The following is a 72,089-nucleotide window of genomic DNA, read 5'->3' as shown; positions in this document are numbered from 1 at the left end:
TATCTTAACAAAAATAGTAGAAATTCTCATTACTAATCATTACCGAGCGTATCCCATGACAATTTAACGCTCACTGCGTGTTTATGCTCATTTCTTCGATTATATTTTATATTTTATTGCAATACCTTTCGTGAACCTTTCATAGCATCGTAATGTTTATTTACTTTGCACGATAGGTATCCGCTTTGACAGTTCAATAGACTTGGCTTCCACTCTTGGCGTGACTCATTATATACACCGACTCTAGTTGTATCCACTGTCGTGTTCGTATTCTCGTCTACCTCTCCTATCTGTTTGGTTTTGAGAAGTTCCGGTGATTGATGCGTTTATCCTTGTTCTTCGTCAACTGTGTTTTTCTTGAGCTTGCTTGAGCTTGAGCTTGATTGACCGCCCACCGGTTGCTACTCTGTTATTGCCAGATCAGCTGTAATTACACAAGAACCAATAGACGATGCTTGGGACTAGCAATCATCCTCAATGTGTAAAAACTGGTGATCTTAAATTAGGCAATACCAGCGCCGGCCGCGCTCCGAACACAGGTCAAGAAAGGAATGGGAAGGTTTGTGTTGACATGACACTCGCTTTGATGGAAGCGAGAACACCTCTGCACTTCCACGAGGAATCACTGGGATGTTGGATAAGAGGGTTGGGTTTGCAGCAGGGTTCTTTTGGTAAACGATAAGCTGAATTGATGTCCTAACGATCATATAACGCGAAGAGCTTGGGACTAAACCCACGGTCTTCTGCTCAGTAAGCAAAAACGTTTGCCACTAGGCAGACGAGCACCTTTTTAATTCACCGAGTTTCTGTTATTACCATGTAGTCATATTAACAAATAAAACGATTGACGAATCTTGAATGTGGATGGGCCTGAGATTAGACTCATGATTGTTCTGCTCAGTAAAGCAGTAAGCGGTTGCTCTAAGGCCACCGAGCCCCTCATATCACATAATACCGTTGCTCAAATTTTTGTATCCATTCAAACCCGGAACCAACGACAACAACGAGTTTCGCAAAATACACGATACACAAGCGATTTTACCATAAATTTCTTTGATATGTATATTTCTTTTATATGATGTAAGGACCTGGGACCGCGTTTTTCTGCTCAGTAAGCAGGCCACTGTAACCGACGATCTTTCAAATCCGAAAACTAAAAACTACGAAAAAGTACTTAGGCCTTCATTAAGTTCCACTTCCACGCGCCGTTCAATGTTTCAATTTGCTCTTTACGTATTGTTCAGGCTAGGCCCTTTTCAAAAGTTACGCGAGAAATACGCACAATCGCCACCTACCTTGCAAAACTGGTTCCAAACGACAACAAAGGCATAAGCACCTACTGAAACCTGGCCGTAGGCCTATGCTAGACCGTATAGCATAACGACCTTCTTCCACTAGCAGGCCTGTTTCTGTTTGCACAGACAGTCCCACTAGTTTCCGATACATTTATAGGGGATAGTAGGAGATTAAAAGAATGGAGAAGAGTTATAGAGGTTTTTTTGTTGTTGTTTTGCTGAAAAGAGAGAAACAGAACTATACGAAATTACACCTGCTGAAAAAAAAGATAAGTCTATTATTTTGGTTAGTGATCGTTTGGATTTGGGTCGCCCCACGTTGTGTTTAGGTTAGTATAAATAAATAATACTATATAGTCATATAAATCACCACAGCTCATTATCTTCAGCGTTATCAGCGTTTCTGGATTTTTAGTTGCCTCTGTGATATACTTACTTGCGGCATACTATTTTGGGAGTGTATATGAGCGTGTACCATTAGACTGATGCAAAATTTGACTTTTTCGCTCCACAGTGCTTAAACGGTTTCAAATCGGGTCCTGACCAGCCTCCAAAAGTTACAACTCATTTGGTTAGAAACAGACTTCGCACAAACCATTTGAAGTTTGCATGTAAATTACTATGGGAAATCTCAATTTTTTGTTCATTGCCTTCCAGTCTTTTTCCATATTGAGCTGCGAAACAGTTCGATAGCCATTCTTACAGAAAATTTTCTCAGCTACAACTTTGCTGAAAATCGTTTCTATCTAAAAAGGGACAGGAAAAGTTATTAATTATTTAAGAGATTGGTAAACTTATGACATGATCAAGCAGCTGCTCTGCAGGCAACACTGTATTTTGCAGTATGACATAGTAGCCTTGATTTTTGTGTCCTATTCAATGCTCCAGAAACACCAATGTTGCCTGCTGAGCAGTTGATAGAGCATGATCATAAGACATCAGCGCATTGAACCATTGATAACTTTCGATCCTTGCATTTAATCAAAAAGTGATCTTAAGCAAAGTTGTAGCTGGGAAAATTTCCTTCAAGTACGGTTGAAAGTTTTTTAAGCAGGCCGATATGGTGAATTACTAGATAGACATGAACAAAAATCTTGGTTTTACCATAGTAATTCCCATACAAACTTCAAATGGTTTGTGCGATCTCAGTTTCTCACCAAATGGGTTCAAATCTTGAGAGGCTAGTCAGGATCCGATTTGGAATCGTCTAAGTATTGTGGAGGGAAAATTTCAAATTTTGCATCACTCTAGTGTACCATGTACGGTAGCTCATCTCTCATCGTGATGGTGGGACATAGTAGACAAATTAGAGAGAAAACAAGGAGGTATTAGTATTAGTTATATGTAAACAAACAAAACAAACGAAGAGAAGAGGAAACTAGAACAGAAAAATAAAAAAGGGATGAAGTAGATAACAAAGAAAAGAAACGTAGGCAGATTATTAGAAAAGGCATTATCCGAGACTCAGCAATCAAATGTCACTCCCGCCGAGATCTCAGCGAAACCCTCCCCGCCGAGACCCGCACAGCCGAGCTCGGTAGAAAAAACTAAGTGTGTAGATAGATTAGTAGGAAAATAAATAAAACTACTTTATGACTCAAAGTGCAATGAATGAGCGTTAGTTTCGGGATCATTTAAGTGTTAGAGTTATGTTAGTTTTGATCCGTAATCAGCCCTGCCGACCCCTCCAACATTAGTTGCAGGCAGTGGTTGTTAGATAATGCGGCACTGTAACTACTACTATTTTAGAGGTATGATTCGTCAAGTTTATACAACTCAATGTTTCAATTGAGGCAAACTATCTATCTTACAATTACAAAAGCAAACCTAAACTTACAATTATATGCAAATGCAAAATGAAGCTTGACAAATCATCGTTAATCCCCTTATTCCAGGGCAGGGCTTGACGATTTGAATCTAATTTTGATCACTGAACGGGCACCATATGGTACATTTTCTGACCATGAACCTATCATTTCCAACCTATCTGAACTATTTAATAAATGGAAGCCATAACATGGGTTACGCTCCCCCTAAGCGGGCCCTCCGCATCCTGTCTCTGTCTTATCTCAAATACAAAATGCCAATGGTATGAATGTATCTATATATAACTTGGAAATGACGTACAATCAAATAAACCCGTAACCCACTCACGTGGTCAGAATCGTCCAGTGGGCAGTGCGCTCCACACTCCAAGTTCCCTTTCTTTCAAATCCACCGCAAATCCGATATTTTACCCATTGAGTGTTGATTAGTCACAATGAAACATTGTGACAGAAGTTGAGGTTACTAGTGTATTAAACAATCTAGGTCCCATCCAGGATTATATCTAAAAAATCCAAATCTGGCCAACGCCCACCCTAAACCTAAACCTGTTCTAATCAACCTGAAATGACTAACGAATGGAAGACTTTCACTACCCAGCCATGCAATAGTCTCATTCCGTGCCTTATGGCAACTTGATGATTCGATTGCGCTCATCTTCTGGCACCACCCAGGGGAGACTTGGTTCTGTACCCAATGCTTAACTTATCTCCATTCCACTCAGCTACTCGCAATTTCTTGTGATATAGTGGGCGGAATATTATTATATGAGACAATTCAATGCAGACGTCTTTCCAAATTTGGCAGATCGACAGGTAATCGGTGAGTTACCACGATAGTTGCTATTCAACAACTCGACAACGTCCCATCGTCAACGCCTGCTATGAGAATTTCCCATTGCAGACGCCAACGAAATGACGTCATTGAGCTATCGATCAACTACCCTGGTTATCGCCTGGTACCTTATAGCACGAAGCTAGGAGGCGAACCGGAAGAATCGATGAGCTACCTCCCCCTGTTCTTCGTCAACTGTGTTTTTCTGTAGAGAAATACTGCGAAAAAACAGAGAGAAGTTATCGTAAGGAGGAAGATTCCTCCATATGTTACCCGTTTGTGTGTGCGATTTAGAGATATTTGGATCTCGCTAATAGCGAATTCGTTTATTATTCAGTTCCAACCTGGATCGGGTATCAAGATTGGGTCTGCTTGTTTTCTAACAAACGCCAGTTTGCTCGTTTGTTTTTAAAACCTAGCTCAGGTTGAGGTTCGCACTGACAAAAAGTTCGGTTTCGCACTGGGTTGGAACTGGTTCCAACCCCGATAATAAACGAATTCGCTATAAGTTGCTCTAGGTTCTGAATCCGCAGCATACAGTTTTCCTCGTCATTGTTTGTGTAGTTTGTTGCTTGTAGAGGTTTGCTGTATATTGGAATCAGATATTCGCTCTGCTGGATTACGTCCGACTTGCCAGAGAACGTGAGGTTGCGAATTCTAATAGTGAAATTTCCCGTTTCTACTATTGTAGTTTCGCGAACCATCCTCGAGTTTCCGCAAGAGTCTTCGATCTCTATATCTTCGGTAGTGTCTACCAAAATAATGCCTTCTGTGATTTCATTGACTTGTAATGTTTGCTTTGTTCTCGCAAACGGACAAGTCGGCATTTGATGGGTTAAAATTTTATAGACGCATTCGTCTTCGACTAACTTGCTATTCTCGCATATATCGCACTTAGTGCATTCCGCATCGAACGTTCGACTGTTTCGGTCTAGTGTTGCTTGCACTCCGTTATCAGTACTAGTTTTTTTTCCCTATTGTGGTTTTTTTTCAATCCGCTTTCACACTGAGTGGTGTTATAGTATACACAAGTGTAGTGAGCATCGCGGAATTGCATTTGCCGCACAACCGTTCGAGAAAGGAAGCAGTCATTTCCGGCCGAGTCCGGCAGATGAGCTGTTCATCTTTAGCCAACAAATTTCATCGCATCACGCCACTGCAACATCAAGGTCATCGAGTTCACCAGCCGGCGAGCCAGCCGGTGCTTTGTTGAAAACACTCGAGGGCAACAATAGAACGATCATCACCATCCTCACATCAGTAGATCATCGTCATCAGCCACACTCCGTGCGCTTGTGTGGAGAGTTAAGTAACAAACGGTTATCTCCCGTTCTCCGCAACCTGATTAATCTCCATACAGCGTTGATTAACTTTTCTGACACCTTTTTGTTTTTTCCTGAAAAAGTTTTCCTTTTTTTTCTTTTTCACTTTGGTTTTTTTTTGCTATTAATTTTTGCTGATTAATCTCCTTATAGTGTTGATTAACTTTTCTGACACCTTTTTGTTTTTCCTGAAAAAGTTTTCATTTTTTTTTCTTTTTTTTTCACTTACTGTTTTTTTTGCAGTCTGATTAATCTCCCTATAGTGTTGATTAACTTTTCTGGCACATTTTTTTTTTGCTTTGTTGGATTAAGTATTATTTTTACCGTATATTTCTGGATAAGTTTTTTTTTTCTTATATATATATATATATATATATATATATATATTTTTTTGTTTATTATTATTTTATTTAATTTTTTTTTTGTTTTCCTTACGCATATTTTTTTTTCTTCTTGTTTATGTCGAAATCTGTTGCGGAGGTACTTAAGACCCCGCAATGGATGAAACAAATGATGGCGGGGGTATTTCGCTAGCAGATATCTCCGATGATGAGTCTGTTGAATCTCCATCATTCGAAAATCTGCTTCTCACTGAAGAGAAAATGGATACTTCAGGGGACTCTACTTCGGACCCCAAAAAGAGCACTGGAGCTTACCCAAAGGTGATGTCTAAACAACAGCCTCCTGCACCCCCTGCCCCCCCTTCTCCACCATCGCCCCCTCGTCCACCTGTTCCCCCTACTCCAACCGTTCCCTTAAAAATTTCTGCGACCCCCCGCCATAAAGCTTACCCAAGTGGCTCAAAAGGTCCGTGGGTTGTTTTTTTCCGGCCCAAACAAAAACCTTTGAATATTTCTCGGATTTAGAAGGATCTGACAAAACATTTTTCGGCCGTAACCGATATATTTAAGGTGACGCCAAACAAACTGCGCGTTACCGTTGATGACCTGAAACAGGCAAACCGGATTGTTGCCTATGAGCTTTTTACGATGGAATATCGAGTCTACATCCCCAGTTGCGACGTAGAAATCGAAGCAGTGGTCACCGAAGCGAGTCTAACTTGCGAAGATTTCCTTCATGCCGAATCCTTCGGTATTTTTAAAAACCGTGCCCTTCCGAAAGTGAAGGTTCTGGATTGCATCCAAATGCAATCAGTGTCTCTCATTGGCACGAAAAAAACGTACTCTCTGTCAGACTCGTTCCGTGTGACCTTTTCAGGATCGGCGCTACCTGACTACGTCGTAATTGGGAAGGTTCGACTGCCTGTACGCTTGTTTGTACCGCGGGTAATGAACTGCTCAAAATGCAAGCAACTTGGTCACACCGCTGACTTCTGCTCCAACAAACCGAGCTGCGATCAATGCGGCGAGCTGCATGCAGATGGTCCTTGCCGGGCTACCCCAAAATGTGTTTACTGCAAGGATACTCTGCATGCTTTGGTTGATTGCCCGAAGTACAAACAGCAGGGAGAAAAACTTAAGCGGTCTTTGCAAGCTCGCTCCAAGAGGTCACTTGCAGAACTCTTAAAAAACACCGCTTCATCTTCCCAAACCACCCCAAAAACCAAAAACACATACTCCATTTTGCCAGATGATGATCAGGGCTCTGACTCAGAGGTTGGTGAAGGTAGTCCCTTTGTCTTTAAAGGCAACACGAGAAAGCGATTAAAAAAAAACGTCACTCAAAATCCGCGTAAGACCTCTCGTATGGACTACCAACCTACCTTGACAAATTTAAGAGGTAGCGGAAATGTACCGAAACCCCCACCACCGGGATTTAAATCTTGTAATTTTAACAAGGACTTTCCGCCACTTCCGGGATCATCTAAAACCCCAGATATCCCAGTTTTTCAGCCAGAAAAACAGCTGAATAATCAGCAAGAACATGATGCCATGTTCACGTTTTCTGGAATTGTGGAGAGCATCTTCAATATATTCAACGTCTCTGACTCAACTAGGAACATTATTAATTTAGTGCTTCCATTCGTGAAAACTCTTTTGAAGCAACTAGCTTCTAGGTGGTCCTTCCTTGCATCGATCATATCCTTTGATGGATAATTTTCCGAATGAGGTCGGGGATATGATCATGTTCTTCAGTGGAACTGTAGAAGTCTTATACCGAAACTTGACACATTCAAATTTTTAGTTCACAACTCACTTTGTGATGCATTTGCTCTTTGTGAAACATGGCTTTCTTCAGACACCGATCTCCCTTTCCACGATTTTAACATTATTCGCCTTGATCGAGCAGATTCGTATGGAGGGGTGCTTCTCGGGATTAATAAGCTCCATTCCTTTCATAGAATCGATCTGCCTTCCGTGACAGGCATTGAAGTTGTCGCATGTCAGGTAAATATTCGAGGTAAAAGCCTCAGTATTGCCTCAGTATATCTTCCTCCAAGAACTGCGATTTCTCGCCAAGGTCTCTCAGATATCTGCTCAGCTTTATCTGAGCCTCGGTTGATATTAGGAGATTTTAACTCCCACGGTACAGGCTGGGGGGAACTGTACGATGACAACCGCTCAACCCTGATATACGACCTTTGCGATAACTTCAATATGACAATTCTAAACACTGGGGAAGTAACACGAGTGGCCAAACCTCCAGCAAGAGAAAGTAGATTAGACCTCTCCCTCAGTTCGAGTTCACTTTCGTTGGATTGCTCGTGGAAAGTAATTCAAGATCCCTACGGTAGTGACCACTTGCCAATCAAAATTTCTATTACCAATGGTTCATCTTCCACTCGCTCGGTTGACATCGCGTACGACCTCACGAAAAACATCGACTGGCAAAAATTTGCGTCCGCGGTTCTCGGTGGTACTGATTCGGTTGAGATACTCCCTCCGCTGGATGAGTACTCCTTTTTATCGCGACTTATCGTTGACTGCGCTCTTCAAGCACAGACGAAACGCGTTCCGGGTGTTTTCGTTCGCAAACGACCTCTCACTCCGTGGTGGGATAAGGATTGCACCGACGCGAACAGCGAGAAGTCCGCCGCGTTTAAACGCTTCCGCAAACACGGTAAGGGCGAGGATTTCGAGCGGTACACCGACCTCGAGAAAACTTTTAAGAGCTTGATTAAAGCCAAAAAACGCGGTTACTGGCGTCGGTTCGTCGATGGTTTGTCGAGAGAGACTTCCATGAGAACACTCTGGAATGTCGGCAGGAGAATGCGCAACGCGTCATCACCGGTCAACGAAGACAAGGAGTACTCAGACAGTTGGATATTCAGCTTCGCGCAGAAAGTTTGCCCGGATTCGGTGTCGGTTCAAACCAACGTTCGTGATAGTCCGTCGGGTAGTAACGAAATAGATTCTCCGTTTTCGATGGTGGAATTCTCACTTGCTCTCCTCTCATGTAACAACTCAGCTCCAGGAATGGATAGAATCAAGTTCAACTTGCTCAAAAATCTCCCAGACGTCGCGAAGAGACGCTTGTTGAACTTATTCAATCAATTTCTGGAGCACAACATTGTTCCGGATGATTGGAGGCAAGTAAGAGTTATCGCCATTCGAAAACCCGGTAAACCCGCGTCGGATTATAACTCGTACCGTCTCATCGCGATGTTGTCCTGTATACGGAAATTGTTGGAGAAAATGATTCTTTTTCGTCTAGACAAATGGGTCGAGTCGAATGGTTTACTTTCAGATACGCAATTTGGATTTCGGAGAGGCAAAGGAACGAGCGACTGTCTTGCGTTGCTTTCAACTGAAATTCAACTGGCCTATGCGCAAAAACAGCAAATGGGTTCAGTTTTCTTGGATATTAAGGGGGCTTTTGATTCTGTTTGTATCGATGTCCTTTCGGATAAACTCCACGATAGTGGGCTTTCACCAATTATGAACAACTATTTGAGCAACTTGTTGTCTGAGAAATATATGAGCTTTTCTCATGGAAACTCGACAACTTCACGAATTAGTTACATGGGTCTCCCCCAGGGCTCATGTTTAAGCCCCCTTCTTTATAATTTTTACGTTAAAGACATTGATGGTTGTCTTGATGAAAATTGCTCGCTAAGGCAGCTTGCAGATGACGGCGTTGTGTCCGTTATAGGGCCAAGTGCACCGGACCTGCAAGGACCATTGCAAGATACCTTAGGCAATTTGTCTACTTGGGCTATGAAGCTGGGTATCGAATTCTCTCTGGAGAAAACTGAGTTGGTTGTTTTTTCTAGGAAGCATCATCCTGCACAGTTACAGCTTCAACTAAATGGTAGAACAATCACTCAAAGTATATCTTTCAAGTATTTAGGTGTCTGGTTCGATTCCAAATGCACATGGGGAAAACATATTGCGTATCTAAAACAAAAATGCCAACAAAGAATCAATTTTCTTCGTACAATTACCGGAACTTGGTGGGGAGCACACCCGGAAGATCTTATCAGGTTGTATCGAACAACCATCTTGTCGGTTCTAGAGTACGGTAGCTTCTGCTTTCAATCCGCGGTGAAAACACATATCTTGAAGCTGCAACGAGTTCAATACCGTTGCCTCAAAATCGCGCTTGGCTGTATGCACTCGACGCATACGATGAGCCTCGAAGTACTCGCGGGTGTTCTCCCACTGACAGATCGTTTCGCTGAGCTGTCTTTCCGGTTCCTCATCCGTTGTGAAGTATTGAATCATTTGGTAATAGAACACTTTGAGAAGCTGCTCGACCAAAATCCTCAAACAAGATTCATGAGTTTGTACTATGAGTACATGACGCTGGAGGTTGGTCCTTCTTCATTAATCTCCAATCGTGATCGCTTCCAAGCCTTCTATAGTTCCTCTGTAAATTTTGATCTGACCATGATGCAAGAAATCCATGGAATACCAGATCACCATCGGTCGATGGTTGTTCCCTCAATTTTTGCAATCAAGTACCACCATGTAAGTAACGATAAAAGATTTTTCACAGATGGGTCAACCATAAATGCTTCCACTGGATTTGGTGTATTTAATCAATTTCATAGTGCCTCCTATAAACTGCAGAAACCATGCTCCGTATACGTTGCGGAACTCGCAGCTATATTTTACGCAGTAGAGCGAATTGCCTCACTACCTTCTGACCATTTTTTCATTTTTACGGATAGTCTTAGCTCATTGGAGGCTATTCGTTCAATGAGGCCGATGAAGCACTCCTCGTATTTCCTGCCTGAAATACGATCTAAACTGAGTGCTTTATCTAACTGCTCCTATACTATCACCTTAGCTTGGGTCCCATCTCATTGCTCAATTCCGGGTAATGAGAAAGCGGACTCATTGGCTAAGGTGGGCGCTATGAAAGGCGATATTTTTAAGCGACAAATCGCCTTCAACGAATTTTTCTCCATTGCTCGCCAGCAAGTCCTCATCAGTTGGCAACAAAAATGGAATGATGGTGAATTGGGAAGATGGTTACATTCTATTCTCCCACAGGTGTCGAACAAACCATGGTTCAAAGGGTTGGACATGAGCCGCGACTTTATACGCGTTATATCAAGGCTTATGTCCAATCACTGCTCGTTAGACTCGCACTTCTATCGAATTGGTCTCTCAGGCAGCAATTTATGTGCGTGCGGCAGTGGTTATCACGATATCGAGCATGTTGTTTGGTCGTGTACCTTACACCGTGTTGCCACATTTATCCACATCCCTCAGGGCCCGAGGAAAACAACCCGCGATACGCGTTAGAGATGTCTTGGCGAGCCGAGACCTTGACTATTTGAATTTAATTTATGTGTTTTTAAAACGGATAGATTTGAGGATTTAGAAGTTAGTGTCATCTTGTGTTCTCCCAAGTTGTTAGCTACCCATCGGTGTACCCCCATGTTTGTCTTTTTCATCAGAGTGTCGCCTAGTTCGAGATCAAGAGCACATTGCTCTCCAAACCTTGTGTTCACAATCCCTACCCTGCCACCCATTTGTTACAATTTGTTACCCCTAACCTCGAGATAGCCGCGAGTAATCGGCCCCCGCTTTACTAACGTTAGTTTTAAGTCATTTTGTTATCTAAACAATGAATATCGGCTCCGCAAAGCTACAGCAAATGAGCCTGGAAAAATAAACGAATTATTAAAAAAAAAAAAATCGCACTTAGTTGTCTGAGAATAAATCAGATTACCATGCTTTGCCACTAGGTTAATGTGAGTATCTATCCGTGTATCGTTGACCTTCAGAGTGTGGAGTTCCAGAAGGTCGTATGCCCTTTCGTCTAGGATTGGAGTTTTGATGAGTATAGCAGCTTGTCCTCCTTTAATGCCGATACTAGCTGTGCTGAATTTAAAAATTTCGTCTAAATAATTCAATTTTAGTCCCTGGCTTGCAAGTTTTTCGAAAATTATGATTTTATCTTCTACTGAAAGAATATTTTTATTTACTAACCCTATTCTTGAAAACTCTATTTGTTCTTCAATATTCTCGAGAATGTGAATAATTTTATCTACATTGAAGATAAGATTGATAAATTCTAAATCTGATCTGAGACTTTGTACTGAATTATATTCTTTAGAAATTTTGGAGCTAATCTTTTTAATTGAATCTGTAATATTATTTATCTTTTCTTTAAAAAGTTCATTTATGTGAATCTGTTGAGCTTGATTGTGAACTAATTTATTTTCCTGTATTTCTAACTCTCCTAAACTCCTGTGTATAATTTCTAGATCGTCATTATCAGGGTTCCCTGCAATGATTTTGATGGCGGATCCTAATGCGTTTATTAAGGCTCTTTTAGTTCTATGTCCATTTAAACTTGTGACTTTTCCTTTAGCTATCCTGATTTTATCTAGCAGGGTTAATTCAAAATGTTCGATAGTTTTGAATGATTGAGTAATTTTTTCTATATAATTTATGCTGTCCTCCAATGAACTGATGTTAATATTGTACAAAGTCCTACTAAATCCAATCTTAATTCTTGCTGGTTTAATTTTGAAAGCTACTAGCCCATTGCTATTAGGTATTTCTTTATATGTTGTAGCGTTAATAAGTCCGATGAAGACGATTCTGCAATTAAAAATGATGATTTCTTGATAGAGCTGGAATTAGGGCGTAACACCTTTTGTAAACAGTGACTTCTTCCGATGATTTCTAGAAAGTCAAGGCAAGCCAACGCAAATCTACATCACCATCGGGTAGAGGAAGACTTCCCCTACCCTGATCGTTATGTTGGTTTGCGTGGGCGTGCTTTGAATTCCTATAAATCAACGAGAGAAGTCATTGTTTACAAAAGCTGTTACGCCCTAATTCCAGCTCTATCTAGATTTATTTGGTTTAGTTTTTAATTATCTAATTTTTAATTCGGTTTTTATGGATTTTAATGTCGTTTTCATCAATGAAAGTGAATTCATTACTTGATTTAACGGTTACCGTTTTATATGGGTCTCGATCTTTAGTTTGTCTTTGATTGATTTTAATGAGTTTTTGATCATTTTCATCTAACGTTTTAGGTGTTTCGTATTTAGCAAATTTACTTTCGTGGGCTACTTTCCGTTTGTTTAATTCAACTTTTATCGCGGATTGTATTTTGTCAAAGTTCATCGCGATTTCCTCGCTGTTTGTCGTATTTCTCATATTGAAAACGACTTCGCGCGGTTTTTGATTGATCGCCGAGTGAAACGTATTATTGTAGATGTCCGTTAGAATATTCATTATTTCGTTAAGAGTCAGATCTTTGTATTTCGCGTGTAATGTTCTATAGAGTTCGATAAGTGTCGAGTGAAATCTCTCGACAATGCCGTTCGATCCCGATGAACTCGCGTGGTGTATGTCGATGCCTAAGTCATTTAAGAACCCGATAAAGTCGATCGATTTAAATGAAGGCTCTTGATCACAAATAATTGTTTTCGGTCTTCCAAATTGGCGTATATGATCCGTTACTCCTTTTTTCATGTCTACTATCGTTCTTGTTTGCAGTGCTATTATATTCGCGAATTTGGAGAACGAATCGACGATTGTGAGCCACTTTTGCCCCTTCATAAAGAAGACGTCGATATGGATTCTGTCGAAAACAGTTTCACCAAAAGTACTTTTTTGTAATAATTTTTGAGGTTTTCTGTCATATTTACAACGTTTGCAAATATCACAGGCATTTATAAAGATCTTGAGCTTCCTGTGGAGCTCGGGAAAAAAGTATGTTTGGAGAATCTGTTTTTTGTTCTCTTTAATGCCTCTGTGGCTAAATTCGTGGGTTTGTTTGATGAGTTCATCTTGTTCTGCCCCCAGGCGGATGTCCTCTAGTAATTTTTCTGAAATGAATACTTTAAATATTTTATTAGTAGAGAAATGTGATTTATATGTTTCCTTCTGACCAAAACAATTTGCCACTGCCTCCCTTCGCCATTGTCATCTCCGATTTGTTCTAACCATACTCTTTCATCGGGAAAATCTGTTGAACATTTGTTAAACAAAGAAAGAATTGAAGCTCTTGCCATTTTTTTTGGGAATATCCATCAATAAAAAAGTATCAAGACTGGATGCTTCAAGTAGTAATTACAGAGTCTCTACAGTTAGAGAGATATACTCAGAAATTTTAAGCTCAATAAAATCATGGTTTCATGATGAAGTAACTGATACGACTGATGATTTTCAAGCACTTCTTTCAAATTTAAAATCAGCTTATTCAATAGCTGATAATACTCAGAAAAAGATTGAAATACTCTAGTTGTTACCAAAAAACTGGTCATTCTTAAAAATTAAATCTATGTTTGAAGGAGTAACAAAGCACATGATTTCTGAATCCAAAGTAAATGTTTTGGGAATCCAAACGCTCTCAAAACCTGGAAGGCCGGTGCATAATTCAGACGTGCATGAGAAAAATTGTTAATTTTTATCTCAGGGATGATATTAGTCGTCCATTTCCAGGATTAAAAGATACAATTTTTATCACATTATCTGACGGGTCTCTTCAAAACTTTCAAAAGCGTCTTTTGCTTGCTCCATTGGGTGAATTACACAAACAATATTTGGAATTATGCGGAAACGATGAAGAATCTATTTCATTTACATCATTTTGGAAAAATAAACCTAAACAATGTGGTTATACCAATGATTCATCGGTTATGAATGTTTGCGTTTGTATGATACACGAAAACATGAAATTTATGATAGATGCACTAAAGAAAAAAGATTGTTTTGAAAATTCAGATACGGAAAAAGATTTGAAAACCTTATTGATAAAGAAAATAACATGTACATAAAGCACTGAAGCTTGTTTACTGCGATCTTGCGATCAATGCAACTCGGAAAATAGGTTGAGTTTGTTGCAGAGCGTTTGGACCTAACAAATATTGATCAAATAAAATACTATTTTTGGACAACATCCCCACGATGTGAAATAATTTGTAAAGAAGACGAAGCTAATGACTTCTCAGAATATTTGGAAGCTCAGATGGAAAAATTTGTCATGCATCAATTCAAAGTTGAACAACAAACAAAGTTTATTAGAATGAAGAAGGAAACGCTGGTATCACAGAAAGAAATTATGTGCCAATTAGATTTTGCTGAAAATTATTCGTGTGTAATCCAAGATGCTATTCAAAGTCATTATTTTGTGCGACCTCAAGTAACAATTAATCATTTTGTTGTTTACTAAAATAATGGATCAGTTCTTAAAATGTTAAACTTTATAGTCATAGCAGATATAAAAAAACACAACACAATTTCTGATTATGCTTTTCAGAGGAAATTGTTAACTATTTTAAAAGAAAAATTTCCAGATCTTGAAAACATTATTTATCTTTCGGATGGCCGTGCAGAACAATATAAAAATAAGTCAAATTTTTAAAACTTGTGCTGTCATGAAAAGGATTTCAATGTAAGAGCAGAGTGGCATTTTTTTTCCAACATCGCATGGAAAAGGTCCTTGTGATGGGATTGGTGGCAACATCAAAAGGATGGCCAGAGATGCTAGTATTAGGAAGACTGCAGAAATAAATAGCGCCAAACAATTTTTTGAATGGGCAACATCTGAACACGTTAAACATTAGTTCAAGAAAGATTGGGAATTCATCTTTGCTACTGATGATGATTATATAGATGCCAAAAATTTACAACAAGAAAGGTTTAGTAATCTTATAACGATTCCAGGAACAAAGAAATATCATGAATTTATCCCGAAAGACGAGCGAAGCATTTATGCTAGTGAATATTCCTCTTTCCAATCAGATCGAGAAAATAAAGCTTGCTTTCCTCTCGATAATACGAAGAAACGGAAGGCTTCAAGCAATGGAAATCGTAGACAAAACACGCGTTCGAAGAAAATTGTTAATTATTGTGAATAAAGTAAAAAGTAGAATTAGAAAAAAATGTAATTTTGTCACTGTAATTTTTCTTGTTTTTTTTTATAATTTCAGTTAATTCATGTGTTGGTTTCTAACGCGAATTATGGTAATTGGATTACTAATATTAGGTTAAAATAGGCTAAGTTAGGTTAAGCTTTCCTTTCCTTCTTCTCTGTGTGATCGTGTTTATATGTATGGATGAAAAGGAATGAATGGATATGCGTGTACATGAGTGAGTGGGTTCTAATCCCGAGTACGCCGCGGGTAATCGGTTTCTCAAAGTTAACGTTAGTATTAAGATAGGTTAAGGAAAGCTCGAAAAAGAAGAAAAAAAATTGAAATGCGGAACAATAACGATTGTTAAACATAGATTTCAAATGTTCAATAAAAAAAATAAAATAATAATCAGATGGTAGTCTATTTACTCAATAAAACAAAAGGTAAAATACATCACTCCTAAATTTTTACCAGTGAAAGATATGAAGCTTCCAAGTATTAAAAAATAAAATTGGAAAAATTTTCATCACTATGAAAATGGGTTTTTCTTATTTCCTTTGCTTTTTTTTATTTTTCCTCCACCGTGAAATTTTTTGTAAGAAACCTTTTTGTGATTACATTTTAAATTAATTTCTGAGATAATTTCCTTACAACTTCACAAAACAAGTTTGTTTCTACGATGCTCAGTTCAGGAGTTATAAATTTTCAAAATATGTAAAGGTTCAAGATAATCAGAAAAGCTAAATTATAGTGTAACTCAACAACGGTAAATTGCACCACTCTGAAAATTTCACAGGAAAAGAAAAAAGATTCTGAACAAGAAAAAAATAATTTGAAAATTTTCCATGACTCAGAAAATGGTTTTTTTTTTCAATTTTATTGCTATTTTTCATTGCCGTGAAAAGTTTTGAGAAAAAACTTTTCCAGGACATATTTTTAATCGATTTCTGAGAAAATTTACTTGATTTTTTACTGAACAATGCTATTCCTACGATGTACGGTTTGAAAGTTATGAATTTTCAAAGTATGTCACATCCGGAAAATCAGAAAACTTAAATCAAAATTTTCCGAGAAAATTGACCCCCTAGAATTTTTTAGATATTTTTTTCGTTTTAAGAACCATGAAATCTACCAGTGAAATTTTTGTTTAATAAAAATCTGAGACCTTCGGCCCAAACATGTCCGATAGTAAAAAAAATCCCCACGTGTTAAACGAACAATATGAGTATTGGACAATGCATCAACTTAACGGTATATCGCAACACTGCCCACAGATTGTTTTGGTCGATCGTTGGTGGTCGCGTGAGCTGGTTTTTATTTGATAACAGTGTTATTTTAGGGGCTGTTCATAAACTACGTAGACAGTTTTTCGGTATTCTTGACCCCTCCCCATGCGTAGACAATTGTCCATATAAAATTTTTAAAATTTGTATGGGCCGTGGATAATTGTCAACGCGGAAATAGTAGTAAAATGCTTGACATAAAAATTCCAATGTGCACATTGTTTTGGTTTGTTTGAACATTTTAGACTTTTGACTCGTATAAACACAAAGGACCGAAGTACAGATCTGCATTGTTTTGGTTTTTCTGATACTTCAGACGTTTGTCTTGATGAACATAGTCAAACGTCTTATGTAACAGTGAAACATAGTTAATGCAAACTTGGACTTCAGACGTTTTGTTAATTTAGAATTTTCTCAATTCAATTGACATTAATCTGAATGCTATAGTTATTTATTACAAAAGCATTTTCGTCCTTTTGAAATGTTGATGAAATAGGTATTGCAGATTTTGCATTTCATTAGACTCCTGTGCTAAAAATAAGTACACAGTAATATGGTACTATGTTCGCACAGCCCTGGTCATACAGTTTTAATATTGACCTTTTTAAACTTTTCTAGACCTTGAATTCATTAGTGTAGCTTGAGTAAACTTGACGATGATCGAAACTCTGGTAGAACAGGTAGCATTCGCTCTCCTGCAGTCCCTGTTGAACATAGTTCGTGCTAATTCAATACAAACAGTTCTGACAGTAATTTTGTACGCATTTAAAACAACCTTAAACATGAAAATCAATCAATCAGCGACATACAGTCTATAGCTCAGAATCTATACCCCAGTTGTCTCCACCTTGTTCTACACACAGATAGCGATTTTGTTGTTGTCATGAGCATTCGTACACTCATAAAATAAATCATATAACCAGTGGAAAATATCCATGTGAATTTCACATAACTTTCAAGTGATCCCATAATTGGATATTGCGCCACTAAATCACATGAACCCTATGTGTCCAATGGAATCTATGTCAATATCAATGATTACTCACATAGTATTTCTGATATTATGTGCTATTCAGATTTTTTTGACGTAGGACTACGTCTGTGGTTTCTATATGGGGGTACACTTTGTGAAAAACAAAAATGGAGCATGTAACACAATTATGTAAGATTTGGAACGTTAATTACTCAGCTGTCCCTGGACCAATTTCAATAATTTTACCACCAATAGATCAAATATATATATAAGCAACTGGTTAATTCAAGACTTTACTATGTTTAGAAATGTCACTATGTGACAATTTCCGATTAAGATTGGAGAATTGTCGGATCTTGACCTAATGTCTTTAAGATATCGGCAAACATAGTCAATTTACCGTGCTAATTATAGGCAACGATATTGCGGAAGAGAATAGTGGTTCAAAGTGTAGTACCACACTGCTCTCGCTCAAATTTTGACGTAGGACTACGTCTTTGATTTCTATATGGGGGTACACTTTGTGAAAACCGAAAATGAAACATGTAACAAATTGAGAAATATTTTGAACGTTAATAACTCAGCTGCCCATGGTCCAATTTCAATAATGTTATCACCAATCGATCATAAATATGGCTACGCATCGATAACAATGCTTCCTAATGTTGATTTTCAACAAGAAACTATTGAAAAACTGGTAAATGTCCAGCATTGTCCAACAGCGTCGAATTAACTAACAAATCCACCAATTACCTACATGCATATGCTGCTTCCCCAGCACAGTCGTCAGAGAGTAGTAAGTAGACGAAACAAGTCAAAGTGGCATTCGCCTCCGATCCTCGGGCGCGTGCGAATAGGGAGGATGGAATTGCGTAATATTTTGCACACTCATCGCCATAATCAGAACCAAACGCAAATTCTTCGAGATACCCACCATCCGTCGTCTGGCTCGCCGTGGTGGTGTCTGACGTATCTCCGGTCTGATTTACGAGGTGTTCTGAAGGTGTTCCTGGAAAATGAGATCCGTGATGCTGTCACCTACACTAAACACGCCAAGCGTAAGCGGCCATGGATGTCATCTACGTTTTGAAGTGACAGAGACGCACTCTGTTTGGTTTCGGAGGTTAAATCATGACCAACTTTGGCAACAAAACGGCTCTTTTCAGGGCCACCAAGCTTATTACAGTAAAGAGTACGAATAGAATTCATCTGCCTGTTTGTCCATATTCAGAACCAACGACCACACAAAATGATCATGTAATCAAACTGGAAGCAGGGGTACAAATTATTTTGATCAACCTTGATCAACTTTGAATCGCCACGGCCGAATATTTTCGATGGAAGAAGCAACAATCTAGCATCTAATTCGACGAAGACGGCAGGAAACATTTGTGAAGCCGAGTTATTTACGAAAGAGAGTGTCGATGAAGAGAATCGATCAATGTAGATAGAACCTATTGAAAAGTTACGCGAGATTTGTTTTCCGTGCTGAGCTCCAATGCTACCGACGCCAGGGAGGCATCTCCCACACCTGGACCCTACCAATCGACCCATCAACTCAACCGGGGACCAACGGCTTAAATTCCCGAAGGAAGGCGTGATCAGAGATGTTATGCTAGATGTTAGAACATGCCGGTGGCGCCCACTGAGATTGGACCCAAGCGTGCCGGGGTGAGAGGTAATCACGCTAACCACCGGCGCTGATATCTTTTAAGGTGATATCACGGCGAATGAGATGGACCCAAATTTGAGTTTAGTTATCTCAGAAATAAGAAATACAATGCAGGAACGCAGCGATGAGTAAATTTGCCTCATGTTTTCCCAGGATTTTCCAGGGAAAAATTCCCGAATTTGAGACAAGTAAAGATTGGATTCACTCACTTACTCCGAGACTGCATAAAATTTTCGTCAATTTCCTCATTTTCTGGCATAATTTTAAGGTTTGACCCAAATTTACTCATCGCTGAGTTCCTGCACTTTTGGCGATTATGAGTGAACTAAACTCAAATTTGGGTCGTTCTCATTCGCCGTGTACGCAAAAGAAAAAGAGCCAGTGTCGCTACTTGATAGCAAACTACTCATAATGGGAGGAGTCTTTGTAGCTTTTATACCACTTGGTTGCACATCATTCTGCTTTAACCTGAAAAGATATACAAGAGCGCTGCTGCATGGCATTAGCTCATTTTCGCTTCGGACGGCGTGGTGAGCAGCAACATCAGCAGTAGGATGGTGGTGGCTAGTCCACACCCAACAAGCAACAATTGACTGATCGTGGCAAAGGAGGAAAAGGTCTGGTAAAGGAGGTGCCAAGCGTTATCGCAAAGTTCTTCAAGATAACCGTCATCGGTCGTCTGGCTCGCCGTGGTGGTGTCAAACGTATCTCCGGTCTGATCTGATCTACGAGTTGTGCTGAAGGTGTTCCTGGAAAATGAGGTCCGTGATGCTGTCACCTACACTAAACACGCCAAGCGTAAGTGGCCATGGATGTCCTCTTCAATAAAACGGCCCTTTTCAGGGCCATCAAGCTTACATCAGTAATGAGTTGGAATAGAATTTATCTGTGCTTGTTTGTCCATATTCAGCACCACAAGCCCCCAATGACCACACAAAATGCTCTCCAGAGTTGTAATCTTGTAACCAAACTTGGAAGCAGGGGTGCAAGTGATTTTGATTGATTTTCTTAATCAACTTTCTCTTTGAAAAAGATTACTGCAAATTTGGTACGCCTGCAATTCAAAAACGGAAAGAGTTGAGATAATAGATAATTGATCAATTAAAAGAACTAAATGGTCTTCACATTTATTCCGTCCACTAGCGGTCCTACGCCAAGCTTCCGTTCGTGCCCCTAGGCACAGACCTTTCTACTTTTTACTCAGGCCGGCTAGCCACTCACAAATTGAAAGGTGCACTAGCAACCGATGGACTAAATGCAAAGTGAATTCAATTTCATTAAGGAAAGATTCAATTATGGCACGGTAATGTAACGTGGTATTTGTGGCTCAATAGTCTAATGCTCATCCTACCTCTACTACGCCTAACATACATACATTAATCTCCTCTCCCAGGACTTCTTCTTCGTTGCATTTATCGTTGGGGGCCCCGTCACACCTTCACCTGCATGCCAATGTTGAGCGCTGTGTTGCTGTTTGTCAAACAACTTCGAAGGTCATCGACCTTGGTTGCACTACAGTGTGCGGTGTTGCTGTAGCTTCGATGCACTGGAACCTATCGCGCCACAAGATTTGTCGCAATGTTGGCGATGAGTCTCACCGACTTGTAGCTCGAACAGCTGACGTCGCACTGTTACGCGACGTTTGTCGCACGGCTAGAATCCGTCCTACCGTATTGCCGCTCTCTCTTTCTCTCTCAACTTGCACGTCACAGCCTTTGTACAGCCATCGAAGGGCACTTTCAAGGCCTTGTCGCTCGATCTAGTGAGGGTCAGGGACAACCGATCTGCCAAACGCGGCTGGGAAAACAGTGGGAAAGGTAGAGTTGGCGTCACGTCGATGAACCAGCGGATTTAGGACTGTAAATAAAAGCCCTCTGAAGAGGTGGCACTCACGTTAACCTTTCATTCGTCACATTTGCTGGTGATAATTTTTTTCTTTACCTGTCGAAGGCCTTCGTGTATTCTGCGTTGTAGAGTCTGAAGTAGAAGTGTAGTTGAAGAAGTGAGTCGTCGCACTTTGACGAATTTGACCTCTTGTTCGTTGGTCTGGAACGTGCCTGCAATGAAAGACCAAATTGTTGACCTTATAGTTATTCCAACATTATTTTGACCGTCAACTCAATCATATCTACCTAATAGATTCAACTGTTCATCTTATACTCAATTCAACCATAACTTTGTTCAATTATAACAATCGTCAAATGTAATTTATTTATATAATTTGGTTTCAAGTGATCATCATAAATCCACATACTTTTAACTTGTGTAACATTAGAGCATGTCCCATTCAATTAAAATATACCCATTATTGTAATAGTTTGAAAGATGGGAAAAAAGAAAAAAGAACTAGAAATTGTTATAATATTTAAAATAAACTCGCCTATTTGAGCGCCGTCCGCTACCAAAACTGCTCGGGTAGACAACTACCACCCCTTCTCAAGGGTTGGCAAAAGTGTGTGGGAAGGAAGTTCAGTCCTCCCATTGCGAGCGAGGGAGAAGATAAATTGGCGCTCGACCGCTTGATGGGTCTCTTTTGTGGAAAACCTTTTGGATAGTACGGACGCGCGGAATAAAGTCAAGTGTTAAAAAAAGGAAAGACGGATTTTTGCCTTCGCGTGTGTGACGCCTAGTGTGGCGAGTGAAACGAGCTGTTAACCTGGCAAGAAGAAGCTAAACCCAGTCTCGGTAGTGCGTAATTCTGGTGTTCGGACGAAGTATCCCGAAACCTGCAAGTGGCGTGCGTATTAATTGCCGCCGAGCTGGTCCCCAATCCCCGCCATTAGATACAGGCGTTCTCGACTGCATGGGATTGGTAGTTCGCGAGTGTCCGTCGGTTGTGTGGTAGCCGAAGGAGTGAAGAATTGCCTCCTTCGTGATCCTAGTATTGGTCCGAGAAACCAGACCAGAATCTGCCGTTAGAACGGTCCACAATAGTGCGCGAGTGGATGAAATTTTGAACCTACGTCCGAAAAAAGCGCCGACCAAAAAATATTAACCACGTGTGCTCACAGGATTCCTACGAGAATCCCTGCAGAAAGTGCCCCGAAGCCTGTGACGACGCAGAGAGCAACGAGCGACGGCGCGGGCCCAACGTAACCTCTCAATCGACAGAGTAGGCAGCCCCTGAGAGAAAAGGTAAGTTGCATGCTACCTTTTTAATGTTATACTTGTGATGCGTAGATCAGGCGATAAGATAGCTGGTTCTCACGCAGATGAACACGGTTCAAACCTAAGTTGAATGTTCTTGTTCACTTTTTTTAATGATTTTGCAGTTGTGTTTTTGAGATCGATAAAGAAGCAAAACAAACTTCCTTAATATGTCAATTATGATGAGCAGTTCGCTTAATAAACATTGTAAAATTTTGTTTTCCTAACAATAGTTTTCTTGAATCAACTAAAGCATAGTTACATTTTGAAGTTGGACGTTTGTTCATCTACTGAAAAATATAGTTGAGCCAACTATGGACTATAGTTGTTGCCCTCTATATATAGTCAAATCAACTATAGTTTCGGGTTATCTCTAAAACAATTGAACAATATAGTAATTAATAAACGGATTCATCAAACGATGTTTTTTAAAAGAAGGTACAATTGAGACTGAGCTTTATTAATCGATCCAAATTAATTGAAACCTACCAAGTGGCCCTAAAAGTCCTAACGTTGCATTTCTCTACCCAGGTAGCGGGGACCATAGTCCGTGTCGTTGTCCTATGTCGTTGTTGTTGCGAAGTGCTGCGTCTGCAAGTCCGAGGTTCGCTCGAGGCTGGTGGTTGTCGTTGTCAAGAGCTGCGTCTGCAAGTCCGAGGTTCACTCGAGGCTAGTTGCTGTTGTTGTCAGGTGTCCACGATGGTTCGATGGTGCCGATGTTGAATATGCTTAAGCCGGCAATTTGTTTATGATGCTGATGAGCTGTTCCTTGGTCACCGGTGTTTGTGTTGTTGGAAAATGTAGGCTACCGCTGTTAACTGCTTCCCCCTCAAGATTGGATAGTCCCGATACAATTTTGTTAAGACCTGTAGCTTCTGAGTTGACGATGGTCGGTCTCTGTGTGTTGATACTTGAGTTGGTTTCGTTGGGTAATGCTTTCTTCTTGCACCAGGTGTAGACTGCAATGCAAAAACCTATAATGATACAAGAAGATGATAGCCCCAAACTTGTTGATGTTTGGATATAGTTTCTATTCCGGTCGATCTGTAGTTGTTCCCGGTTCTGGATATGCATTTCTCTAATTTCGTGTAGGCTTATAGTTGACTCGAAGCCATTTTGATCAATTTTTACGCCATCCAAAGGTATAATGGTTTGTAGAGTTTTCGTTGGAAATGTGATGGTGTTGAAGCTTTTACCATCCAGCGAAATTGTGCAGTTCGAGAAGAAAATTACGAATGTTCCCGAAAGATTTCTACTGTTGTGCAAGCAGTCAGCTGTTAGTGTGACTGATGCGTTCTTTACGACGACGTGGTTGTCTGTCAGTCGATTTATGTTGGTTATGTTGAGGTAATTAGTGAAGATGCATTTTCCAGGGATTCCTCTTAAAATTCTTGAGAAACATTGGTCTTCGAAGCATCTTGTAGTTTGTTTTCATCGCAAAGGGTGTTTCCTCCGATATACTGGCAGCTGTCTTTGAGAAAGTATGTGAAGTTCTCGTTAATCGCTGCTTGGTGCCATGGTAGCCTGATGATTTTACCATCAACTGGAAGCGGTTCCAGGAGTAAACTGTTAAATGAATGAGGTGAAATCTGTGGAACACCTATGATGAAGTAGAGTGTGCGTCCCTTGAAGAAAGCTCGGATGTCCAAATAATCGTAGGCCTGGTCTGGGTTGAGAATTTCGATATTTTCCTCTTCTAATCTTTCTATTATAAATTTTAATTCTTCTGACTCTAAAAAGTTCTTCGATATAACGTTAATTTTAGCAAGTTGAATTACTTCGAAAATTGAATTAAGATGATCTTCTATGAGATCGATGTGATATGAAATTTTGAATATTTGTCAAATGGTTGTAAAATTTTGGTTTACGTACTTATTTATGATTGAAGATTGTCTTGCTACTATAATTTGTTGTTTGATTATTTTTTGCTGATTGTTTACTGAGTTTATAATATTGTTGATACGTTTTTCTAGATGTTTATTGATAGTAACTTGTATATTATTTTGTTTTACAAGTTCTTGATTGCCTGATCTTAAACTGTTTATGTCATTGTTGATTTGGTTTAGATCGTTCTCATCTAGATTTCCTGTTATTACTTTGATAGCAGATCCTAGCAAGTTGAATGCTCCTCTTTTTTGTCAAGTTCTTCCTTAGATCGTTGATATTCCTAGATTTGATAGGGATTATTGTAGCGAATCTCGAAAATTTATCTAGAAAAGAGAGAAATATATTAGGTTTTTTGATAAAAAAATATCTAAATGTACTATTTCTAAAGGCTTTTTAGGGTCAGGAATGTGCCCAAATTTAATTTTGTATGGGTGTCGTTCATATTTTTTTTTTGTTGCAGATTCGACAGAGCCTTACTAAGTGCCGTATCTTGCTTTTCATTGCTGGGAAAAAATATCGATTTGAGATTTGTCGATTATTTTCCCATATGCCTCGATGACCATTGGAATGTGTCTGTTCCATCACCAAATTTTGGTCTTCGAGCGTTTTTAAGTCAGTCAGCAATTTTTGTGTAATATAAATTTTGAATGGTTTTCCTCTACTAAAATAGTTTTTGTAAACAATTTGCATAGTAGGGATCAATGATTCGGGGCACAAAACGCAGTTTGTCCTCTTTGGGTCCATGAATTGTTTAAATATTCTTATAATGTAAGGGACACCAAAAACCATCTTGGTAATTGTACGTCTAAAAATACGAGGGAATACTTCTTCATAAATTTCTTCTTCGTTTGGTCCGATTTTTAAAATAATCTGGTTACTAAAGACATTCATTGGGATTCTGTGCAGGGAATAAAGACAGAATCGTCAGTATCTGCAGAATGAGCTGAAGCTCCGTCTGAAGAAGATTCGGTCTCAGACATGGAAGAGGAGTTTTCTTCTACGTCATTAACGTTTATTTCCTCTCGTAACCTGGAAAGGCTGTCGGCCACAACATTCTGCTTTCCGGGTCTGTATTTTATATCGAAGTCAAATTCTTCTAAATAGAGGCGGCAATGGGTAAGCCTACTATTTGTGTCTTTGAGATTAAGTCCATAAGTTAAAGGCTTATGATCCGTGTAGAGCGAAAATTTTCGCCCATAGAGATAGGGTCTGAAGTATCTACAAGCCCACACAATGGCCAGCAATTCTTTCTCGGTAGCGGAATATTTTTCTTCCGACTTATTGAGTGTTCTCGAGGCAAAGGCAATTGGTTTATCGCTACCAATTAGGCCTTGGGATAGAACAGCGCCTACGGCATAATTCGAAGCGTCTGTTGTCAATATGAAAGGTCGCTCGAAATCAGGGTATTGAAGGATATCACTAGACGTAAGGATGTTTCTGCATCGCTCGAACGCGTCTACAAAATCCTTAGTGTGAGTGATTTTTTCTCCTTTTCGTAACGCCTGAGTTAACATTTTGCTATTTGCGCGAAGTCCCGAATGAGCTTGCGATAATAGCCCAATATTCCAAGGAAGCCACGAAGTTCCTTGTCGTTTTTTGGTATTGGCCATTTTCTGATGATTTCAATTTTATCTTGATTCAGTTTTACTCCGTCACAAGTTACAATGTGTCCTAGAAAAGCTACTTCCTTATGAAGGAATTCGCTTTTATCTAACTGGATCTTCATGTTGAACTTCCTCAGGGTGTTAAAATTTTTCCTAAGATTGTCAAGGTGTTCTTTCAAACTTGTGGAGAACACGATGATGTCATCCATGTATACGAGACATCTGACGAAAATGTGTTCTCTCAGTACATTGTCCATGACGCGTTGAAACGCGTCAAAAGGATAGAGGAAGAGATGAAAAAGGTTTTTCAACTCTCGGACTCGATCACTGACATGCGAGATCACATTGCTGCTCAGGTGGACATCGCGGTTAAATGCGGGATGGCAGATATTAGAATAAATGTAAATGGTCTTGAAAATTTGATTTGTGAGAAATTGGATAATATGAAAAGTTCATTTTTTTAAATTGATGCGGAAAACCAATTAGCTGTAAAGAATGATCAGTGCAGTTCATCTAGGACGATTCAGTCGGAATCGGACAAAAATACTAGACGCAAAAAACGTAAATTAGTAATTAGTAATAGTGATCATGATGATGATGTTGTTTTTCAAGAAAATGCGAGTTTTGCGGATGTTGTAAAAAGACATAGTCGTATTAGTCAAAGTAAAACTAATAGTAACAGTAATAGTAAAAGTAACAAACCAGAAAATCGTAAGACTCGTCCAGTCATTGTGATTAAACCGAAAGAATCCAAACAACCTTGCGAAGATACTCGTAAGTTTTTGAAAAGTCAGTTGGATCCAAAAACACACAAAATCATTAATTTTAGGAATGGTAAAGATGGCTCCATTATTGTTGAGTGTGCAACAGGAGCAAACGTAAGTGATGTGAAAAATGGTATTGAAAGCAATCTGGGTGAAAAATATAGTGCTGTTGTTCCCAATTCGGTGCCAAGATTGAAAATAGTGGGCATGAGCGATCAGTTTTCCTCCGATGTCTTTATTGACTACTTAAAAAGTCAAAATGAAGACATCGCTATTAATGATGTAAAAGTAGTGAACATGTTTGAAAATCCACGCTTCACTTATAACAAGTTTAGTGTTGTAATTGAAATCGATGTCGATACTTATAAATGTTTGTTATGTGCGAAAAAAGTAAATGTAGGGTTTGATCGGTGTTCGATAGTTCCCGCGATTAATGTGTTGAGATGCTTCAAATGTGGAGAATTTGGGCACAAGAGCATGGATTGCAAAAATTGTGATAGATGCTCTAGGTGCAGCCAACAACACAAAACGTCGGAGTGTACGTCAACTGTATTGAAATGTATTAATTGTTTGAAAATGAATAAAGAACGAAAAATGAACTTGGACGTCAACCATGCCGCATTTAGCTCGGAATGTTTGCTCTATAAAAGACTTTTTGATCAGAAGAAAAGCAGCTTGCGTTTCAACCAAGCAGCCAGGAATGTGAATCAATTCGATTTTTTTATATTTGAATATTGCGGGGTTGTCAACAAACTACGTAGCATTACGTCAGATTGTTGAGGAAAAACGTCCTCTTTCAGTTTTATTATCTGAAACTCATATTGTAGAAACTGAAGCTTTTGATCAGTATAGTATTCCGGGATATATTGTTGCTGCTTGTTTATCACATTCTAGACACACTGGCGGTGTTGCTATTTATGTCAAAGAATCAGTTCAATTCAACCTTCGTACCAACGAAGTTATTGATGGCAACTGGTTCTTGGGCATTACAGTTGTACGTGGCATAAAGATGGATAATTATGGTGTTTTGTATCATTCTCCCAGTTCTAGTGACCAGCGTTTTGTTGAAGTTTTAGAGAACTGGCTCGAGACATTCCTTGATTCTAGTAAATTAAATATATTGGCTGGTGATTTTAATATTAATTGGCGTGATAACCATAATTCGAATCATTTGAAGCGTTTAGCTGAGTTTTTTTTTAATTTAAAGCAAACGGTAAATGAATATACGCGTATTTCCAGGCACAGTAGAACTTTAATTGACCACGTTTATTCCAATTTTGATTCCATTTGTTCAGTTACGGATACTTATTTAAAAATAACCGATCATGAGACTTTAGTGATTAATGTCTTAGACCATGTTAACGATAACGATAATTTTGTAAAATTGAAGTGCTGGAGGAAATATTCGAAGCAAGCTGTTTCAAATCTTGTTGAGAGAAGCCTGGAGTTTCCATTCGCGGCCGGTAACTTAGATGAATATACAGCTGTTCTTAATAACGCTTTGAAAACGTGTACCAATCAACTAGTTGAGCAAAAGTTTGTTTCTTTGAAAAACTCGAACAGCTGGTACAATTTGGATCTTTTGCGTCTTAAACGGAAAAGGGACAAATGGTACAAAAAGTTTTGTAGATCTAATAATGACAATCATTGGACTAGGTACAATTTGGATCTTTTGCGTCTTAAACGGAAAAGGGACAAATGGTACAAAAAGTTTTGTAGATCTAATAATGACAATCATTGGACTAGGTACACAATCGCGCGTAATAAGTATTCACAATCGATAAAGAAAACTCGTTGTGAATATGTTCAAAGGAAGATTGATCAGCATCAAAACAACAGCAAAGAGTTATGGAAAATTTTGAAATCTTTATTAAAACCTAGTAATTGCAAACCGCGGTCCATAAATTTTAATGGCACATTAGAACAGTCAGAACAAGTAATTGCAGCTAAGTTTAATGATTATTTCGTAGACAGCGTTTTATTGATTAATCAATCTATTGAATTGGTCGATGAACCTGACGAAATAAAACAGCCAGTTAATAGTAGTTGCAGATTTGAAGTTTTTCACCCAATTACATTAGATGAACTTAGAGTTATTTGTTTTTCATTAGGAAAATCGGCTGGAGTAGATAATGTTAATGCTAGAGTTATTCAAGATTGCTTTCATGTCATTGGCCACATCTTGCTGGACCTTATTAATGAATCATTACAAACTGGACATGTGACACAAATTTGGAAGGAATCCTTAGTGATTCCTATTCAAAAAGTTGCTGGAACGATTAAAGCCGAAGAGTTTCGTCCCATCAACATGTTGCACACATTAGAGAAAATTTTAGAACTTGTTGTTAAAGGCCAGCTGTTGGAGTATTTAAATAGTAATAGTTTGTTGATACCAGAACAATCGGGATATCGGGAAGGTCATTCTTGTGAAACTGCATTGAATTTGGTGTTAGCAAAGTGGAAAGACAACTTGGAGCGTAAAGATACGATTGTTGCTGTTTTTTTGGATCTGAAACGCGCTTTTGAAACAATTTCTAGGCCCTTACTGTTAAGTACAATCAAGCGCTTTGGAATTACGAGTACTGCATATAAATGGTTTGAAAGCTATTTGTCTGACAGAACTCAACGGACTGTTTTTAATGATTCTGTTTCCAGTCCCGTGGGGAACAACCTTGGAGTGCCCCAGGGAAGTGTATTAGGGCCCCTTTTATTTATTATGTATATTAATGTTTTTTTTCTTTTTTTTTCTTTATTAGAGAGATTTTTAGCCTAAGGCTAGTTCATCTCTTATGTATATTAATGACTTGCGACGTGTTTTACGGTTTTGCGACATTAACCTTTTTGCAGATGATACTGTGTTATTCATTGCAGCTAAGGATTTAGAAGTTGCCGTCTCACACTTGAATGAAGATTTGCAGTATCTAAGTAGATGGTTGAAGTGTAAGCAGTTAAAATTGAATACAAGTAAAACTTAATTTATGGTAATTTCGCGGAATCGATTAAATGAGAACGTCTCTGTTGTAATTGATGATGAGACTATTGATCGCGTTCAGGAGATTAAATATCTTGGCGTGATTATTGATGACAAACTTAAGTTCAACTCTCACATTGACAATGTCATCAAGAAAATTGCCAAGAAGTATGGAATTCTATGTCGATTGAAACACGATTTAACTATTGCCAGTAAAATACAGCTATACAAATCAATCATCTCTCCTCATCTAGACTTTTGCCCATCCATTTTATTTCTGTCCAATGCAACACAAATATCGAGATTACAGCGCTTGCAGAATAAAATAAGGCGTTTGATTTTGAGATGTAATAGATTCACTTCCTCAACTTTGATGCTAGACGCCTTACAATGGTTGTCGGTGAAGCAAAGAATTGTATATTTGACTATGGTGTTCATTTTTAAAGTAGTTAACGGTTTGCTGCCTCGATATTTGTGTGATCGAATTGAAAGAGGAAGTGACTATCATAGATATAATACTAGAAACGCGGATGAAATAAGAACACCACATTTCTTGACTTGTGCTTCACAGAATTCATTATTTTTTAAAGGAATAAATGTTTTCAATTCGATGCCTAGACACATTAAACGTTCAACAACATTAGCAGAATTTAAGAGACATTGCATTTCACACGTTAAAACTGTCTTTTGAACAGTTATCCAGTGATTTTTTTTATGAATTGACAAACTATGTATCTTGACGAAGTTATTTTTAACGGATTATATGTTATAACGACTTTTTAATAATTATTGTAGCACTGAAAAAACTATTTTGTTCGCCACGATGGTGATGATGGATTTTTGATATTTGATTTAATAGTAGTTTGAGCCTCGCGCGCGTATTACGGATATAGAGGATTGAATTTAACATTTGATAAAAAAAAAAATGCAATTTTGAAGCTTATTTGGAAGATACCTTGAGTTAGTAGTAAGTTTTCTGGCAAATGTTGGGGGTTCGTGAGCATTCCTGACATTGCTGAAAATTATGATAGCATCAGATTGCGGGGTTACTAGTGTAATAGGATGCTTTGTTGATTGTTCATTAACTCTTGATTGCTTGTAATACTTATGAATATTTTAGGTGAACAAAAAGGCGAACTAAGAGGTGGACGCCTGAGCTTTTCAACATTTATATCGCTGTGAAGCAACTGTAAACTCTAGAGGGAATTTATATCTGTAACTGAAACCAGTTCGATTTTGTTTGCCAACCTGGTTAAAATGTCATATTTAATTATCTTAAAGATAAATCGTCCAGCTCAAACCTTTGTAGGGGTAAGAGGGGGGACCATCATCATCATCATCAGAAGCAAGATCAAGGGTGGTAAAATACATACACCGACCCAATTTGTCAAGAATATCGGTGATATTCGGAATGGGGTAACGATCATCGATCGTTTTCTCATTCAACTTCCGATAGTCTATAACAAGTCTCCACTTTTTCTGACCGGAGGCGTCAAACTTTTTTGGGACTATCCAGACAGGTGAAGTCCATGCGCTGCATGACAGCCTTATTATGCCTTGGTCAAGCATTTTTGAAATCTGACGCTGAACCTCCGTTCTATGGCAGAATGGATAGCGATAAGATTTCGAATGGATGGGTACGTCATCCTTCGTTGTTATTTTATGCTTGATTGCGTTGGTAAAAGTCAGCTGTTGACCTTCCACATAGAAAATATTTTCATAATCCGCAATCACTTTCAACAAATTTATTTTTTCCTCGTAGTTTAAATGATCGAGTCTGAGCTGATCGAAGATACGTTTCTTTGGAACTGGCTGTGCTTCTGTATGTGGTTCGTCTAGAGTAAAATTGTTTTTTTTTTAACTCTTTATTTGTTCCAAATTCAAAATAAATTACATTTCATTTTAACCTAGGTGCTCCAGTTACTGCAGTAACGTACCAGCCTTAATTGTTATGATATATATCTAAATGTTTTTACATTGTTCATGTCTTGGCAATTCAGTATTTTAAACAGGTTTTTTAACCTGCATGTCAGTATAACAATTGATACCTTAAAACTAAAAACTAAAACTAAATCTTATCTAAGTATAAAGGGAATTAATCGTTGCAATTGAGGATTGCAACGATTTTTGCCTGAAATTATTAATTATTTTGTTGGACATTTGTTCTAAAGTCTCAACATTCGAAATTCTATGTACTTCGGTAGTACTGTACCAGGGAGGCAACTTCAAAATCATTTTCAGAACTTTGTTCTGAATCCTTTGAAGTGCTTTTTTCCTGGTAGTGCAACAACAAGACCATATTGGCACAGCGTAAAGCATGGCCGGTCTAAAAACTTGTTTAAATATTAGAAGTTTATTCGTCAGGCAAAGTTTGGATTTCCTGTTTATAAGAGGATACAAACATTTTATATATTTATTACATTTGGCTTGAATGCCCTCAATGTGATCTTTAAAAGTTAATTTTTGGTCAAGTATTAATCCAAGATATTTCACTTGGTTTGACCAGGAAATTGGAACTCCGTTCATAGTGACTATGTGACTACTACTAGGTTTCAAAAAGGAAGCTCTAGGCTTATGTGGAAATATTATAAGTTGAGTTTTGGAAGCGTTGGGAGAAATCTTCCATTTTTGTAAATAAGAAGAGAAAATATCTAAACTTTTCTGAAGTCTGCTGCAAATAACACGAAGACTTCTTCCTTTAGCGGAAATGCCTGTGTCATCAGCGAACAAAGATTTGTGGCAACCCTGAGGCAAATCAGGGAGGTCCGAAGTGAAAATGTTGTACAATATAGGCCCAAGAATGCTACCCTGAGGAACTCCTGCTCTAACAGGTAGTCGATTAGATTTGGAATTTTGATAATTTACCTGCAGAGTTCTGTCAGTTAAATAATTCTGAACTAATTTCATAATGTAAAGTGGAAAATTAAACTTTTTCAATTTAGCAATCAAACCTTCATGCCAAACACTGTCGAATGCTTTTTCTATGTCTAGAAGAGCAACTCCAGTTGAGTGGCCTTCCGATTTGTTTGAACGAATTAAATTGGTAACTCTTAAGAGTTGATGAGTAGTTGAATGCCCATGGCGAAATCCAAACTGCTCATCTGCAAAAATTGAGTTCGTATTGATGTGAAGCATCATTCTATTCAAAATTATTTTTTCAAAAAGTTTACTTATTGAAGAAAGCAAACTTATTGGACGGTAGCTAGAAGCTTCAGCTGGATTTTTATCCGGCTTCAAAATTGGAACAACTTTTGCATTTTTCCATTTATCAGGAAAGTATGCCAAATGGAAACATCTGTTAAATAATGTTACCAAGAAAGACAAGGTACTCTCTGGGAGTTTTTTGATGAGGATATAGAAAATTCCATCATCACCTGGAGCTTTCATATTTTGAAACTTTTTAGTTATAGACCTTACTTCGTCCAAATCAGTCCCCCAGGAATCATCAAAAATATTTTCCCGAGAGAAAATATTCACATAATCCCGAGCAACCTTATTCTCAATAGGACTAGTAAGACCCAAACTGAAATTATGGGAACTCTCGAATTGCTTAGCAAGTTTCTGAGCTTTTTCCAAATTTGTGATCAAAATTTTACCACCTTCTTTAAGCGCTGGAATAGGCTTTTGAGGTTTTATCAAAAATTTTGTGAGTTTCCAAAAGGGTTTGGAACTCGGGTCTAATTTAGAAACATTATTTTCAAAAGTTTTGTTCCTCAGGGCAGAGAATCGCTTTTTAATTTGTTTTTGCAAATCCCGCCAGATAGGGTTTGGCAGGATCGCGTGTTCTTTGATATTGTCTCCTACGGACATTTTTAAGACGGATCAAGAGCTGAAGATCGTCGTCTATTATAATTGAATCGAATTTAACCTCGCATTTTGGTACTGAGGCAGCTCTTGCTGCAACTATAGAAGTAGTCAGAGATTCAAGAGCATAATTAATTTCATCTTTGGTTTGCAAAGGAATGTTTGGATCGAAGTTATATTCCATAAATGTTCGATACTGCTCCCAATCAGCTCTATGGTAATTGAAAGTAGAGCTGTTGGGATTACAAATTATTTGTTGGGATATTTCAAAAGTTACTGGAAGGTGATCAGAACCGAAGTCAGCATGGGTAACCAATTGGCTACAAAGTTGACATGAATCAGTTAAGACTAAATCAATAGTGGAGGGATTTCTTGTAGAAGAAAAGCATGTTGGGCTGTTTGGATATTGAAAAGTGTAATAACCTGCAGAACAATCATCAAACAGAATATTACCATTGGAATTGCTTTGAGCATTATTCCATGAGCGGTGTTTTGCATTAAAATCAATGCATTCTGGTGGTCACCCTTGAGAAAATTCTTTTGCTGGCCTACGCATTGGAATGGCAAATAGGCAGCTATAAACGTAAGTTGTCCAAATTTTGTTTCAACAGAAACTCCCAAAGTTTCAAAAACTTTGGTATCAAATGAAGAAAGAATTTTATGTTTGATTCGTCTATGAATAATGATGGCAACGCCACCACAGGGTCCATCAAGACGATCATTTCTATAAATCAAGTAATTTGCGTCCTTCTTAACCTTATGGTCAGGTTTAAGGAACGTTTCAGTTATAACGGCAATATGTACGTTATGAACTCTCAAAAAGTTAAATAGCTCGTCTTCATTATCTTTAAGAGATCGAGCATTCCAATTTACAATATTTAATGCTTTAAAATCCATTACTGAATTTTAAAGTCATGACAATATTATTTGCAAATTTTACTCCAGTTTGAATAGCATCAAACATGGAGTTAGATTTAAGCATATCAGAAATCATGTCAATTAATGATTTCTGTAAAAATTCCATTTTAGGGGCAGTAATGCTTCCTAAGTCAAAATTGTCAAAATTCCCGTTAGAATTACTTTGGTTAGTATTTTGATTTCTACCCGTTGTAATAGCAGCATAGGTAGCTCCATTAACTCGCTGAACATTGTTAGCAGCGAGGGGAGTAGGTACAGATGAAACATTTGAAGCAGGGGTGATATTTGTACCTACGGGTACGAATGTAGAATTTGTTCCTCGCTGACCGTTGTTAACAGCAGAGGAATTTGTACCTGGTCGGAAACGTTGAGCGTTTCCTACCTGTCGCTTAGAACGAGATTGTAGGATCGCTTTGCGAGTCTTACATTCCCAAAAATTGGATTTGTGGTTTTCACCACAATTTGAACATTTAAATTTCTTAGGATCTTCCTTCACAGGACAGTCGTCCTTTGCGTGAGAGGAATCACCACAATTCATGCATTTAGCTGGCATATAGCAATTTTTAGTTCCGTGGCCCCAACCCTGGCACTTACGGCACTGAGTGAGGTTTTGGAAATTTCCTCCAGTCTTCCTGAAGTGTTCCCACTTCACTCGGCCATGGAGCATAAGGCTAGCTTTTTCTAAGGCCTTAAGGTTGTTTAGTTCACTAGACTTGAAGTGAACTAAATAAAAATCATTAGAAATCCCGTTGCGCGAATCGCCAGGACGGGTTTTCATTTTCATTTTGATTACTTGGAGTGGCACAACTCCAAGTAATTTTGCCAGTTCATCTTTGATCTGATCCAGGGATTCACCACTGGGCAGTCCTTTCATGACAACCTTGAACACACATTCAGTTTTGGTGTCGTAAGTAAAAAATTTGTGCTTCTTCTCAGTAAGATACTTGAGAAGACATTTAAATCCGTCCAAGGTTTCAGCCAATACACGGCATTCACCCCGACGTCCAATTTGTAGTGAAAACTTAACTTTCACGAAATTCAAAAGTTCCATGCGAAGAGCATGGAAATCGGAAGTGGGTATCACAATAGGGGGAATCTTTTCCTTCTTGGCATTAAGCCGGGAAAGTTTACTAGAATTTTTCTTGGATGATGGATCATTCTCATCATCCGTGAGCAAATCAAATTGATTACTCAAATTAATTTCATCAGAAGGGGGTCAAGAGTTTGCCCCTTTCTTTTGCGTTTAGGCGCCATGGCGGCAGTAAATTTTTATCCAAATCGACTTCCAAGCAGATTACTATAAGAATCTGAAGGATCGAAGAGGAATTTTCCAAATCGATATCCAAGAAGGATTACCTCGGGTAGGGTCCAAACAAGGATCGAAGAGTTGAACAAGGTAGAAATTTTACAGGTTGAGCACTGAAAAGTGGTGTTTAAATTTGTTGTAGCTTTAGGTAGTAGTAACACTTCCTTCAGCAAAAAGCAAATAGATCCGCACGGCAAGAGAGCACGATGCGGACTGAGAGTAAAATTGTTGATTTCTACTTCAAGCGGGTAATTAATTATTATTTTAGTTGGTTCATTTGATGTATTCGATACAGTGACAAGAACGCGGTTGTTCGAGCGACTGTAAATTCCAGAATGTATTATTATTTGTGCTGACAACGAAAGGTCATTTTCCATGTAGAAATCTCCATCACTCGCATTTGTTGGCAGACTCACGCTTTTGGTTTCATTGGAGTTTAGTTGCACAACATGCTTACCATGCCAGAAGGGAATTTAAGTATGTTCTGGGACGTAAGGATATCAGCTTTCAATGAACGTAAGGTCTCGTAGCCGATGAGACCATCAAAATACTCATGAAAGTCGAAAACGTAAAATTTTTGTTTGTTTGAACAAGGAATTTTAGAGAATGGATTGAACTCCACGAATTTTCCAACGGTGTAAACACCGTTTACGTTTCGAATTTTCATCGCCTGTGTATGACGACAATTGTTCACGTTTACGTGCTTTGAACTTATATAATTTTTGTTGGCCCCTGTGTCGATGAGAAATTTTAGGGGTCCTTCGTCAGTAAATTTTTTATGCACGGTAAAAAATTGTTTAACCGTTCATCACTGCTTCCTTGAAAAGATGAAAATTTAATTCATCAGTGTCGTTTTCTTCATACTCGGGATTTGATGGAAGTGAGAAACCAGATGTACTGGGCATGCATCCTAACGCGATACGAAGACAACGATACTGGATCCGTTCCAGCTTGATGATGTGCGTTTTAGCTGCCGACTGGAAGCAAAAACTACCGTACTCTAAAACCGATAAAATCGTTGTCCGGTACAACGTCAGAAGATCTTGTGGATGGGCTCCCCACCACGTTCCGGTAATTGATCGAAGGAAATTGATCCTTAGTTGGCATTTTCGTCTCAGATACTCAATGTGGGATCTCCAGGTGCATTTGGAATCGAACCAGACCCCGAGATATTTAAAAGACATGGAATGAGTGATCGGTTTACCCAAAAGTTGAAGCTTCGGTTGTGCTGGGCTATGCTTCCTAGAAAAAACGACCAACTCAGTTTTCTCCGTGGAGAATTCGATACCTAGCTGAATAGCCCAAGTAGACAAATTGTCCAAGGTATCCTGTAAGGGTCCTTGCAGGTCAACCTCTTTTGGCCCTGTGATAGACACTACGCCGTCATCTGCAAGTTGTCTCAACGTGCAATTGTCACTAAGACAGACATCAATTTCTCTAACGTAGAAATTGTACAAAAGGGGGCTTAAACATGAGCCTTGGGGGAGACCCATGTAGCTAAATCGCAAAGCTGTACAGTTTCCATGAGAAAAGCTCATATGTTTTTCTGACAGCAAATTGTACAAAAAATTATTCATTAATGGAGACAATCCACAAGCGTGGAGTTTCTCTGAAAGAACTTCAACGGATACTGAATCAAAAGCCCCCTTGATATCCAAGAACACAGAAGCCATTTGCTCTTTCTTAGCAAAAGCTAACTGAATTTCCGAGGAAAGCAACGCGAGACAGTCGTTCGTTCCCTTACCCCTACGGAAACCAAATTGAGTATCTGAAAGAAGCTGGTTCGTATCAACCCATTTGTCGAGGCGAAAAAGGATCATTTTTTCCATCAATTTCCGAATACACGACAGTATCGCGATGGGCCGATACGAATTGTGATCCGACGCGGATTTATCAGGCTTTTTAATGGCTATCACCCTTACTCGTCTCCAATCGTCGGGAACAATATTGAGCTCCAAGAACTGATTGTACAAGTTCAACATGCGCCTCTTAGCGACGTCTGGGAGGTTTTTCAGCAAGTTGAACTTGATTCTATCAGATCCCGGGGCAGAATTGCCACACGAAAGGAGAGCGAGTGAAAGTTCCACCATTGAAAAAGGCTGACTGATTTCGTCTACCGAATTCGCGGTTTCGCGAGGAATCAACTGCGACGGCACGGAATCCGGACACACTTTTCGCGCGAATTTAAGAATCCATTGATCCGAGTATTCCTCGCTTTCGTTGTTAGTAGACCGGTTACGCATTCTTCGCGCCGTACTCCAAAGCGTATTCATAGACGTTTCGCGCGACAATCCGTCTACAAACTGCCGCCAGTAACCCCGTTTTTTGGCCTTGATGAGGCTCTTGAGTTCGCGTTCAAGAGATGTGTATGCGTCGAAATGCTCGCGTGTTCCGTGTTTCCGAAAAAGTTTAAACGCGTCGGACTTTTTACGGTAAACCTCCGTGCATTGTTGATCCCACCAGAGCGATGGTGTTTTCTTACGAATAGACGATCGCGGCACCGGTCGTGTTTGAGCTTGAAGTGCGCTGTCGACGATGAGATTAGAGAGGAAATTATATTCCTCCAACGGCGGAAGCTCTTCCACTGACGATACTGTATCGTCTATCGCGGATTGGAACTTAGTCCAATCAATGTTACGGGTTAGATCATACGTGACGTTAACGGATTCTGACGAGTTGAACCCACTGGCAATCGAAATTTTGATCGGCAGATGATCACTACCGTGCGGATCCTGGATTACATGCCAAGTGCAATCCAACGATAGTGAATTGGAGCAAAAGGTGAGATCTAATCTGCTACCATTCGAGGATGGACCAGTCAAACGTGTTACTTCTCCATTGTTAAGGATTGTCATGTTGAAGTTGTCGCAGAGATCATAAATCAAAGTAGAACGGTTATCATCGTACAGCTCCCCCCAGCCTGTACCGTGGGAGTTAAAATCTCCCATGATCAACCATGGAGCGGGAAGTACCGCACATATGTCGAAAAGTTGTTTGCGATTAACAGAGACTCTAGGAGCAATATATACAGAAGCAATACAAAGGCTCTTACCTTTAATGGTAGCCTGACATGCGACAACTTCAATACCGGGGAATTCGGGAAGATTCACTCTATAGAAGGAATGGCACTTTTTGATCCCCAAAAGTACCCCTCCTCCACGTGAATCCTCACGATCCAATCGAATAATATTAAAATCAAAAAAAGGGAGATCAATTTCTGAAGAGAGCCATGTTTCACAGAGGGCAAATGCATCGCAATTATTGTTATGGACTAAATACTTGAACGAATCTAATTTAGGAATAAGACTTCGACAATTCCACTGTAGAACAGTGATCAAATCCCCGACCTCGTTTGGAAAATTATCCATCGAAGGAGATGATAGCTGCAAGAAGGGGCCATTTTGAAGTCAATTGCTTCAAGAAGGATTTCACAGTCGGAAGCAATGTGAGGACAATGCTTTTCAGAGGATCAGAAATGTTGAGGTATTTGAGAATACCGTCCACAATGTCATCAAATGAGAACAGCCCAGATGAAGAAGGGGTTTCTGTTCTTAAAATTGGGGCATCAGGGGTTTTGGATGTCCCCGGAAGAGGTGGAAAATCCTGGGTATAATCAGTTCTGCGGAATCCAGGAGGAGTAGAAGTCTCCTTTTTTCCACCACTCCTTGATTTGGGCAAGCTGATTTGGGGTTCTTGATCTGCAACTTTCCGCGAACGGATGCGTTTTCGTTTCCGGGCAGAACCTTCCGGAAAACTGAAAGAAACTCCTTCCTCAGCCAAGTCAGAGCCAGACTCGTCATCTGACAAAAGAGCGAAGGGATTTGTTTCGTTGGTCGATGGCTTGGCTGTCTTAAGCATTTCTGCAAAAGACCGCCTGGAACGTTCCTTAAGGGAGCGTTTAATTTTGTCCCCGAGCTGTTTGTACGCCGGGCACGACGAGAGAGCATGAGGAGGAGTTCCATTGCAGTACACGCATTTTGGTGCAGTAGCTGCGCAGGCGCCATCCTCATGCTTCTCCCCGCATGTGGAGCAGCGTGCCTTGTTGCCGCAGTGGGAGGCCGTATGTCCCAACCGCTTACAATTCTGACAGTTCATGACCCGAGGTACAAACAACCGCACAGGAAGACGAAGTTTTCCCAGCTCGATGTATTGAGGAAGGGCAGATCCAGAAAAGGTCACCCGAAACGAGTCTGTGGGGATAAAACTCTTTTTACCCTCGCTGAGCGATACTGACTTCATTCTATGAACGGCCAGTATCTTTACCGGAGGAAGCAAGGGGTTCTTGAATCGGCCAACCGCTTGCTTCTCCAGTATCTCGGGGTTCAGGCTCGCCTCAGTGACCACGCCTTCGATCTCCACATCAGAGGCTGGAATGTACACCCTATATTCCAGTGTGAAAAACTGGGAAACAGCAATTTCATTGGCCTGTTTCAGGTTAGCGACGGTCACACGAAGTTTGTTGTGCCTAACCTTCGTTATTTCGGTCACGGCAGAGAATCGCTTTGTCAGATCATCAGATATCTGAACAACATTCAAGGGTTTGTTTTTGGGCTGAAAATAGACAACCCATGGGCCAGTCGAGTCATTCGGGTAGGCCCGCAATCTGGAGCTTTTCTCAGCCTGCCCATTGTCAGACTGAGTCGACGAACCATGGATGACATCATCATTTTTCTGAGATGAATGGTCATCCATGTCGTCTTCTGACAAAACATCCATTTTGTTCAACTAGTGGGAGCGCAAAACGCTCTCACACTGAACGCACAGACACAATACACAGAAAACACTACAAACACAGAAATACAAAATGAAAATTTAACTAATGGGGGAGGAAAAGAAACAAGAAAAAAACAAAAACTTATCTGATAATCCTATACTACTACCACCGAGCGTTATATGTGTAGGCGTTTACACAGATGGCTGGAAGAGACGCGCTGCGTGGATGACCTTCGTTGTGGTGCACTTCATCGAGGCTCGGTACTCAGCGCACACAGGCGCACGATGATTGATGAACGATGTAGATGTAGAAACGGGTGCTCACACTCGATGATGATGATACGTAAGCGGGTATGCGTGAGCGCGTATGCGTGACCACGCAACGATGATGCCCAAATTGGTTTGCGAATTACCAATAGCACGGATTAATCGTTCCGAAAATGACACTTTCTACTACAAAAAAACTCACTTTTCGATCAATTTACCGGGAACTATGCCAGGAGTCACTTAGTGAGAAAAAACTGATAATTTATATCAAGCGAATACCGAGAAAACTTCCAAAACAATGGAGCGCGAAACAAGTCAACCGTACTTCTTGCTAGGACGCAGTGATATGAAGCTATACTTTTTGGAAAGGTGTGTTTTGTAAAGCCTCTAAGAATGGTAATAAATTTTCAACCGCTCTTATGAAGCAGTGCAGTTTGACGGGGTTTCCATCAAACTGCGGCCTGAGGCGTTTGCATAGCCTTCAAGATTTTATCGGCTTTCCGAAACATTTCTTCCGTTTCTTCTATTAATTCTTGCTCATCGGGGATTGGGTTTGGTGGATTGTTCACAGGAATTGGGTTTGGTGGAACCACTTAGAAATCATCCATGATAATAAATTTAAAAAAAAATGTATATGAGCAGTTCTAAAAAACCACAGAGTGCTTAGATCAGTTTTTATTTTAACTATTCACTTTAACGGATGTTCCGGATATTCCGGAGAAGCATCCAATGGACCCTGTGGTCCATTTTCCAGTCACAACTCTGAGTTCATTTTGATGAGTTGTCTATTATTTTCCAGAGGAGCGTACATGGTCTCCAGGGTCTATTTTCAGATCATAACTCCGAATTCATAATTATAAGACTTCTATGAGAGTTAACGATAAAAAAAAAATTGCGTCATAAAAAGTTCTAAAAGTATTTAGAACAAAGTTTTTACGCGAGGTTAGGGTGGCCCCTTGAAAATCGGCTTTCTTTAAATATTTGTTATACGTTGATCACCAATAAAAATATTTAAAGAAAACCAATTTTCTAGGGGCCACTCTAACCTACTCGTTTAAAATAATCATAAGTCATGACCATAAAAGATAAAAATTTGATGCCATGAGCAAAGTTGGTTCAAATTGATTGTTCTACAACTTTTTAAAACACTGCATCAGTCTATTTCAAGTAATAAAAAATGTTGAATTTTCAATGCACCAATTTTAAGGACCGCCCTAATTTCAAATCGGCCAAAAAATACTAAGAAACTTTCCCCAAGACACCATATATCTAAAAGTGATGGTTTGGTGCTAATATTTTTGTCTTCATAAATACGGCTTTGGGATTGTGCATTGGTCACTTTCTGGTCATAACTCCAAATTAATTCTGATAAGACGCCAATGAGTGGTTTCGAAAAAAGCGGACCTCTAAGCTCAGTTTCGAGAACTGAATTTTTTTATGGATGTTCAGGATCTTCCTGGTGACCCATCTCGTGGTCCCAAAAGGTCAATTTTCCGTCCAAGCGTTCATATTTCGGTCAAAACTCCAAATTCATTCTGATAAAACGTTTATGAGTGGTTTCACAAAATTCACGGAGCTCTAGGATCAGTCTCATGAATTGACAACTTTTTCGGATCTTTCGGTGGACTATCCTGCTATCCCCAGAGTCCAAATTCCAGTCAAAACTCCGAATTAATTGTAATAAGACGTCTATGAACGGTTTCGAAAAAAAACATGGAGCTCTAGGATCAGTTTCATGAATTGACCACTTTTACGGATGTTCCGGTTCTTCTATTGAACCATCTTGTAGTCCCCAGGGTCCATATTCAGGTCACAACTCTGAATTCATTCTGATAAGACGTATATGAGTGTTTTTGGAAAATCCACGGAGCTCTAGGATCAGTCTCATGAATTGACAACTTTAACGGATGTTCCAGATCTTCCGGTGGACCATCTTGTAGTCCCTATATTCCATATTCCAGTCAAAACTCCGAATTAATTGTGATAAGACGTCTATGAGCGGTTTCGAAAAAAAAACACGGAGCTCTAGGATCAGTTTCATGAATTACCCTGTTTTTCAGGATGTTTCCGATCTTCCGGTGAACCATCCCGTGGTACCCAGAGTACATTTTCCGAACACAACTCCGAATACATTCTGATAAAACGTTTATGAGTGGTTTCGAAAAATCCGCGGAGCTCTAGGATCAATTTAATGAATTGACCACTTTTACGGATATTCCGGATCTTCCGGTGAACCATCTCGTGATCCCAAGGGTCCATATTCCAGTCACAACTCCGAATTCATTCTGATAAGATGTTTATGAGTGGTTTCGAAAAAAAACCGTGGAGCTCTAATATCAGTTTTATGAATTGACCCCTTTTACGGATATTCCGGATCTTTCGGTGAACCATCCCGTGGTCCCCAGAGTCAATATTCCGATCACAACTCCTAATACATTCTGATAAGACGTTTATGAGTGGTTTCAAAAAAACCGCGGAGCTCTAGGTCAATTTCATGAATTAACCACTTTTACGGATATTCCGGATCTTCCACAGGACCAGACTTGTGTCCAACCTAAAGCTGAATCGTCCTAAAAGGTGGCCAACTTTCTCCTTAACAACTTCTTAAAAGACATCAGTTCTCTCCCCATGGACATGGAGGTTGACGATACTGAAGCAAAGGGTTATGTTTAACTTCTTCATATTTGCAACGATGATGATTTCCTATAGTGACACATATCACCTTAATGCAGACCATTACCGATCCGGTAAACCATCCCGTGGTCCCCATAGTTCATATTCCGAACACAACTCCGAGTAAATTCTGATAAGACGTTTATGGATGGTTCGAAAAATCCGCGGAGCTCTACACTGAGAAAAAGTCAATGATTGTTTCTATGTGTTCCACACATAGATTTTTGCAATTAGATTTATGATATAGTTTCTATATGCCAGACACATAAATCTCACTTGAACATATCATCTCTATATGTGATCACACATACTGTTTATATGACACATAATCTGTATGTGTTTTGTTCCATGATATCTAATTATGTGTGGCCAAATGAATATTATGCTTAATATTTTATAGAAATTTTCTATTAGTTATGTGTGGATTTTTACTAGTGTAGGATCAGTTTCATGAATTGACCACTTTTACGGATATTCCGGATCTTCCGGTGAACCATCCCGTGGTCCCCAGAGTCCATGGTCCGAATACAACTCCGAATACATTCTGATAAGACGTTTATGAGTGGTTTACAGATTTACAGATATTTCGGATCTTCCGGTGAACCATCCCGTGGTCCTGGGGGCCCATATTCCAGCCACAACTCCGAATACATTCTGATAAGACGTTTATGAGTGGTTTCGAAAAAACCGCGGAGCTCTAGGATCAATTTCATGAATTAACCTCTTTTACGGATATTCCGGATCGTCTGGTGAACCATCCCTTGGTCCCCATAGTTCATATTCCGAACACAACTCCGAATACATTCTGGTAAGACGTTTATGGATGGTTCTAAAAATCCGCGGAGCTCTAGGATCAGTTTCATGAATTGACCACTTTTACGGATGTTCCGGATCTTCTACAGGACCAGACTTGTGTCCAACCTAAAGCTGAATCGTCCTAAAAGGTGGCCAACTTTCTGCTTAACAACTTCTTAAAAGACATCAGTTCTCTCCCCATGGACATGGATGTTGACGATACTGAAGCAAAGGGTTATGTTTAACTTCTTCATATTTGCAACGATGATAATTTCCTATAGTGACACATATCACCTTAATGCTTCAGTATGCCTCAAACGATTAGGTAATTCTCGGTTGTTAATAGAACTTCCTTGATGAAATCGGCTGCTTCATGCAGATTGAGCAATTCTGATTATAGTATCAGATTTGTTCTGTATACAGAGGAACTGGGAGCGCTTATTAGAAACTTCTCACCAATAAAGTTATGATCTTCTAGTAAATTTTGCATATAATTTGTTGCATACGACTTTTGCTTGTATGGGAAAGCTTGGGTCGGATTGGCTAGCAAAATAAACACCCCAACAAATTACAAAATCAACATAGGCAAGCTTTTATGATTGGCATGTTCTGCCACCTCATTCTCTCCTACCTGCCTCCTTGTCCCTGTCCTTGCCTCCTTTCATCGCGCTTTGCGCCTCCGCTCTTGCCCTACTTTTCTTTCTAACTAAACATAATTTTCTTCCTGTGAGTACTCACGAAATACCGGCCGGGTGCCACCTTTGCTGCCACTTGATGTGGGTGAACATGTGCCGCTCGATGTGGGTGAACCTGCGCCGCTCGAATTGAATGGGCACGACACACACAGCACACCGATGATCTCGTTCACTTGGCCGCTTGGGATCCCCACCGGATTACCACCGAACGCTTCGCATCCGCCGTGGCCCGACACGATCGATAATCGACTGCGCCAATGACCTCTCAACTTGAGGAAAATCGCGAGTGGCCGCGCCTCCCTCTCGCTCTCTTCGTGGATGGTTCTCGCCGATGGTGTGACCTGTGACCGGTCAACACTGTCTCCTGCCCTCGGCGTGCACTGTTGCTTCGAATCTGTGCGACCTGTCGCTAGGAGTCGTACGGCCAACACGTCGCTCGATGAGCCTACCGTTCTGGCACCGACCCTGTGCCACCGCGAGGAGATCCGACCTGTGAATAGAGCACTCGAAACAAACGCCCTGGGGCACCTTTGGTTAGTTTCAAAGGGATGGCGGTTTCATCTGCGGCAACTCACTTCTTTGAGAAGGCTTTTGTCTCCCAACGTGGTAATGTGCCGTAATCGAACACCGCCAGGGTGATTTTGGCTTCCGCTGTCGTGGTATTGATCGGTTACTTCGATGGTGATATGCTACCACGGTTGAAATTCTCCGTGAACCACTCCCTCAATGTGATTCCCGAGTAGCCCACTTTCATCACAATAAGTTACAGCAATTTGTTTATGACTGAAATAAGTCGTATATAAGTTTTTACAATTGATTTGTGACAAGTGTGCTACTAGGGTTGACACGTACTACGTGCGTTCAGTTCGTGTGGTGCTAATATGTGACGAGAAACTTATTAGTTTTTCGTTTGTCGTCTTGTTCCACTTTACTAACCTTTTGATCGTTTTGAATTTCCGAACCGGTGTTCCAGTTTTATTACTGCGATGCGAAGCGATCTTTGCTAAAATCCGTCGAGTTTTCGAGATACTACTTCTGTGCACGATGACGGTCTACTACTATGCAGGTTCATGTGTGCGTGTGTGTGGCGGAAAAGTTGTCAGCAAATCTTGTCTTGTTTCAAGCGATGTGGCCCTTGCAGCATCAATTACGTAGATGCACGCTTCAAAGTGTTTACTCAAACGTGTGAAAAGCTTATTCTTAATACATCAGACAGTGGTAACATAGTATCCAAAATTAATACGTCAAATTTTTTATTAATATTTTATTTATTTAAGCATATTACTTTTGTTACAGTCAATTAGCATTAGCATACAATACAAGAGTGCTCGTTTTTGCGTAAAATAATCAATATTTATTTTGTAATTACCTTTAATATTTTTTTTTGTGATCTGAAAATTTTCCCAGTTTGGTTAGAAGTTTCGAAGCTAACGCATGTTCACAGGCCTAATAGAAAGATAGGCAGAAAAAGGGCATCATGAAGAATGGTTGCATGCAGGGTTGCTTCCACTCACTTGCTATAGATGAGTGATTTTCGGAGTTTTATTCGTTAGATGTTGTAGTGGAGATTTGTGTTGTTGGATGCGGGAGGAGATTGGGTGTTTGAGGCATATAGCCTGTCAATTTCGCTTTCAGAGTGTCGCAGTCAGCGCACTATAAGGCATTTTCATACAACCAGGCGGTTAAAAATATTTCTATCATTTTTTCACAATTTCTGCTATTATTCTTGCTTTGTTTCATCAATATAAGGTGTGCGTTATCACTTTTCAACATTTTCACGACCAACTTTTGAAAATGGCCTAACTTTTGATTAATCAAAATTTAATTTTTACGATTTTATAACGGTTACAGTTTCAAGCTTGTTTTCAGAGAATAAAATCTATTGAACAAAGACAAACTACCATGGTTTTATTGGGGGGAACACCGTAAAAAATAAAAAAATAAACTTTTTTTTAAATATGTTTATTTTTTTCAACAAATCTTCTGTAAAAAAAAATACAAAAAGCCATGATACAATAATCAAAATCAAATATGTTTCAACAAATTTCTTTTTATTCCTCTGTTACAATATCATCATGAACAAATTCTTCTTCAATTTCATCGACTGCTTTCATAAGTTCCTCCAAGGCATTGAAGTAAATAGTATCGACTACTGAATCACTTACAGAATTTTCAAATATCATGAAACTTTTCACGATGTCGGGATAATCCAGGGATACTTTTTTCTGTCGTCTTTTTGACATCCAAATGGAACTGATCAGTGGGTCCGATTCATTAATGGCACGAATAAAGACATCATGTAAATTTTCTACTCTTCATCGTTTTCTTGCATGATGGGTTCGATATTTTTTCAATTGTTTATGTTGACTTGCTGTTGCCTCTTCCGCTAATGAACCAAGTGGTGCTGGTGAATGTATGATTATTTCTCCGGCATGAGCGAGAACTTTATGCACGGTTGCAGGAATTTTGTACCAATCATACAATTTAAGATAGAGCCTATGTGTTTCCTTGCAATATGCATCAAATTTTTCCGGGTTTATTGGCTCTTGGCAGTTAATAGCAATTAATATATTCCGGAATCTGAAAATTAACTCTTCATCAATGTTCAGCATGGAGCTTAAAAGCTTGGGATTTCCAAATGCTCTTCGACAAACGTTTCCTGTAGTACTGGTACCTGCTCCACCCGATCGTGGTTGATCTACTCTTACTCCAAATTTTTCGTAAAGCTGTGTCGTCACATGTTTTTTTCTTTGTTAATATAGTTCTTTGAACGATTTCGTTACCTTCCATTTTTTGATATCCATTCTGTATGCAATATGCAAAAGGCATTCGAAAAATCTTATCCAAGCATGAAGTGGAGATATGCCGTAATGCAAGGCTTCTTCGTTTGATATAAATCCTTCCTCGAATTTCTCTGCATCATTCATTACATTTGGTGTTGCCCCACATATTGGACAATTCTGCATCGACGAATTTCCAGTGATATAAGTTAAGACTTTTCCGTCTATCATACTGAGGACAAAATCAAAATCAACAAGTATAAACTTGTCGTTTGAGAGTTCAATTTTCACTGGCGTTAGTTCACTCATTTCTTTTTCTACATCCTGTTTTGTAGCCAGAATAACTTCTTTACTCTCTTTAATGAATTCAAGGATGAATGGCCTACAAAATCGAATACTTTGAGGCATGGGATTAAACCACATAATTTCCTTTCGATCATTGTACATGAACAACTGAATTGGTGTTAAAGTGGACGAAAATACATCTGAATCGTCCTGACATCCTTCTGGTAGCACTTGATGATATTGCGAATATCCAGTTGATACGTCCATACCCCAGCTACATAGAAGAACCAGTTCCGTAGAAACTAGATCGTTGCTATCCATATACTCGTTGAGCTCTGCATCAATTATTTGGACGATTCGTTTCACTGTATTTTCCATCAGCGCCTGGAGTTTCACTCTTATTTTCAATGCACTTTCTTCGATGAATTCACTAGGAGGGGCGCATATTTTTTTTCACTGCTCCGATCACATAGTAAGGTGGAAATCTTGAATGTGATTCACTATGTATTACTTCGTATTGAAATCTACTCAATCCAGCCTCGATAAGTACACTAAAAGCCTCTTCTGGTGACATCATTCCTCGTTGATCAGTTAGTTGAGCCAGCATGGTTTTAGAGCTTTTTTGGTTTTTTTTTAAATATGCCCAATAACTTTAACTAAATTAAAATCCTTCGATTATAAGCGGTCCGTCTTGCAAATAAGAAAGCTTTCTCGATGGTATCGAATTTTGGATCAACTGCTTCTTTATCGATGACGCGACGTTTTCCTCTTTCACTCAAATCCAAGAAGGGTTTTGAAGGTCGTCCACGTTTTGTTCCCGAGGCCGAGGTTGAGGCAACACATTGCTCCTGTTCGATGAATTCCTCGATGCCAAATTCTCCATCAAGCCAATTCCGAAAATACGACTCAAATCGCTCTTTCGTGCGATTAGCTTCATGCCATTTGTTGATGTATTTAGTAACGATTTTATGGATCTTTTCATCGAGACGTTTACGTTTTTCCACCGAGATGTTATAATTTTCACCAATGAATTCAATGACTCTGTGAACATTGTCATTATGGCTTAATTTTGCGTCTAATATATTAATAATGGTTCTATTATCCATGCTCACACTTCGTCTCAACCGTAAATTTGAATTACACTGTAGTAGTTTAAATAAAAGCTACACAAAATACACTATGGCTTCAAATTGACACTACAGTAGGTTAAGTACAGACTTAGGTATAAATTAAACTCATCCACACATATGCGTAGGTACATAATTTCGCATATGCTTCTATAATCGTCATAACCCAGGTACTTACTTTAGAATAAAGCATAAACGAATGTAGTTTTACGTTCATCCAACAGTGAACTTTATGATAATGATGACTTCTTTTTGTACAAAAGCTTAAGCCCTTTTTAAAAGTTGGTCATGAAATATTAGAAAATGTTCTTTAACAATATATTTCGACTATACCAACCGAATATAACTCCAAAAGTTGCAAAATAATTGTTGAAAAAGTTTGTTTCCAAGCCGGCTCTTGTACAATTTGAAATCTCCCATAATAACCGAAAATTTTCAAATCGCTTATATTTCCAATGGGGCAGGTTGGGGCAGGCAAACTCTTCAGTACTTGTTAGAGGAGTACACTGAAAACTTCATCCAGAGCTGAGAATTAGCCTGGGAATGTGCGAGACTCGAAAGTTTGTGATCAATACAGTTAAATTTTCATTAATTTTCAATTATTTTTTTTCTATTTTTATTTTTAAATTTTTTTGTCTCCATCAAATTTCTAAATGGATTTTATTTTTGGAAAGCTTATTAAATTACCTTTCCAACGATGAATAATGATGTGGTAGTTATATGATAAATAGTGGAAGAAATTTGATTTGAGTGGTAGTGTATTTTTGCGGCAAAATTTGTACTTTTCTTATTCTTTTTTGACTTCGACATCCGATATCTCAGAAACTAAAACTGCTAGAAGCTTGAAACTATCAGATTCTCTTAGTTGAAATGTTTACTATCGACCAAAAATAACGAAATAAGGATTAGTGAAAGTCGATTTTTTGATTTTTGACCGCCTGATATCTGATAGTGCAGCGGTTTTATGATTCGTGAGCGCTCGCGATTCGTAGAACCGTTGATTGTGACTGCAAGTGGATTTGGCGGGTTTTGTGAGTCGGATGCTTGTTTTTTGGCCTCTTCTTGTGTCTAACATGTGCAGAGTATCATTATAGGGTCTAATGGTTTTGAGATTCCTGGTTGCGTGAAATATATTTGTGAGAATATCTTTTTGAGATTTTAGTAGTCACGTTTTGTTTGTAGTTTATATTTTATTTCTTTCATGTAGTTATCGTAAATAATAGTTATTCAATAATAGATAGTTCATCCATATATTCGTACTTTGATGCGAAGCGCTGTGGATTATGAGATGCTCGATGACCCTGGAGGGATCGATTTTGCTTACTGAGCAGAAAATCATGGATTTAACCCCAAGCTCTTCCACAGCACAATAAATCGCCACCATCATTTGTATATTTGATATCGAACAATAACCTCGGAAACTATTTGCATATCAAGCGAAAACGTAGCCCTGTATTGTCGCGAAGCGTTATGGTTCTGAGATGCTCGATGACCCTGGAGGGATCGTTTTTGCTTACTGACAGAAAATCATGGGTTTAATCCCAAGCTCTCCGTCATGACTCTTAAAATTGATGATCACTAAACAAAATGAATATGTTCTTTCGATAGCCGGCTATCGAGAGATTAAATAAACAAAAATAGATTGGAACCAATGTTTACTCCCCAGCATTATTCCTGAAAGTAGTCTAGCTGAGAATTTCAGAAGAGACGTGAGTGTCGCTAGTATCCAATCTACGAAGTATATCATAACAACGCTAACGCTAACAACTTCTCAAAAGACATCAGGATCTCTTCAAATTGCCGTACAATCTGTGTTTGGTCCCAATTAGCTCTAATCCCATATGCTACGTGTATTCGTTAATGCCTGATCAACCGTACTATAGGAATCCAGTGGCATCAGTACTATAGGAATCCAGCAAGAACGAATCCGTACTAAAGGAATCTTGACTGTATATCAGGGTTGAGCGGTTGTCATCGTACAGTTCCCCCCAGCCTATACCGTGGGAGTTAAAATCACCTAAGATCAACCGAGGCTCAGATAAAGCTGAGCAGATATCAGAGAAACCTAGGCGAGAAATCGCAGTTCTTGGAGGAAGATATACTGAGGCAATACTGAAGCTTTTACCTCGAATATTTACCTAACATGGGAGATCTTCAATGCCTGTCACGGAAGGCAGATCGGTGCTATAAAAGGAATGGAGCTTATTAATCCCGAAAAGCACCCCTCCATACGAATCTGCTCGATCAAGGCGAATAATGTTAAAATCGTGGAAAGGGAGATCGGTGTCTGAAAAAAGCCTTGTTTCACAAAGCATTTGCTCTTTGTGAAACATGGCTTTCTTCAGACATCGCAAAGTGAGTTGTGAAGTAAAAATTTGAATGTGTCAAGTTTCGGTATAAGACTTCTACAGTTCCACTGAAGAACAGAGATAAAAAAAATACGAATATGCTCGATCAAGGCGAATAATGTTAAAATCGTGGAAAGGGAGATCGGTGTCTGAAGAAAGCCATGTTTCACAAAGCATTTGCTCTTTGTGAAACATGGCTTTCTTCAGACATCGCAAAGTGAGTTGTGAAGTAAAAATTTGAATGTGTCAAGTTTCGGTATAAGACTTCTCAGTTCCACTGAAGAACAGAGATCATATCCCCGACTCATTCGGAAAATTATCCATCAAAGGATATGATCGACGCAAGGAAGGACCAACTAGAAGCTAGTTGCTCCAAAAGAGTTTTCACAAATGGGAGCACTAAATTAATAATGTTCCTAGTTGAGTCAGAGACGTTGAATATATTGAAGATGCTCTCCATAATTCCAGAAAACGTGAACATGGTATCATGTTCTTGCTGGTTGTTCAACTGTTTTTCTGGCTGAAAAATTGGGATATCTGGGGTTTTAGATAATCCAGGAAGTGGCGGAGAGTCTTTGTTAAAATTATAAACTTTAAATCCCGGTGGTGGGGGTTTTGCTACATTTCAGCTACCTCTTAAATTTGTCAAGGTAGGTTATGAGTCCGTACGAGAGGCCTTACGAGGTTTTTGGGTGACGTTTGTTTTGGACCGCTTCCTCGTGTTGCCGTTGAAAACAAAAGAACTACTCTCACCAACCTCTGAGTCAGAGCCCTGATCATCATCTGGCAGGAGGTGGAATGTGTTGTTGCTTTTTGGGGTGGTTTGGGAAGATGAAGTGGTCGATTTCAAAATTTCTGCTAACGAGCGCTTAGCGCGAGCTTGCAAAGACCGCTTTAGTTTTTCTCCCTGCTGTTTGTACTTCGGGCAATCACTCAGAGCATGCAGAGCCTCCTTACAGTAAACGCATTTTGGGGCAGCATGACAAGGACCCTCCGTATGCTCCTCCCCACATTGATCGCTCCGCGGTTTGTTGGAACAAAACTCCGCGGTATGACCTAGTTGTTTGCATTTCAAGCAATTCATTACCCTCGGTACAAACAAGGGTACAAGTAGTCGAACCTTCCCAATTGTGACGTAGTCAAGTAATGCCGATCCTGAAAAGGTCACACGAAACGAATCTGAGAGGGTATACTTTTTGTTTGAGCCTATGAGCGACACTGGCTGCAGTTGAATGCAGTCCAGTAACTTGACTTTCGGGAGGGCACGGTTTTTGAAAATGCCGAAAGATTCGACTTGTAGGAAATCCTCAAAAGTCAGACTCGATTCGGTGACCACTCCTTCAATTTCTACCTCACAACTGGGGACGTAGATTCGATATTAGATCGAAAAAAGCTCACATGCAACAATCTGTTTTGTCTGTTTCAGGTCAGTTTGTTTGACGTCACCTTAAACCCGAGTAGCACACTTTCATCACAATAAGTAACAGCAACTTGTTTATGACTGAAATAAGTCGTATATAAGTTTCTACAATTGATTTGTGACAAGCTTGCTACTAGGGAAGATATCGGTTACGGCCGAAAAATGTTTTGTCAGATCCTTCGAAATCCGAGAAATATTCAAAGGTTTTTGTTTGGGCCGGAAAAAAAACAACCCACGACCCTTTTGAGCCGCTTGGGTAAGCTTTATGGCGGGGGGTCGCAGAAATTTTTAAGGGAATGGTTGGAGTAGGGGGAACAGGTGGACGAGAGGGTGATAGAGGGGAAGGGGGGGCAGGGGGTGAAGGAGGCTGTTGTTTAGACATCACCTTTGGGTAAGCTCCAGTGCTCGTTTTGGGATCAGAAGTAGAATCCCCTGAGGTATCCATTTTCCCTTCAGTGAGAAGCAGATTTTCGAATGATGGAGATTTAACAGACTCATCATCGGAGATATCTGCTAGCGAAATACCCCCGCCATCATTGGTTTCATCCATTGCGGGGTCTTAAGTACCTCCGCAACAGATTTCGACATAAAAAAGAAAAAAAAATATATTGCGCATTTTGCACTTTACTGGACTCCGCACTTTGAAAGTGCGGGAATGAAATAAGTGTGTGCCATGCGTATGACAGATAGAGTTGTCAAAGTGACAGGTATGCTTATCCGAAGTGAATACAAAAACATTGGCTTTTGATTGTCTGTTCGAGTCACAAAAAACGATTTTTTCTACGAACTTAATATTTATTCAAATATTTGTTGTAAATTATACTTGTTTACTCCCTGCCGGTAAGTAAATACGTTATCTACAGATCGACCAGTTCAATACTAAATTGGTTGTAAGTTGATTTATTCATAAATATGTCTGTTTCAGTTGATCATGTCTAATGTTATTCTGGAAAACGTTCGTGGTCGGCAAGCCAGCTGTAATACGAAGTACTACTGCCTATATGGATACTATATTCTGAAAATTTCAAGGACTAATCTGTCCGTGATTTACAAGAAGAGTAAAACTACAATTTCGAGCTGGATTCTAGTTTAGAAGGATGGCTTGGTCACGGAGAAGCAGCGGAAAAATATTTACAAAAAAATCCGAGCAGAGCACAGATACTGGATTGTACAGCAGTACCAGAACAATCCGGTATTATTTTTGGATGAATGCAGCAATCTATTCTATCGGAACTTCCAGGTGACAATAAGTGCAGCGAGCATATACAGAATTTTGCATGCGGAAGGTTTGACATGGAAAGCCCGCGAACGGCGTGCTATCCAAATAAGGGAGCACGAAATCTTTCGTTTTTTTTCGGAGCTCAATTCAATAGATTGGGATTTGTTCAATCTCGTGTTTTTAGATGAAGTGTCTATAGATAACCGCGATATGTTGTGCAACCGTGGTTATGGGGTTAAAGGAGAAAAACTGGTGTTTCGCGGTGAATTTGTTAGGCGTCCAAGAGTGTCATTTTTGTGTTTTTTTGAGCAGAATGGGAAGCTGGACAGTTTTGAAACGGAGAGAACATTCACTAGAAAAATATTTTTTGAATGCTGCCGTTCATTCGCTCTTCGAAACAAAAAGGTATATCGATATCCGGGAGCGAATTCTGTGTGGATACTAGATAGTGCTCGTATCCACTGTGATCAGAACATCGTATTGTATTTGCGATCAATCGGAATCATTCCAGTTTTTCTTCCCCCATACTGTCCTTTTTTTAATCCGATTGAATTGGTATTCGGAATTACCAAAAATTCAATGAAGCAAACCTACAATGAAAACCGAAACGAAAATCTATCTCATGTAGCTATATCTACGTTCTCAGCATTTTCTTCTTACGATTGTACTAAAATTTCGGGGAAACATTCAATCCTACAGTTGGTTTGTCTAAAACCATCGAAAACCTAAATTTCGAATCTAATATGAGTGAGTAAGTGAAGTAATGTAACAGTTTATTTGAAGTAATAAAACCATGATAAAAATACAGATCCGTGTTTATGCATGATCAACATCTTGCATGTCTACAATCCGATCTGCTAATGTGTGGCTTAACTCGTTCTCTTCTGGGCGTAGAGTTTCGGACATTGCGGATACTAAGCTGGCATTTATTGTTGAACGAGACCGTAGTCCATTGATTCGTCTTTTTACTCTTTGTCCAACTTCAATCAGGAGATCCGCCTCGGCTTCCAGTCCGCTAGTTCAGACATAAATCCATCGTTGATCGTGCTTGCTACAGACAACCCACTCCGGGTTGTTTTCATTCTAATACTTTCTGATGCCCCGTAACGTGGGTAGATCACCTTTTCGTGGTACGTTACGGGATGTAAGATCTACCACCGAATCTTAGTCTTGACTACTTCAAACTAGGGGTACAGGATTTTTCAGTAATCAAAGGAACACATCTTAGTCCTTGTTACTTTTTATGCCTTGTTGATAGTGATAAGTCCTGTACCGAGGATGATCTTGAAACAAGGAAAAAATGAGTTAGTTAGTCTTCATCTATGTGATTCCTAATCTTCTATTCATTGTTCTCTAGTTTGAAGTGGTTAAGACTAGGGTTCTGATGCATGGTCATTATCGGTGTCATTGTTTATTTTTATTGCTAAGGAATAAAGGGGGCCTCCCTTAGCTCAGTCGGTAAAGGCACAGCTACAAAGCAAGACCATGCTGGAGGTGGCTGGGTTCGATTCCCGGTCCGGTCTAGGAATTTTTAGGGTAGGAAAATTTCTCGACTTCCCTGGGCATAGAAGTATGATTGGACTTGCCACACAATTATACCGATGCAAAAATGGTACAGGCATCGAAAGCTCTCAATTAATAACTGTGGAAGTGCATCTAGAACACTAAGTTGAGAGCACGCAATAAGCTAATATGAGATATGCAATAAGCTTGAAATGCGAAGAAGAAGAAGAAGAAGAAGAAAGAAGGAATCCCATTTCGACTGACAAAGGGGCGCGCCTTTGGAGGGTATTCCAACACTCCGAAGGGTATAAATAGCGGGACCTTTCATTTAGAATCGATTCCTTGCGATGAAGGCAAGAATGACAACTGTATCAACACCGAATACTTCATCATTTCTCAATAGTGATGGAGTAATACGACATGCACTAAACTAATGACACGGGCTATACTACAATAGATCAAATTACTGGTCGCAGTAGTGTTATGTCCCGAACAAAGGTAAAAAAAAAAAAATACTTTCTGATAATGGCGCCGATCGGAAGAATTTCAGCAAAAAATTCGGAGGCATTTCAGACATTCGGCGTTCTCGTTCATGTGGAGAAACCGAGTGAACGTAGTTAGCCCAGAGCCTCCAGGCACTTGAATGTCCGGTGAAATAATTGTTGGTGTAACAACGGTCATGCCACCTTTCACTACACACCTTGATGCAAAGAGTTATCCTGTAGTGACAGTGATAGCGAAAGAGACGGTAGCAGAGCGAGAGCGCAGCATCAACCTTCTGCTGTGTGCGCCATTTTGTATCATTCGCAAAAGTAAACTCGATGTGTGTAGATCTCGTGTTAATAAAGTTTATATTTATTTTGTTCACAATTAAAAACTCGGCCTTTCATTCCGCTGGAACTTCAGTCCAAGAGGTTATGGGCCCAGTTATCGTTGGAAGTGCTTGAGTTTTGTTGTTCGCGGAACGGTAGTGGATTTTTTTCACCGGTGTTGTGAGTCGTACGAATCGGATCGTAACTTTGCAAGTGACCGGGTTTTGCTTGTGGAAAACAAGATGGCGGACATGAAAGTGACGATCGAGAAGTTGAACGACGGTAATTACGCGGTATGGAAATTTAAAATGCGTTTGCTGCTAACGAAGGAGAAGCTGCTGAGAGTGGTGACCGATCCGAAGCCAGCAGCTGCTGATGCGACCTGGAGCTCTAACGATGAGAAGGCGCAAGCGGTTATCGGCTTGGCATTGGAAGACACGCAGCTGATCCACGTTATGCAGAAGCAAACGGCGAAGGAGATGTGGGATGCGTTGAAGGACTACCACGAGCGCGCATCTCTGTCCAGCATAATCCACGTAGTGCGTAAGTTAATTACCATCCGAATGACGGAAACCGGTGATATGGCGGAACATTTGAAGGAGATGGCGGCTCTCCGGCTTCGGTTGGTGGCACTGGGGGAAGAAGTCAAGGACAACTGGTTCGTTGCGTTGATGTTGTCCAGTCTTCCCAGATCGTACGACGGTTTGATCGTGGCACTTGAAAGTCGACCAGATGCAGACCTCACAGTGGACTTTGTGAAAGGTAAACTGCTGGACGAAGGTCGACGTCGTGCTGAAAGTGAGAGTGATAGTACGTGTGAAAAGGCACTGGTCATGAACACAGCTAAACCGAAGTATGCAAGTAAGCACTACTTGAAGAAAGAAGTGTTGTGTCATTACTGCAAGAAGGAAGGACATTTTCGGCGGGATTGCCGGAAATTAGCGCAGGACAAGCGGGAAAAAGAGAAGACGGATGGTCAGAAGGTGAGTATGGCCATCAAATCCGGTTCTTTTTTTGAAACGTGCTTGGCAGCAGGCAAAGCCGATAGAACTGGTTTCTGGTACCTGGATTCAGGTGCCACAGCACATATGACGAGTGACGCGTCGTTGCTGGATGGTGTCGATAAATCTAAGGCAACGGCGGTCTGCTGTCAGCTGGAAGTGGTATCGGTAAGCTAGTCTCCTTCAACGGAGATGGCATCAGGATGAACGTTCGGCTCGAAAACGTCCTGCATGTTCCATCGCTCGCTGGTAACCTGCTGTCGGTGAGTAAAATCACAGATTTGGGTTTTCGGGTGCTGTTTGGGAAAACGGAGTGCCATATCCTGAAAGGAGAAGATACAGTGCTAGTTGGGCAGCGTAAAGGAGGGCTGTACCACTTGAAGCAAGCTCCGGAGAAGGCATTTCTGGTTGATCCGAAACATGCAGACCTGTGTCGTCATTTGTGGCATCGTCGTTTCGGACATCGCGATGTGCAAGCTGTAGACAAAATAATACGTGATAACCTGGGGTACGGGTTAAAAGTGGATGCTTGTGAAGTTCAGTCGGTGTGTGGTCCGTGTTGTGAGGGGAAGATGATTCGAGAGTCGTTCCCAAAAGTGTCGGACAGCAAATCTAGCGCGGTAGGAGATCTAGTGCACACTGACTTGGGCGGTCCAATGGAAGAAGAAACGCCAAGTGGTAATCGATTCTACATCGTTTTGGTAGACGATTACAGTCGTTACACGGTAGTGCATCTGTTGCGTCGGAAGTCGGACGCAGAAGAGAAAATCCGGGATTTCTGCAGTCTGGTGAAAAATCAGTTCGGGCATTATCCCAAGAAGATTCGTTCTGACGGTGGTGGCGAGTACACGGGTGGTTCGTTGCGGAAGTTTTTCACGGAGCGTGGAATAGTTCATGAGCAGACGGCACCGTATTCACCACAGCAAAATGGTGTCGCCGAGCGGAAGAACCGCTATCTCGTTGAGATGCTGCGGTGTATGCTTTCCGAGTCACGGTTGAACAAGAGGTACTGGGGCGAAGCGATTTGCACTGCAAACTATTTGCAGAATCGTTTGCCGTCATCTACAGTCTGTAAGACACCGTTTGAGCTCTGGAACAAGAAGAAACCTTCCTACGGTCATCTAAGGATCTTCGGATCGAAAGCGTACGTGCATATCCCCAAGGAAAAGCGGCGCAAGCTGGATTTCAAGGCTGAGAAGCTGGTGTTCGTAGGGTATGCTGACGGTCGTAAGGCGTATCGTTTCTTGAACCCTGAAACGGATATGATTATGATTAGCAGGGATGCAAAGTTCTTGGAGTTATGCGATACGAAAGAGGCTGTTCGGATCCAGGGTCTAGAAGCAGGAGGAGTACTGGAAGTACCGCTAGTGTTGCCATCAGGAGATGAGTCTCGGGATGAGACGGATGGAACCTCAACATCATCGGAAGAAAATTCGGAGTCGGTAGAAGAATTCATGGAATCGGTAGAAGACGGTCGGGATCTGAATAGATCGTTCTACGATAGTGCTTCGGAAGGAAACCAATCGTTTCATGGCTTTCCTTTAGATGAAATAGCACGGCGTTCGAGAAGGTCAACGAAGGGTATCGCGCCTCAGAGACTGATTGAGGAGATTTTTGCTGCGGAGTCTGTGGATACGGAGGTGGTCGAACCAAGATTCTTGAAGGAAGCGGTGACCTGTGAACAGAAAGAAAGTTGGAAAGCGGCAATGGTTGACGAGCTGAAATCTCACGCACAGAATGGGACGTGGGAGCTTGCTAACTTACCTGCTGGGCGAAAGGCTGTTGGCTGTCGCTGGGTGTACAAGCTGAAGAGGAACGCAGCTGGTGACATCATCAAACACAAGGCTCGTCTGGTAGCTCAGGGATATTCCCAAAAGTACGGAGTTGATTACGACGAGATTTTTGCACCGGTATCCAGCCACACCACACTGCGGGTGCTGTTAGCCGTTGCTAGCAAGAAGGGAATGACGTTGAAGCATTTGGATGTGAAAACGGCCTACTTGTACGACGATTTGAACGAGGAGATTTTCATGAAGCAGCCACCTGGATACATAGCAAAAGGTAAGGAAAACATGGTGTGTCGTCTGAGAAAGAGCATTTACGGACTCAAACAGTCCGCACGATGCTGGAATCAACGATTGCACGGTGTCCTTGTGGAAATGGGGTTCCAGCAAAGTGTTGCTGATCCGTGCCTGTACACAATGCTGATTCATGGAAAACGTGTATACCTGATTGTGTATGTGGACGATATTTTGGTTGGTTGCGAAGATGAAGCGAAGATCGAAGCGGTGTATAAAACGCTGAAGCAGTATTTCGAAATCACCAATCTTGGAGAGCTCAAATACTTCTTGGGACTAGAGATTCGGAAGGAACATGGAAAGTACAGTGTTTCAGTGGAAGGGTACATCGATCGTGTTGCGGAGAAGTTTGGGCTCCGTGATGCAAAGCGGGCGAAGACGCCAATGGAAGAGGGTTTCCAGAGCACGGAAGATAAGAGTCCTCAACTGTCGGACGGGATGGATTATCGGAGTATTGTCGGAGCGCTTCTCTACATTTCCGTGTGTGCTAGGCCGGATGTAGCAGCTAGCGTAGCGATATTGGGTCGTAAAGTGAGTGCGCCTACGGAGGCGGATTGGATAGCGGCAAAACGTGTTGTCCGCTATTTGAAGGCAACGAAAGAGTGGAGATTGAAGTACAGCGATGCGGCTGGAAAGCTAACCGGATATTCGGATGCCGATTGGGCTGGTGACGTTGGTACAAGAAGATCAACAACAGGATTCGTCTTCCACTATGCCGGTGGAGCAGTATCGTGGGCTAGTCGAAGGCAAAGTTGCGTCACACTCTCTTCGATGGAATCCGAATATGTGGCGCTGAGTGATGCTAGTCAGGAACTGATCTGGCTTCGGAGCTTGCTGAAGGACATGGGTGAACAGCTGAGCGATCCTGTCAAAGTGATGGAGGATAACCAAAGCTGTATCCAGTTCGTAACGTCAGAACGCAAGAGTCGTCGGTCCAAGCACATTGAGGTGCGGGGACATTTCGTGAAACAACTGTGTGATGACGGATGCATCGAGTTGCAGTACTGTCCAACTGAAGACATGGTGGCTGATGTACTCACTAAACCGGTGGGTTCAGTCAAACAGATGAAGTTTGCACGGATGCTGGGATTGTCGTCATAGGATGGCAGTGTTCGTTGAGGAGGAGTGTTGGTGTAACAACGGTCATGCCACCTTTCACTACACACCTTGATGCAAAGAGTTATCCTGTAGTGACAGTGATAGCGAAAGAGACGGTAGCAGAGCGAGAGCGCAGCATCAACCTTCTGCTGTGTGCGCCATTTTGTATCATTCGCAAAAGTAAACTCGATGTGTGTAGATCTCGTGTTAATAAAGTTTATATTTATTTTGTTCACAATTAAAAACTCGGCCTTTCATTCCGCTGGAACTTCAGTCCAAGAATAATGTCCATGAAGATCCTGAAGTTCCTTTGCCAGATTAGTCAAGGTATGATTGTTTGGTGCTCCTGAACGATCTGCGTTTTGAAAAGGAATTAGTTGCTTGTCAGCCAAATCCCAAAGTGATCTACAAGACACTGCGTTTGAATAGATGTGCACGTAAATCCTTATTTCCTTCTCTCTCCATGATACGAGTAGTTTGCTATCAATTTGATCAATAGTAAGACGTCGCTTCTGGGCTTGATCTTGCATTATGACAAACTTGCTGATTGCACTGAAATCAGGATCATTATCAGCCCATGTCGGAACCTGCACACCGTTGTTTTCAACAAATACGATTTCCCGACACAAGACAGGTTGGAAAATCTTCCAAACACCTCGCATAATTTCCTCGACCGAATTCCCGGAAACTGTTGTAGAAGAGAATTGACTTCCCGAAGTTTCACCAACAAAACGTCGCTTGAAGAAAACTCCACGGAGAGCAAGTTGGCTGCTGGCTGGTTCACGAAGCTCAACGCGTTTTTCTGTTTTCTTCCGTTTGGTTGAAGATTTTGGACCAGAATTTTCCTTTTTGCTGACGTCACTTAGTGGATCTTGATCAGAAAATTCCTCATCGAGAGCTTCGAGTAGGTACTCTGCTTGATAGCTGCATTCTGGAACGTCTTCAGGGAACGAAAACGTCTCGTTCTTTGACTCCTCCTCGTCTGCATCCATGGTAGATTCTGCAAAGAGGATACATAAAACTATAAATTCTTAAGTCTTAAGATATTTCCGATAATTCAAGACCAACAATTGAAATGGCCTTAACTCCATTTTGTAAACAAACCTTGTAAGGCCATTTTCTTGCGAACCGAAACCTTCATCCGCAAACCTAAACTAGAGTCGGTGTATAATGAGTCACGCTAAGAGTGAAGCCAAGTCTACCTATTGAACTGTCAAACCGGTTACCTATCGTGCAAAGTAAACAAACATTACGATGCTATGAAAGGTCCACGAAAGGTATTGCAATAAAATATAAAATATAATCGAAGAAATGATCATAAACACGCAGTGAGCATTCAATTGTCATGGGATACTTTTGGTAACGATCAGTAATGAGAATTTCTACTATTTTTTGTTGAGATGATTGGACAAAATCACTGATATAATGATTTACAACAGCCGCTATTTTTTTTGCTCGCTAGAAGTCATTTGAAGACGTGAATTTTGTTACACACAGTGAACAATGAATTATCGGCTCCGTAAAGCTACCGCGATTGAGCCTTCCAAATAAACGAACTAGATAAAAAAAAAAGTCATTCGAAGTTGATGTAGCAGTCCTCTGTTGCCAAGTGAAAAGAAATGGAATCTTTCGAAAACCGTGATGCGAGTTCAACTGTTTTTCTCTTGGCGTGACTCATTATACACCGACTCTAACCTAAACCACAATCGGGTAGTGGAGAATTTTCCCTACCTGTTCATTAGGCCGTTCGCAATGCTGAGTTTCAAAATTGTTTTAAACTACGCGACAATTCTATAATTTGAAACTGTCAAAAATAAAACTACAACACGATCAGCGCAACGCACAGTTCTAAAAGATGTTTGTAATCATCATGTTCCATAAACTTTACTATTCTCTATGAAGTTCTCCGTTTTTTTGTGAAGCTCTTCGAAACATCTTTAAATAAATCCAAAGAAATTTGAAACAGAGTTCCATTCGTGTTTCAAACTCGCTCAGAAATAAAACAGAATAGTCGAGCAGTTGCAAATCTGGTGCAAAATAGTGCTCGAATAATGAAACTGCAACTCAGCATTGCGAGAGGTGCGTTTCTGTTCTAGCTTCAAATTGAAACAGTCCTTATAAAATACAACAGCATTGCGAACGGCCTTATGTTGGTTTGCCTTTGCGGACTTCGGTTCGCGAGAAAATGGCCTTACAAGGTTTGTTTACAAAATGGAGTTAAGGCCATTTCAATTGTTGGTCTTGTTGGTCATATGATGATTGCTCCGATAATAATTTCACTTCTTCTGATCGCAATCGTAGCTCGCAACTGATTTTTGTTCGGAATCAAAACAACAACAAAGTGTCTGTTTTGGTTTTTGTTGTTGTTTTGATTTCAAGATCTTACACAGCAAAAAATAAATTATATTATTACATCCAAGAGGATGCACTTCAATAATGTCAAAATTTCATGTTATATTTAAAGCCACAAAAATAAACAAATGTAGTAAAAGCAGCGTAATGTAAGTTCATAGACAGTTTTTATGATAATTTTGTCCTTTTTGGCAAGTAATATTACACCATATTTTCGACACGATTGAAGTGCATCCACTTTGATGCGATATCAAAATATTTTTTTTGCTGTGTACACTCTCATTGCATTATACTCGAAAATATTTGCAATTTTGCAAACAATTCTAAATTACTTATTTGTGAACAATTATATGGTTTTCCAAGTATGAATTAGATTGAAAATGATTTTGAGGCGTGTTTAAATTCAAATGGTACACCTTTTTTGTTTCCAAATGTGTTAAACTCAATAGCGTTCTAGGCGTGAAATTAACAAAAAGTTCGTTGTTTTTCGTCAGCGTACCATCAAAGTGCGACTCAAAATATTCCCAAAAATCCAGTCACCACCAGAGATGCCAGATCTACGGAAATCTCCGTAGATCTACGGATTTTACAAATTTTTGCGGAAATACGGATCCGTAGGCAAAATCTACGTAATTCGGTACAGTTTCTATGGATTTTTTTTTCTTAAGTGTACGTTTCCCTTCAGAATCGAATTTTACAATCTGATTCTGAAGGGAAAGAAGCATAAAGTAAGATACACCTCTGCAACTTGTCAACCGTTTTCTTGCTCATTTATCCGGTTTTTGAGTAAAAAAACGTCAGACTGTGCGTGAAACATGGCGGCCTTCGTACTATCTCTTCACTCCGTCGAAAGTTCCCATAATATACAGTCAATCTTTGCTTGAAGAGAAAAATTTTCGACGGTGCCGTGTGAAGGCGATTAAAAGTCATGTCGAGACCAGTCTTGTAAGCGGTCACCGTAGTCGTAGCTTTCAAATTACAGTACCAAACTAAAATGTCATACGACAGGCTCTGTCATACGACACTGTCGCCGAAGCCCGTCACGGATGTAAGTATTTTAGTTGTTCTCATAATAAGAGCTGCTGATGTTGTGCTTGTCATAGTAATAACCTTTTTGATCAGAAATGGTTTAATTTACACCAAATTGAGGAGTTGCAGAATGAAATCACACATGTCATATGATAGTCATTTGATAATTTTCTTTTTGCTCGAATGTTGTTATACCGTTTCCGTTATGTAAGAGAGACGACGCTCTCTTCCCCGTCAGCTTGATGATGATCAGGCCTTCACCGTGTTCATCAAAAAGCTCGTCAAAAAGCACGTAATCCATAAGTCGTTGTATTTGTCCGGCTTTATATAGGAAACTACGGTTAAAGCGTGGCTTTCTTATTAGATTACGACACCACTGAACCACCGCTACGGGATCACAATTGATCAGATCGCCAAAGATGGTCTTGAAACCCCTGCAGTGGATCCTCAAATTGAGCTGGAAACCATTGCCGTAGATAATGAGAATTGCTGCTTGGGCAACAGGAAACGCTCCTTTGGAATGAGGACTGGGGATTGCTCCTGAGCAAAACAGGGTTTCTCTGCCATTAATATATGACAAGCACGGCGAAGAGATAGCTTTTCCTGTCATTTGTTTCGGCTATCTACGGAAATTTAAGCCAAGGGTTCGGATGACATATTTCATGATGGCATCCAGTGAAACTCGTCGTCAAGACAGGCGTGTGGCCAAACCACAACATTTGTTGTATATGACAATGAAAGTTCTTCGGCTTAGAGTTTCCGAAGGTTTGCAATGTACTTTTAAGTGCACGGCGACCGCAAACATTACACGTGGACCTTAAGGACCGCTTTATTCATGGAGCAGTGCATTGAGTGAAATCTATCCTTCCTCAAATCAATACCGAATTCAGTATAGTATTGACAACAAAGGAAGAGAAATTTGTTCGCCATGATGCGACAATTGGGAAAGCGTACGATGTTCCTCACACTCAGTGCAAGTGAGATGAAGTGGCCCATTTGTTGAATATCCTACATCGATTGTCAGAAGGACACAATGGCGATGACTTAACAGATCCTATCCAGTAATTGACTGCACTACAAAGAGCAACTCTGATGAATGATGATCCAGTGAGGTGCTGCGTGTACTTCAACAAGCTGGTTGACACGATTGAATTTCAGCACCGTGGAAGTCCTCACGCGCACATCTTGCTATGGCTGAATAAGAATCCCCGGGAAGCAATCAGTGAAAGTATGCCAAAAACTACAGGTGCAACAGTATCATGGTATTCATGCCTGTACTACTATGCTAAGATTTTCCAAAAGAGTTAAATTTCTGAACATGTCCCAACTAAAATTCATATCAAAAACTTGTTTACAGGGCAATCATAGTCATACTAAAGAGTACAAAAAGAGAGAACCCCGCTCAAATTCCTATTCCTACACAAAACACACGTCCTGCTGCAGTTAACAAATAACATTTATTATATAACTAAGGCTGAAAGTCTCGTTAATAAAGGAAAAAAAAAAAAAAAAGAATTATTATATAAGACCACGTAGTCCGACGTCACCATTGCATACAACCCCAGAGGGCTGTCCCTAGTATTTTTTCAAAAGTTCTTTCATCGATTTATCATTTAACGTAAAATATCACCTTAGACCTAAAAAAAATATCACCTTCGACTAAAAAAAATCCCTAGAAATCCGTAGATTTGAATAAGTCTACGGAATTGCATAGAAAATAATCTGGCATCTCTGGTCACCACTGCAACAAACAATGTATATACAGGGTGTTTGGTTCTCGGTTTTACATATGTTCAGGGTAGATCTGCTCTTCCTGAGATGCCTTAACTTTCGAACATTTAATACATACAAATTACTCTTTTTTCGTGGGGAGGTGATCTAACCCTGCACATGATAGGTGGAACCAGCGATCGCAATCGTTGCAGGACACAATGTTATCTCTGGCATCTTTTTCAAAACAAAGACGACAGTGTCCATTTTTGTTTATTACAAATTTTTGACTCATCTTGATTTATATTGTGTTTTATTAATTTATAATTTCCTTATAATTAAATTCGTCACTCACATTTGATGTAGTTGTTGATGATAGTTTAGCCAAACATGAATACTAAGATGAAACTGTCGGAAGAAAAACTTTCTATTTTAGTGTCCTCTTTCACGGTCCCTTTCATCCAATGAATACCCCCCGTATTCAAGGTAATTTTGTGGTTTTGCTGCCCCCTCGGTAGAGATGAAATTTTTCGCTCATTTTTATCAAAACAATCACACCAAATTCAGAGATGTCCCATTTTTCAATTGCTCGATTAACAACTAATCGAGTATTTTTTTCGCTGTGCTGTAATTTTCCACCAATGAGAGTGCAGCACATGTTTGAAACGATGGGTGATGATCCTCTGGAAATGTTAATGCTTATATCGGCATGATATAACCGATTACAAATATTTTACTTATCGGTTGGTTAATGGATTAATCGATTATTCGAATGAAAATCGGCCATCACTAGATGAATGTGAAGCGTCATTTCAAATATAAGGACCGTACATAAATAATGATACAATTTGAAAAGGACCGGGGCTAATCACAAATTACGTCTACACGGTAACTGAAATAAACACGAGTGTTCACCGGTTGGTATAGCTTTTGTGATATATCGGTCACCGGCCGGGGAAAGCTGGATTCTGATGCAGCTACGATGATGATGATGATGATAATGATGATGATGATGCTTGCTCTCTTCTGGTTGCTTTTATTACGGCTAGCTATCTTCTCTTTGTAAGCCGCTTACCGTGTACAAGTGGGTGTGTGATGGCAGCACGCTAAATAAATATAAACAAGGTTTTAGTGATGAGCTCAAAGACGACACAGAGGGACGGCCGAGAATACGACATATTCGTATTCTCGACCGTCCCTCTGCGTATAGTAGCAAAGAAAACTGGGTCAGCTATGAAGGAAATTTTTGGAAAGTTTTTGTATTTTCATCAGTTACTTTATGTCACCCAATAAAATTACTGTTTGCCAAAGAAAATGCACAATTAACGTCACAAGAAATCAGCCCGCATCGTGCTCTCTTGCCGTGCGGATCTATTTGCTTTTTGCTGAAGGAAGTGTTACTACTACCTAAAGCTACAACAAATTTAAACACCACTTTTCAGTGCTCAACATGTAAAATTTCTACCTTGTTCAACTCTTCGATCCTTGTTTGGACCCTACCCGAGGTAATCCTTCTTGGATTTCGATTTGGAAAATTCCTCTTCGATCCTTCAGATTCTTATAGTAATCTGCTTGGAATTCGATTTGGATAAAAATTTACTGCCACCATGGCAAAAGAAAAGGGGCAAACTCTTGGTTCCCCTTCTGATGAAATTAATTTGCGTAATCAATTTGATTTGCTCATGGATGATGAGAATCAGTGATGGAAAAGTTCGCGATAACTCACTATGATTCGCGAACTTTTCCCATGGTGAACTTCGTTAAATATCGCGAACTTTTCCAACACTGATGAGAATGATCCATCATTCAAGAAAAATTCAAGTAAACTTTCCCGGCTTAATGCCAAGAAGGAAAAGATTCCCCCTATTGTGTTAAACCACTTCCGATTTCCATGCTCTTCGCATGGAACTTTTTAACTTCGTGAAAGTTGAGTTTTCACCGAGGGGGGCGACACATCTAAATCTCAATACTAGATGTTCAAAAAATTTCACACTAGCAAATCAATCTTCGAAAACTCTTCTTTCAGTTCTCGCATCTACTTGCATCTTTTTGCGGAAATCTTCAGAATCGTCATTAATCTTCTTTCTATCTATTCAGCGTGCACGCAGCTAGCCACAGCAAAACACAATCTTTCCTGTAACGTAGATAGAGTCGTCCCCCTCGGTTTTCACTACAAATTGGACGTCGGGGTGGATGCCGTGTATTGGCTGAAACCTTGGACGGATTTAAATGTCTTCTCAAGTATCTTACTGAGAGTAGCACAATTTTTTTACTGACGACACCAAAACTGAATGTGTGTTCAAGATTGTCATTAAAGGACTGCCCAGTGGTGAATCCCTGGATCAGATCAAAGATGAACTGGCAAAATTACTTGGAGTTGTGCCACTCCAAATAATCAAAATGAAAATGAAATCCCGTCCTGGCGATTCGCGCAAAGGGATTTCTAATTATTTTTATTTAATTCACTTTAAGTCTAGTGAACTAAACAACCTCAGGCCTTAGAAAAAGCTAGCCTTATGCTCCATGTCCGAGTGAAGTGGGAACACTTCAGGAAGACTGGAGGAAATTTCCAAAACTTCACCCAGTGCCGTAAGTGCTAGGGATGGAGTCACGGAACTAAAAATTGCTATTCCTAAGAAATTTAAATCTTCAAATTGTGGTGAAAACCACAAATCCAATTTTTGGGAATGTAAGAATCGCAAAGCGATCCTACAACCTCGTTCTAAGTGACAGGTAGGAAACGCTCCACGTTTTCGAACAGGTACAAATTACTCTGCTGTTAACAACGGTCAGCGAGGAACAAATTCTAAATTCGTACCCGTAGGTACAAATTAGAGCCGGCGCCGGTGGTGTAGAGGTAAGCGTGACTGCTTTCTCACCCCAATGGGCCTGGGCCGAGGTCGGTGGGATTTTTCTGAGGCATAAAAATCTCTGGTCACGTCTTCCTTCGGAAGGGAAGTAAAGCCGTTGGTCCCGGCCCATGTGTGTTGAATGGGTGCGATAGCCTACGCAGGTGTGGAAGCTGCCTTCCTGCACATTCGACTGTCGTCAATGAATGGCAATCGATGTCCGTCGGTTATTGGCACTAGATTGCGGAACAGAGACCGACGTTAAATAAAGGAAATGGGCGATCTTGGATCGAAACACTAAAGATCGATTCTTTTGGTTCGATTAATCTATTTTTTGAATCGATCTCAAACACGACAAAAATCGACTGTATCGATCCTTTTCATTCGATTTTTGTTTCGATCCATTTGAATTTGCAATATAATATTGATTTTTTTTGTCTTCGCCTTTGCACATCACTTGCCTTAAACATGGATTCTGCAAACAACCAGTTCAGTAGAAACATTCACTTCTTATGGCATATTTCATGTTCATCAGTTCTCTGCTATGAACTGGATCGCCATGGGGGCATATCGGCAGAATTGCAAAATTTCTAGCATCAGCCTGTTTTCCCACGTTCTGTCGATCCTTTTCAAGCATAGGAGCAAATCCGTAGTGAATATCCCCATGTATAACCCATTGCTCCAGACTATTTATCAAGAATGGTAACAAGTGTTCCGCTTCATTCCTAGTTGAACACTCAGTCGGTTAACAACGTCCCGGTCTCAGTCGCGCGGCATCTAGTTTTTTTCGGTGTTTTTTCCGCCTGAGCGGTTTTTTCACCCCCCCATTGGGTGCCCCAAGTGACCAGTGTGCAACAGAGGAAGTGGAATTCCATGGGCCGAGCCCCTTGGAGTTGCCATCCAGCTTTAATTCACCCCGGTAATCCATCCGGTCGTCAAGCCATTTTTTCATTATCGTGCCGACCCACCAACACCAACCATCATCACCAGCAGCAGCAAACGGACCATCTAGCTGCAACGGCTGATAGGTTGTTTACAACCGGCATAAGTATTAGACAATACATTTTGCAAGTTCATTGCCTCCCTATTGTAGTTTAATTTTGCCTCGTGGCGCGTGACTCTGTCTCTCACCCCTGGTAGGGGAGTATGGGTCATAGTGAGACAACTTTTTGCAAGTAGATATAAGTTTTTTTTTGTTTCGATTTTTTTTTTCTTTTTGATTTGTTCGTACGTCGGGCAAAAAATTTAATTACTAGTAATTAAAATTAATTAATTAGTGAAGGTTTTATTTTTTTTTCCTTCTTAAGTGGCTGCGCACCGCTTTTGCGCAACACTTATGGCATCTTCCGATGCCTACGTTACGCGAACCAGATACTATGAACCGTCTTCGAAAGGACCATGGGTTGTCTTTTTTCGGCCCAAAAATAAACCTTTGAAAACTCTCGACATAACGAGAGATTTGCTGCGTAAGTATCCGGGAATCTTGGTACACAAAGAAAGATTCAACAAACTGCGTGTAGAAGCACCGACTTATGATGTGGCAAATAAAATTGCTGATCACGAGTTGTTTAGTGTTGAGTACAACATCTACATCCCTTCTCGAGATGTGGAGATAGAAGGCGTGGTCTCCGACGCGAGTCTGACTGTCGAGGACTTGAAACATGCCTCGGGAACTTTTAAAAACTCGACATTTGCTACCGCGCTAGTGAAGATACTGGATGTAAGGCAACTGCATTCAGCATCTTTGCTAGACGGTAAAAAAGTTTATAAACATTCAGACTCGTTCCGGGTGACTTTCGCAGGTTCAGTTCTCCCAAACTTTGTTAAAATTGATGGTGCTTTTTTTCCGGTGCGCCTGTTTGTACAGAGGGTATATAATTGTACCAACTGCAAAAGGCTGGGACACTCGGCCAGCCATTGCGGCAACAAAACTCGTTGTGGCAAATGTGGTGAAAACCACAAAGAGGATTCTTGCCACAAAGAATCAGTAAAATGCGCTTACTGTGGGGAGAATCCTCACCCCTTGCAGGAGTGCCCGATGTACAAACAGCACTCCGATAAAGTGCAGCGTTCAATCTCTGGACGCTCCAAGCAGACATATGCTCAAATGTTGAAGGCTGCATCAGCCGTCCAAGATGCAAACCAATTTTCGGTTTTGTCAGTTGAAGAATCGGACTCTGACTCATCCGATGAAGGTGATTCTACGGTGGTACACGCACCTTCAAAAATAGACGGTTCCTCAAAAAGAAAATGCCCCTCCCCGAAAGTGCGCCGTAAGAAAACTAAAGTCACCTCCAGACGATTGCCAAATTCCCAGGGTAATGGGGATGAAAAAACAAAACCGAAGGCTCCTGTTGATCCAATCCCTGGATGCAGCAAGAATTTTCCGCCATTGCCCAACAAAGATAAAAAAAATAAAAAAGCTGCTCCTCAAACTTCTCAAAAGAAATCCAAGTCCGAACGAGGTTTGCTAGCTTTTTCGGACATTGTGGAATTCATATTAAACATGTTCAACATACAAGACCCTCTAAGAAGCTTAGTTTCTGCCTTGCTTCCAACGTTAGAATCATATCTTAAGCAATTGACTGTTTCATGGCCCCTCCTTGCATCAATCATATCTTTCGATGGATAATTCGTCGAACGAGGTTGAAGATATGATCACTGTGCTACAGTGGAACTGCCGTAGTCTAGTGCCTAAACTAGACTAGTTCAAATTTTTACTTCACAATTCTGATTGTGATATATTTGCTCTCTGTGAAACATGGCTTTCTTCCGATAAAGAACTCAACTTCCACGATTTTAACATTATGCGCCTGGATAGAGACGATTCTTATGGAGGAGTACTTTTAGGGATCAAAAAGTGCTACCCTTTCTACAAAATTTCCCTTCCTGCTCTATCCGGCGTCGAAATCGTTGCTTGCCAAATAAATGTGAAGAACAAAGATCTTTGCATAGCTTCAGTATACGTTCCACCAAGAACCTCCATTAGCCGTAGTCAACTCTGGAATCTAGTTTCGATTCTTCCATCCCCAGTATTAATTCTGGGTGATATGAACTCCCATGGTACTGGGTGGGGCGATCTATATGACGACAATAGAGCGGCTATTTTTTACGATTTATGTGACGATTTCAATTTGACTATTTTGAACACTGGTGAAGCGACACGTATAGCAAAACCTCCGGCTCGAGAAAGCCGACTCGACCTATCTTTGTGTTCAAGATCGCTATCATTGGATTGTCAGTGGAAGGTTATCAATGATCCCCATGGTAGCGATCATTTGCCAATCATCATTTCAATAAAGTGTGGCCCTCACTCTGCAGAACCATCTCGGGTTCCATTTGATCTTACAAGGAACATCGACTGGCAGAAATATGCAACGGCGGTGACAATCGGTGTCGAATCAATAGATGCGCTTCCACCATTGGAAGAATATCGATTCCTAGCCGATTTGATTTACAAAAGCTCACTGGAAGCACAAAAAAGAAAAGTTCCAAGT

General features: G+C 40.2%; 2 pseudogenes; one reads left to right on the top strand and one right to left on the bottom strand.

Annotated features, from left to right (window-relative positions):
* The first annotated feature begins 53,872 nt into the window (after positions 1 to 53,872).
* LOC135715022 (uncharacterized) lies at positions 53,873 to 54,889 on the top strand (annotated as a pseudogene).
* Positions 54,890 to 54,976: 87 nt separating this feature from the next.
* LOC135715021 (uncharacterized) lies at positions 54,977 to 66,491 on the bottom strand (annotated as a pseudogene).
* Between the last annotated feature and the right edge of the window lie 5,598 nt (positions 66,492 to 72,089).

Source organism: Ochlerotatus camptorhynchus, unplaced genomic scaffold (genome assembly GCF_037179485.1).
Source record: "Ochlerotatus camptorhynchus isolate MF236.1 unplaced genomic scaffold, CSIRO-AGI_Acam_v1.1 ptg000782l, whole genome shotgun sequence".
NCBI classification, from domain to species: domain Eukaryota; kingdom Metazoa; phylum Arthropoda; class Insecta; order Diptera; family Culicidae; genus Ochlerotatus; species Ochlerotatus camptorhynchus.
The sequence above is the reverse complement of the archived record's forward strand: the minus strand, read 5'-3'. Positions and strand labels throughout refer to the sequence as shown.